The sequence below is a fragment of the Lepus europaeus genome, chromosome 5, assembly GCF_033115175.1.
Source record: "Lepus europaeus isolate LE1 chromosome 5, mLepTim1.pri, whole genome shotgun sequence".
Lineage (NCBI taxonomy): Eukaryota > Metazoa > Chordata > Mammalia > Lagomorpha > Leporidae > Lepus > Lepus europaeus.
In genome coordinates this window covers 125,288,162-125,359,748 of record NC_084831.1, presented here as the reverse complement: position 1 = coordinate 125,359,748, position 71,587 = coordinate 125,288,162, and the positions used below count along the sequence as shown (strand labels likewise).

At 45.2% G+C, this 71,587-nt stretch overlaps 2 protein-coding genes across 2 annotated transcripts; both read left to right on the top strand.

Moving 5' to 3' along the window:
- Positions 1–10,913: 10,913 nt before the first annotated feature.
- KCNJ10 (potassium inwardly rectifying channel subfamily J member 10) lies at positions 10,914–12,053 on the top strand. The gene has a single exon (XM_062193707.1). It carries the CDS (start codon positions 10,914–10,916, stop codon positions 12,051–12,053), a length of 1,140 nt encoding a protein of 379 aa, XP_062049691.1.
- Positions 12,054–23,007: 10,954 nt separating this feature from the next.
- Positions 23,008–28,356, top strand: PIGM (phosphatidylinositol glycan anchor biosynthesis class M). The gene has a single exon (XM_062192553.1). The coding sequence runs from the start codon at positions 23,154–23,156 to the stop codon at positions 24,423–24,425; it is 1,272 nt and encodes a 423-aa protein (XP_062048537.1). The 5' UTR covers positions 23,008–23,153; the 3' UTR covers positions 24,426–28,356.
- The last annotated feature ends 43,231 nt before the right edge of the window (positions 28,357–71,587 follow it).

The window sequence follows — 71,587 nt, the reverse complement described above, 5'->3', positions numbered from 1 at the left end:
TTCAGACCCCAGAAGCAACAAGATAAGCCAGAAATTGCCATGCATTATACATCCTTGAAACATTTTTGTCTTAAGAATTGCACATTTTTTTCATTTCCGCTCCACCATATATTGTTTTTATAATATGAAAATAATATTTTCAAAATCCTTTGAGTAAAATTGACATTGCAGGATTGGAGTCCCTCCTGGCACACAAGTGCTTGCTTTGACTTGAGAAGTGTAGAACTAATAAAATCTCTTCATTCCACAGTGAAGAAAATAAAGGCCAAGAGGTTTAGACTTGCCCAAGACACAGCTGGCTGGTGGCAGAACTGAGTCTGGCACCTATATCTCTTGCCTTCCAGTCCAGTGTACTTTCCTGGAGGCAGTGTTGCCTCTTAGTTCCAGGCAAGGTCCCCTACATCCTTGTGTCTGATTCTTTCACTCCATCTCCAAAATCCTGTGCACTGACGCTACCTAGCTCAGCTGAGACACCTCAGGGTCTGAGACAGTGCTCAAAAGCCACTGGCCATGTATGGGGCTCTCCCAACACTTAGCACTTGGGTGTGTTGCACAGATACAGGGACAGAGAATGAGCTGGTAGTAGAACTTCCTAATTGCACCCATCTATTCATTTATTTACACCCACCAGTGATTGGTTCAAACATACATTCCAACTGAAACTAATTGGATTAGTTAATAGTTATAGTGGGTACTCCTCTCCTCCTGGGAACATTTTCACTCCTTATCCCATTTCTAAATTAAGAGTCTCTTTTCTAGAGGGAAGTAGGGAGAATGCTCAAGAAACTTTAGAGCTTGTAATGCTCCTTGCAAATGTGGACAACCAGGTCTTGGGCTATAGGATTATAGGAGGAAAAAGTGTGATAAAGAATCAGAAGGCTGGCCGGCGCTGTGGCTCAATAGGCTAATCCTCCACCTGCGGCACCAGCACACCGGGTTCTAGTCCCGGTCGGGGCGCTGGATTCTGGCCCGGTTGCTCCTCTTCCAGTCCAGCTCTCTGCTGTGGCCTGGGAGTGCAGTGGAGGATGGCCCAAGTCCTTGGGCCCTGCACCTGCATGGGAGACCAGGAAGCACCTGGCTTCTGGTTTCAGATCAGCACGGTGCACCGGCCGCAGCAGCCATTAGGGGGTGGACCAACGGAAAAAGGTCTCTCTCTCTCACTGTCCACTCTGCCTGTCAAAAAAAAAAAAAAAAAATCAGAAGGCTGAAGGTCTTAGGCACTTATATAAAGGTTTCAATGCAATAGAAGAGCTTTTTCATTTGTTGGAGAGGAGAGGGGCAATAGTGATCAGCTCCTTCTTTTCCCAGACTTGTGCCATCATTATTACCAGGCCCTCTCAGTCTAGGCAAAATGTCAACCTGCTTATCTGGGTCCCCCAATCCATGCACACTGAGCAATCATTCAGTAGAAATTTATTGAATGAATAAAGAAGATCCTAAAAAAAAGTGAGAATTTGAAGGCAAGTGCAGTCATTAGATGGATAACATTCTATTCCACAATAAAATAAAATAAAACAAAATCAGATCTCCAGGGTGACCTACAGAAGGCTGGAGATCCTACAAGGAGGAGAAGGTACAATCCAGAGAGATGCATAAGGAGTAAAAAAGGACAAAGAGGAGGAAGGTGCAAAGGAAGACAGAGGAAGGAGAAACATTTCACTGGCAGTGAGGACAAAACATGAACGAGGGCAGGCAGGGAAGCACACAGCATTGGAGTGATGAGAAGCGAGTTGGGATGAGAGTGCCAGAGCAGGGAATGGGGAGAATAAAGACATGCCACCAAAGTGAGGAGAAGAAACGAGGGGATACAGCAATCGCAGGGGAAGAGTCTTGCCTCCAGCCAGCAGGTTCACCCTGGGCATCATTCTTGGTGAATTTTGCACCCATCTAGATCCTGATAACAGCTAGGCTGCTCCAGGTGTCATCTGCTCTGGTTACTGAGTGTTGAATTTGCTCAGCTAAAGCACATTCACTGAAGTATTACCCTGAGGCTGCAATGGACGGGACTTTGGAATCCTGTTACAATTAGGTAGAAATCCCAGACTTGCTACTTACGACTTGTATCACCCAGGCTCTCTGAACCTCAATTTCCTCATCACTAATTATGAAAATAATAAGACCTGTTTTACAGAGCAGTTGCGAAAATGACGTATAAAGTGCTGGTCTAAAGCAGGCATTCAGTAAATGCAGGTCCCCTCCTTTCCTGCCCCTCCATTACCCTGAACCTGGGAAAAAAAAAAAAAAGCGAAAGTCACTTAGTGGCTCTGTGAAAGGATGTCCAGCAGGCCACAGCACAATGGGGACGAGGTCGAGGTTCTGCATCTGATCCCTGCCAGAGCCAAAGGCTCCACACCCACTCAGTGGCTCCTGCCTCGCATTCTAGCCACTGGATCTCAAACACCCGAAGCCAGGCACAAAGAATGAGGGTGTTGAGTGATCACAGGATGTCGTCATTTTTCTGAATTGTCCTATTAGGGTCTTTCATGTGCCCCTAACATTTCAATCAAAATAAATGGTACCTTATTTGCTGACTGGCTCTGGACGTCCTCAGTGTTGTCCCTTTTCCTCATACGATCCTTGCTTTGGATGAGCCCTTTCTTGGACTCTCCAATACACAGTCTCCAAGGGTCCAAGTGTCCACATTTCTGTAAGGCATCATCCCTGAATGAGACCAGTGTGGAGGAAAAAGCTCAACTCCTTGTTATTAACACAAGGGTGCTACAAAAAGTTTGTGTAAAATGGAATTAAAAGATAAATTTATTTTGGAATGAAAAATTTTGAAATCCATGTGTAGCTTTTCTGTAATATGCATTTTCCATGAGCTTTTTGAAGACGTCATGTATGTTTCCTGCTCTATATGGTGTAGTAACATTCTTACGAGTGTTTTGTGAAGTTCTATGAGTTAACATTAAAAACAAGGAGTCCAGTGGCTAGCACATATTAGATACTCAGTTAATTCGTATTAGTTACCTTTTCTATCCTGATCCCCCAAGCTAGATATCACCATTCCCTGATGAATTCTCCCTATGCTCCATTGATACATCCTCCATGGCGCTTGTCATTTCCTGCTGTTTTATGGTTGTCTAACCTTATTAGAGATCCATTTCCATAATCCCAGCGCCTGGTTTACAATCTGGCACTCGCTCCATAGATGCTGTACATGGTGGGCAACTTCATTACAGATGAAAATATCTGCTTGCTTACCTATTAATATTGATAATTAGCTGTCTAGAGTGTCCATGAGTACGAGAAAAAAGAGAAAACATTAGAAATATCAAGAGAAGACACAAACAAAAGGGGAAATGCAAAGGCCCCAAAGGCTCTAGACCAGGGTGAAGTTCTGTCCTTCCATCCTGCCAAGGACCAGACCTTCTACACCTCAGCCCTGCTATGAGGATGGAGTCTTTTCCAATTCTCTTAGATTGACCACTGTGACTGGGAAGGGCAAAGAACCCTCTTCTACTCAGTTCACTCATAAATTACTTGTTGATCACTTACTATGTGTTACATATTGTGCTAATTATTTGGACAACCAAGATGTATTATGCCTAGATCCTTCTTTCAAATAAGCAAATTTGTAATAGGAGACCAATGATATGCCAAGAGCTGGGCTATAAAAATTATAGATATAGATATACACATATAGATGGAAACTCAAAAAAAGGAAATAATTATATAAGGTTGTGGGAATCAAACAAGGCTTCATGGAAAAGGAGTCACTTGAACTGGGCTCTGAAAGATAGGACTTGGATACATAGAGATTGAAAGAAAGGTGTGGTCAGGAAGACAGGAAAACACAAGTGATCATGTTAAGGCTGGAAAGGATGTGCTGGCACACCAGGGAGCAGGGATCATTAGTGCACCTCCAAGAGAGAGAAGAGGTAAGGAACAAGACTTGGAAAGGAGATTTACAAGCAGATCATGGGAGGCCTTACATGCCAGGCTGAGTCTGGACTCACTTTGATAGACAATGAGGAGACAGTAAAAGGTTTTGACCTTGGGGAAGAAATGGAGACATATAATGTATACAAAAAGTTCCCATGAAAAGTGAGTGAGTTTGGGAGAAAGAAGACTTGGGCCCAAGTCCAGTTTTATCATTTCCTGAGTCATAGCATCTCTTTACCCTCAGTTTCCTCATCCATAAAATAAAGATTATACTCTTAATCCTGCGCGGGAATGCCACGAGAACAAAAATATGAAAGCACTCTGGTAAGTACCGGATTAACACACATCTATTTGTGGTCACAGGTGTTAATTGAGGGAAGAGTAACCCAGTGACAAAGTAGGATGGACTTGAGAAGAGAGAGACTAGAGACAAGAGAATGGGGGATGGAGTAGGAGGTGGATGCTGTGGTTCAGCCACAAGGCATTAGGACCTGGAGTAACACAACTGAATGAAGGGGAGGAAGCACAAGTGATACATCTAAGCATGTGGCATTAGAGGAATGTTGAGCTGAGGAGGGAGGAGACTTTGAGAAGACCCCAAGACTTTGAACACAGGTAACTGGGAAGAGTATGGCGCCTTAACTATTTAGAGAACCAAAGAGGAGCCACAGGTGGGAGAAGACACATTCATGTTTGGAAATGAATGTATTTAGTGTTCACATCCCAAAGCTCTTTTAGTCAAGTTGCTCTTGCCACAAAGAAAACAGATAAAACTCTTTCCTTACCCTCCAACTCGACAGATTCTGGGAGAAGGTGCACAGTTTTCCCTGCCCCTCCATGTGCTGGCCTCTCAGTAGGAAGGGTTGAAGCATCTTTTCTAGTCATCAAATTTAGTACAACCAACTCCAGTGCACCACAGCAATTTTTCTTTTATTTATTTGTTTTTCAAAGATTTATTTTATTTTATTTAAAAGGCAGAGTTACAGAGAAAGAGAGAGGCAGAGACAGAGGAAGAGAGCCAAACACAGGAGCCAGGAGCTTCTTCTGGATCTCCTATGTGGGTGCAGGAGTCCAACCAATTGAGCTATCTCCCACTGCTTTCTCAGGCACATTAGCAAGGACTTGAACCACTGCCCATATGGGATGCCAGAACTGCAGGTGACTGCTTAACTTCTTAGGCCACAATGACAGCCCCATACCACAGCAATTACAAGGCTCATCCTCTCTCCATCCTCCTGCAAAAAGAAACAGCTGAGCCGAGGAGAGCTGGGACTGAGGTCTTGGGGCTTTTTTTCTCCCACCTTTTGAAAACAGGACGTGTAAGCTTTGCAGCATTAGTGAAGTCCATGTGAATGTGGATCTCCACGTTCCTTGCAGGTCTCCAGAGACTCGGAGTCTCCTGGGAGGCAGATCAAGGCTGTAGCCCTTACTCAGTCTTGGCCTGTGCAGGCCCAACTTTCAATCATTGCTTTTCTCAGTCTTTCCTAACAAACTGTATTAGGTTCTGGGGGAACAGATGAAAGGCATAATCCAAGGCCTTAAATTAGGAGCTTCACAGATGGTAAACAATGGTAAACAAATATTTCAAAGCACTCTGATGTTTCAAAATGGCAATATGTCCAAGACTATGCTTATTGACTGTGTTGGGGTAGGGCCAGGAGTGGGGGACAGAGAAAATGAGCTATTTCTGTGAGCGTCAGGGAAGGCTTCAAAGGGTACAATTAACACCTGAGTCAGGTTTTGAAAGATAAGCAGGTCATTAGGTTGGCACAGTGTGAAAGCAGGTCAAAGGTGGAAAGGATCAGATAATAAGGTTCTTTAAAGCACTGGAGTCTAGGGAACGTGTGAAAGATTGTGAGGATTAAATCTAAGAAGCAGACAGAGACCAAATTGCACAGGACCCTAAATGCTAAGAGAGTTGCAGTTTATTTGGAAAGCAATGGGGGCTATGGATCAATTTTAATATGACAGTCACACGAACAGTATCCTTACTTGAGAGCAATCCTGTATTCAAGAAGGGGTCTGAAGGGCAGGTGTTGTAGTGCAACAGGTTGAAGCACCCCCTGGGTTGCCTACATCTCTTATAAGAGAGACAGTTTGGCTTCTGAGTCCTCCACTTATGATCCAGCTTCCTGAAAATCTACCTGGGAGACAGCAGCTGATGGCTCAAGCACTTGGGCCCCTGCCAACCCCATGGGAGACCCAGGTAGAGTTCCAGACTCCTGGCTTTGACCTGGCCCAGCCCTGGTTATTATGGGCATTTGGGGAATGAATTAATAGATGGATAGATTGCTCTCTCTCTCTCAATAAAGAAAAAATTAAACATTTAAAACATAAATTAATGCATATATATTATATATATATGCAAGGTTCTGAAAAATACTTTCATTCTGGAGAATGAATGATTCTCGAGTGAAATATATGAGCTCTCAGGTAGAAGAAGACACCTGTAGCAAGATCTGATGGGCCTGAAGCAGTAGGGGGAGTGGTATTTGCTGAAGGAACATGCTAGACCTCACTGTAGGTATGACTGGCCTTTGTTTGAAGAATCATTCGTTCAGCTCTTGGAGGAGAAAAAAGATGGATGTCCCTGCTTCTGTTCCTTTCGCTACTCAGAGGCTAGTCTTCAGAATTCTGTGCCTGTGTGAGATGGAATTTGGGAGAATAGCACCCTCTGGAGGAAAGCGGGTTTGGGTTTTGGGTGGGGCGGCAACACACCATTTTCAGAACGTGGGCCTGTTTCCTTTCCCTAGGGGCCAGGTCAGCCTGCCCTTGCACGTAGCTGATGGTTTACTTGCTTCTGATCCTGGCTGCTGTGGAAGACAAAACTGCCTGGCCGTGGGAGGTGGCACAACAGCTGGGAGCCGCAGATCACAGCTGGAGGTGGCAGATGTAAAGGCTGGCAATAGTGGGCCCAACAGCCGGAGGCGGCAATCACAACAGCCAGAGGCAATGCAGCAGTAGACAAAATCCCCCATGCTCATGAGTCCAGAGCCTTGGCTCTGGGCTCTGCTTTCCGTCTCAGCCGTGGTCCTCAGTGCACGGAGGCACCTCCTGAAAGCATGAGACCCGTGAGAATGAATCTGAGGCACACAGAAGCAGTTGCTACAACTAAAAACTTCTGGACCAGGAGCAAGAACACTGATTCCAGCTCCACCTCTAATCTATTTGGGGCGAATCTCTCTGAGTGTTAGTTTCTAATGATATCTTTCCCACTTACCTCATGGTGTGAAGATCAAATTATATATTTTATCAACTTTAAGGTGATAAATAATCAGACTATTATTTGGAGAATAAACAAGGCTTTCCTTGGACCCTAAGAGCTTCCATTCTCCCTGCTCTGGACAATCTCCTCTCAACCCAAAGCTACAGTTTTTGGGAAAGATCCCTGAATGTGACCATAGAAAACAAGGGGTGGAAGTGGGGGAGAGGAGGCAGCCATCCTGTTCCCCCATGGGCACAGGCAAAAGCTGAAAGATGATCTTTCAAGCTCCCATCCAAAATTTATCTCCTCTATGTGATCTCTGTCAAGGGCTCGTCCAACCTGTCATTGAACACCTTCAAGGGCCCTCCCTACTCTTTTGGAAGCTCTTTTCATGTTTGTTTCTTTATTCATTAATTTTTTTTTTTATTTGACAGGTAGAGTTATAGACAGTGAGAGAGAGAGACAGAGAGAAGGTCTTCCTTCCGTTGGTTCACACACCCCCCTCCCCAATGGCCACTATGGCCAGAGCTAGCGCCCAAGCACTTGGGCCATCCTCCATTGTCTTCCTGGGCCACAGCAGAGAGCTGGACTGGAAGAGGAGCAACCGGGACTAGAACCCAGTGCCCATATGGGATGCTGGTGCCACAGGTGGAGGATTAACCAAGTGAGCCACGGCGCCGGCCCTGCTCTTTTCACATTTGAACTATCCTGTTTATTGTAGTGCAGTTGGTGCTATCAGTCTGGAATCATTTCCCCTGTAGCTTGAACTTGCTGGTTCTGGTTGCTCTTCTTGGAACTCAAAGAACTAGTCCAACGCATTCATGTGACAGTCCTTCAAACCAAGCATTTGCACACATCTATTATTCTTCTGATTAAACTTCCCCATTTCCTTCAACCATTTCTCATGTGATCTTGCTCTGAATCCTCACATGTCCTCATTGTCCCTTGATAATGGAAACTGCCTGCAGGAATGGGATGAACAGAGCAGAGTAGAATCAATTACGTCCTTACTGTAAAGGCTTTAAGTAGCTAAGAGTGCATCACTTTATCTGGCAACTAAGATACATGAATAATTCATATTGGATTTTCTGCTAAAGTGTTTATTTTTTTTCTCATGCTATTTCTTGCTAAATCACATCTCTGAAAACCAGAACTTGCTCAGGTAATTTTTGAACCTAAGTTCATAATCTAGCTCTTATCCTTTTTATTAGATTCAGTCTACTTTTTTGCTCCTTTTGAACCCTAATGTTGCCCCAGCCCTTGCATTTTCAATCCACTCCAGTTTTGTGCTATCCATATAACATCATATTGTCTGATAGTTTTGAGTGGAATCAGTGTTAAGAACCTTTAATAGGACAAGGCCAAAGATAAAGCTCTCGGGTACATCATTAGAAAATTAATTCCAGGCTATCATGGTCCATTCACCAGTACCACTAATTTTTTTATTTTAGGTCACATAATACATTAGGATGCTGTTTATTTTTCTCTATTTTATCCTCAAGGTCACAGAGATCTTGTCAAAAACCTTGATGATATAATTTAGGTATACTTTATTGTCTTTCTGATTTGTTGATTTAGTAACCTCATCACAGAAGGAAATTAAGTTCTTTTGTTCTGACTTTTTGTTAATAACAAATACTGAGTCTGTTGATAACTTCCTGTCCCCCATTCTGCCCAAGTGCTCACAATCATATCTGTTTGCCTATAGTTTATGAGATGTACCTTAGTTTGCCTTCTGAAAATTAAAATCATCTTCAATCATTCCCAACTCTGCAGTAATTCCTCTGTTCTCTAATATTACTCAAAATATCCTACAGAGGTTTTATATCTTCTTTTCATGAGTTTAAGGATCAAATGAGGAGGCATGAACTCTAAAATGGTATATACATGCAGGCATTGTGCTAGTGGTTTGGTACTACTGAGAATGAAAGAGGGCTTTATTTGGACTCCAAATAAGAATTCTCTCAACTTCAGAGTTTCAGAGCTTCCTTTTTGCCCTAAAGTAACTGGTCAGTGAATGGCATCCAAGTCCGGCTAAGTAGCCTCGCATGGATAAAAATCCCAAAATGAATGGGGGCTGGTAATATGGCCATTTTAGTTACCTCTGAACATTCTTGGGATTCTCATCCTTGATGATCTCTAATTCAGTGCCTGGGGCTGGCGCTGTGGTGTAGCAGGTAAAGCCGCCGCCTGCAGTGCCGGCATCCCATGTGGGCGCTGGTTCAAGTCCTGGCTGCTCCACTTCCGATCCAGCTCTCTGCAATGGCCTGGGAAAGCAGTAGAAGATGGCCCAAGTCTTTGGGCCCCTGCACGCATATGGAAGACACGGAGGAACCTCCTGACTCCTGGCTTCGGATCGGCACAGTTCCACCCATTGCGGCCAATTGGAGAGTGAACCAGTGGATGGAAGACCTCTCTCTCTCTCTCTCTCTCTCTCTCTCTCTCTCTGTTTCCTTGTCTCCCTCTCCTCCTCTCTCTGTGTAACTCTAACTTTCAAATAAATAAATAAATATTTTAAAAAATAATAATTCAGTGCCTAAATGAAAGGACTCCAATATTTTAGTGTTTTATGGGGGCAAGGGCTTGGGAAAAATAGGTTGGGGGCAGTATAAAGAATAAAATACAGTGATCCAGACTTTTTGGAATGGAGAATGTAAAGGACCTCTCTGTTCCCCCAAAAAGGGAAAACTCCTGACAGATCACCTTGCTCCTCCCCAGAAGGTCTGGCTATCAGATCCAGGGTGCCAAGATTCAAGTGATTAAAATTTTTCTTCTGGAAAAGTACAAGATACTCCTTGGACAGGGTGCCAGGCACCTTGTATTAAGTGAACTGTCTCATATTGCAGTGACTTGTCCCATTTTCTACTATCAGGACAAAAAGCAATCCCGAATTTGAGCCTGCAGAAACATAGCCACTAGACAATCCTAACTCTTCTACTTTATTCGATCAAAGCAATTTTGCCACCTATAACCTGGCATTTCTTATGATCCTTGGGGAAACATTCCAGTGCTCCCAGGAAGCGTCAGCATGTTGCTTCTCTTCCACTTCTACTTCTTTCTTTTCATTCAAGTCCTGTATGTACTCTTCTTTACGTCACTCTGAGATCTTAATCCATGCCAATTTCCCCAAATGATGATGATGATGATGATGATGATGGTGATGATGATTAGAGAATGAAATGAGTTTGGTGCTTGGAGAGCCTCTTAAAGGGTAGAATAATGGGAAGTTTCTGCTATTTTATGTTCCAGATGAGTATCTTAGTATCACCAATGGGTATTGATTTGGGATTAAAGGAGAGAAAGGAAAAATTAAGGGTATTTGTGTGTGTTAAGGGAGATTGGCTTAGAAGGGTTTCAATGGAATAGCCTTTCTTGTCTCATGGTAGCCATTCATAAGAGTGGAAAGGGATCCTATTTCAAAACTAGGGATCATCACAGACCTGGTTTTGTGGTGACTGGAGATCAGTAGAACCCTCAGTCTCACCCCCATCTTTAAGGAACTCTGTACTTATTATTATTTCTTCTTTGCCTTTCCTGTAATGCAATCTAATATTAGATTGTATTACAATTATGCACTTAGTAAACAGTGTCTTTCTTATTAGTTTATGAGTTCTTAGAGCAAAGATAATATTTTCATCTCTGACTTACCAGCACCTTGCACAATGACTGGCCTATAGTAAGAATTCAATAAATAGTTGCTAAGAACAGAACAAATAAATGATACCAAAGTGAATGTAAATTATTCCTTCTTCCTATTGGGTGGTGTCTAGGAGTTGGCTTTGTTTCTAAAATAACTTCTATTATGCTGTCTTGCTCCTTTCAGATGACGTCAGCTGCCAAGGTATATTACAATCAGACCACTCAGACAGAAAGCCGGCCCCTGATGGGCCCAGGGATACGACGGCGGAGAGTCCTGACAAAAGATGGTCGCAGCAACGTGAGAATGGAGCATATTGCTGACAAGCGCTTCCTCTACCTCAAGGACCTATGGACAACCTTCATTGACATGCAGTGGCGCTACAAGCTTCTGCTCTTCTCTGCCACCTTTGCAGGCACCTGGTTCCTCTTTGGTGTGGTGTGGTATCTGGTAGCTGTGGCACATGGGGACCTGCTGGAGTTGGGACCCCCGGCCAACCACACCCCCTGTGTGGTACAGGTGCACACGCTCACCGGAGCCTTCCTCTTCTCCCTTGAATCCCAGACGACCATTGGCTATGGCTTCCGCTACATCAGTGAGGAGTGCCCCCTGGCCATCGTGCTTCTTATCGCCCAGCTGGTACTCACCACCATCCTGGAAATCTTTATCACTGGTACCTTCCTGGCGAAGATTGCACGGCCCAAGAAGCGGGCCGAGACCATCCGTTTCAGCCAGCATGCAGTTGTAGCCTCCCACAATGGGAAGCCCTGCCTTATGATCCGAGTTGCCAATATGCGTAAAAGCCTCCTCATTGGCTGCCAGGTGACAGGCAAACTACTTCAGACCCACCAGACCAAGGAGGGTGAGAACATCCGACTCAACCAGGTCAATGTGACTTTCCAAGTAGACACGGCCTCTGACAGTCCCTTCCTCATTCTACCCCTTACCTTCTACCATGTGGTAGATGAGACCAGTCCATTGAAAGACCTCCCTCTTCGCAGTGGTGAGGGTGACTTTGAGCTGGTGCTGATCCTAAGTGGGACAGTGGAGTCCACCAGTGCTACCTGCCAGGTGCGCACTTCTTACCTGCCAGAGGAAATCCTTTGGGGCTATGAGTTCACACCTGCTATCTCACTGTCCGCCAGTGGCAAATACATAGCTGATTTCAGCCTGTTCGACCAAGTTGTGAAAGTGGCTCCCCCTAGTGGCCTCCGTGACAGCACCGTTCGGTTCGGAGACCCAGAAAAACTCAAATTGGAGGAGTCCTTGAGGGAGCAAGCTGAGAAGGAGAGCAGTGCTCTTAGTGTGCGCATTAGCAACGTCTGATGGCCTGTTCCCACATCCCCATCCCGCAGGTCTCCCTTCCTCTTGTTCACGCCCTGGGTCAGGGGATCTTCCTGGGTTTACTGGAGAGCCCTAGAAGCATCCATCTTCCTCTCCCTCCTTTTTAACCCTTGACCCTCAGTCAAGGCCAACTGCTGTCCAAATTTTCCTCCCACCATTCTCTTTCACTTTCCCCTGCTTCTACCCCAATACACACAACTGCCTTAAGCCAGGATGGGGGAAGGAGAGGGAACATGGGGCTAAAGTGGCTGAGAAGGCCTCAGCCATGCTTGGAGACTCACGTTAGGAGGACCATGTGGTTGGATGGATGCACCCCGCACCACCATCACCATAAAGTCTGGTGACTTGAGGCTAGCCCCATCCCCTCTGTCTCTACTTTTACATATAGAAAGTTCCTTCACAGCAAGACTCTCTTGAGTGGTCTCTTTGGTGCCCTCAGAAATAGAGGAATCTGAAATCAGTTTATCCTAGAGCCTCTACCAATCCCTGTCGAAAGAACTCAGGGTTTGTCTAACTTCTGCTGGTAACTCCTGACTATTGCCTAGAATCTCAATCACCATTATCTTTCCCTTTCTAGTTTCTTAAGTGGACTCCTTCAAAATAACTAGTCCTCTGATAGCCTCAGCTCCAAGAGAACTGGGGTTGATTCAAGAACCATAAACAACCAACCAGCACACCTGTACCCATCCTGGATTCTGAACTATTTAAGTTGGAATGATTAATGCAGAGTGTTGCCCAAACATTGAACTTACCCTCCAGAAAACTTTGGGAAGATTGCTTCTCCTATGACTAAGCCAATATTTGAGAAAAGTCCAGTGCCCAGGCTCCATGGAAAAGCCTGAAAATGATATTCCATGTTATACTGTATCTGGTTTTTCTTCTTTCCTGCCTAGCTCAGGTCCCTCTTCCATTTAACCCCAATCCTTTGGGGGAAAGGAGGGGACATCCAAGGGCCACCCTGTCTTTACACTGGTGCTCCCCTGAAAACACAGATTCCCTAGGAAAGTAAAACCAACCTCATAAGTTGAATTCTCAGATTTCTAAACTGCTGTACAGAGCCTCTGGGAATTGGCGATCTTTGTGAAGGATTGGACAGTAGCAGGACTCTGTGGCCAGTAGCCACTATTGTCCCTGATGTGCCTCTCTGTACCCATCTGAAAAGTGCCAGTTATTTCAGTAGGCAGTGCCTGGAGGGAAGGAAATGATACCTCCTTATCAAATAACCATTGTCTCTTGCAGCCATTCCTGAGACTTGGTATAAAATGATGAAAATCAGTGTCATCTCTACTCTCCTCACGCACGCTAAAAAGTATACTTTGCATTCCCTTTTCTCTGGTGGGGGCTGTGATAAAGGGCAGGGTAGGGTATATAGGCACCAGAACTTTCTCTAAAGCCCCACATCCCAAGAGTGCTTTCTGGTCTCATTTAGGTACCATGGAACTCCCCAAAAGTGGCTTGGCATAGAGATCCTGTAGGGATCAAATGGCAGTTTTATTTTTTAAAGTGAACTGAACTAATGGTTATGAGCCATGCGCTCATGCAGAACACACACAGGCATCTGCGTGCACTTCACGACTGGACCCATGGTCATCATCTACTCTGACTGCATAAAGTCCTATTATATTCATCTTTCCTTGAACTCAGTTAACTGCTGAAAATGAAGACCATTCAGTCTCTACTCACTGTAAAAACCAGCATTTCTGTCTCTCTCATGAAAACAAGAACCAGAAAAACCTGAAAATCAGAAACAAAGAACAGAAGGCAAAGGACCAGTTTCAGTGCTTGAAACTTTATTCAACGTTAGACTTACCTGATGTCTTTCAAGGTGTAAGGACAAAATGTACCACTGTGTGTATTTCTTCTCCATTGGCAAGTTACGCTGGTTTCTTCTGCACACTGCTGCTTCCCCTCTGAAGGAATTATTCTCTTCTCAGAGCCCTGCTGTCCATTCTAAGACCCACACTCCTGATTCCTGGATAACACTGAGAACATTTTCTGACTTAATCCTTCCTGACCTCCTCCCCTACCCCAGGCTCTGCTCTATGTTGCACTTTAAATCATACTGCCCTATGAACATAATCTGGCAACTTCACCCACAAGCCTTCCCAATCCCCAGGGAACAACTCCCCCCTGTACAACCCTAAATGGTTCTTTAGACCACAGCCTGTCTCATCTGTCCTGGAGCCCTCTTTCTACAGGTCAAGTCCAGAAGTGGCCAGGTCAGGTGAGGAATGGGCGCCTTGTCCACACCAACCAGAGTTGGAATGTTGGCAGGGTACTTTCAGGCTCAGGTGTTAAAAGGGGCAGATTTCAGGGCATGGGCAAAACAACTGTTGGGGGGAGGATGTGAAGATGAGAAATGTTGACGCTGAGGGACCCAGTGAAATCAATGAAACACTTGAGTCTTACTTGGGTTAGCAAAGAGAGGTGAGTGGAGGCTTAGGGAATTAGGATATGATAAAGATGAAAGGTTTATTTAAGAAAGAAACAGAGATAATATATACATATAGAGAGATGTATATAGATGTATATATGTCCCAATATATTGAATGTACAGAAAGGAAGTATTCAGAGAATTTAGTGTAGTGGGTAGGTATCCTGTCCTGGTTGTGGGGTAGAAAACCCAGATTTTCCAACTTACAACCAGTGATCTTGGTTTCAACATGGAAGTGATACAGCTGATGAGGGATTTCATGTTTGATGATGGGGAAGAGAGGGGTAGAAGCTGCCTTTCAGAGATAAAGAGCTATCCATCGAAGCTTATGATGAACCTTGTGCTATTGATAAGATCAGGAAGAGAGGTGTTAGAAGGAAAATGGGGAGGGGAGATACCCTATCCATGGAAAGCTAGGAAAATCTACTACTTACGCTATGTGCCCCCATCCCAAATAGCATCCTCTCACTGTAGTATCTTTTTTTTTTTTAAATAAAGCACATAAATAAAGCACCCTTCTGTTTCCCTCTATTGAAGTACAATATATTTCCCCTTCTTCCACAGGGGTGGGAGCAGCTGCAGCTCCAGCCCCTGGAACGAATCTGAGAAACTAAGCACATTGGTATACGAGAGGCACTAAAGGGAAGCCTCAACCCTGAATCCAAACACCAAGACTGAAAAGCTGTTGGGACAAGATACTCCTAAGGCAGAGGCTCAGACCCTCAAAGGCTGCAAGTAGCCCTGAAAGAAGGCCATTTGTGCCAGAAGAGTCCTAATCCTGGCATTTGGGCATATAGGGTGATGCTTTGGGTTTGATGCTTCTGTATGAAAGCAGGGAGTGGGTCTAACAGCTACATGAGAGGATGGTGAGGTACCTTGAGAGCTTCTGAAATTCCCACACTATGCTCTGCCTTATTATCTCCCTAGACCCCCATCAGTCTGTAAATCATCCAGGGATTTTCCTATGAGGTCTGAGCAGAGAGAAGAAGCCAGTTATACCACTGATACAAGCCACGGACACTGTACCACCCCAACACTCCTATTCCTGGTCCGTTACCCATGTTAGCTAACCTAGTTTATTTGTGAAATAATGCATTACCTTTGCTGTACAGTTAGTACATGCCCCCAGGTTCAGCAATGTCCAGCTCTACTGAAGGAGAAGCATCTAGTGATGGTTTTTCCATTCATTGCATTAAAGATTAAGTCAGGTCAATTTTACCTAGGGAAAAAAGGTGTTTTTTTCTTTGCTTATTTTATTTTTATCCATTCAGAACAAACTACTAAATAAAATAGATGAGTCTCTCATCTTCACTTTAACTTCTTTGAGAAATCTAAGCCAATACTATTATCATAGCCTGAACACACAGTGGGAGGACTGAGTTAGGCTGTGCTAGAAGAGCTTCTGACTGCAATCCTAGAATTTTTCCCTTTGATTTTTCTCATTAATAATATTACCCATTCCTTTCACTTCTTTCCTATATTGCCCTTATTAATGTTAGGATTCTTTAGCACATGCTTTTTTAAAATTAAATTAAATTTTATTTATTTTGAAAGGCAGAGTTACAGAATGAGGAAAGAGAGAAAGAGGGAGAGAAAGAGGTCGTCTATCCACTGGTTCACTCCTCAAATGGCCACAATGGCTGGACTTGTGCCAGGTCAAAGCCAGGAGCTTCTTCCAAGTCTCTCATGTGAGTGCAGGGGCCCAAGCACTTGGACCATCTTCCACTGCTCTCCCAGGCAGCTGGATTAGAAATGGAGCAATCCGGACTCAAATTGGCATTTATATGGGATGCCCACACTGCAGGCAATGACTTAACCTATTATACCACAGCACAGGCCCCAGCACATACTTTTAAAAATTAGTTTTATTTATTTTTTAAAAAGATTTCTTTAGGGGTTGGCACTGTGGCACAGCGGGTTAACACTCTGGCCTGAAGTGCCGGCATCCCATATGAGTGCTGGTTCGAGACCCGGCTGGTCCACTTCCGATCCCGCTCTCTGCCATGGCCTGGGATAGCAGAAGGTGGCCCAAGTCCTTGGGCCCCTGCACCTGCGTGGGAGACCCGGAGGAATCTCCTGGCTCCTGGCTTTGGATCAGTGCAGCTCTGGCCATTACAAGCAATTGGGGAGTGAACCATTGGATGGAAGACTTCTCTCTCTCTCTCTGCATCTCCTCTCTCTGTGTAACTCTTGATTTTCAAATAAAAATAAATAAATATTTTAAAAAAGATTATTTACTTTTATTTGAAAGTCAAAATTACAGAGAGAGGGACACATGGGATGGGGGAGGGAGGGAGAGAGAGATTTTCCATCTGCTGGTTCACTCTAAATGGCTACAATGGGGGCCAGTGCTATGATGTAGTATGTTAAACCTTTGCCTGCAGCTGCAGCATCCCATATGAGTGCCAGTCGGAATCCCAGCTGCTCCTCTTCTGATCCAGCTCACTGCTGATGGCCTGCGAAAGCAGTGAAAGATGGTCCAAGTGCTTGGGCCCCTGTACTCATGTGAGACCCGGAAGAAGCTCCTGGTTCCTGGCTTTGGATTGGCCAAGCTCCAATTGTTGTCGCCATTTGGGGAGTGAATCTGCAGATGGAAGGCCTTTCTCTCTCTCTCTCTCTCTGCCTCTGCCTCTCTGTAACTCTGCCTTTCAAATAAATAAATAAATAAGTAAATAAATTTTTAAAAGAATAATTTATTTATTTACTTGAAAGGCAGAGTTACAGCGTCCATATGGGATGCCAGTGCTGCAGATGGGGGCTTAACCAGCTGTGCCACAGTGTCAGCCTCTAAAATTCAGTTTTTAAAGGCCAAGATTCAAAAAACATCTGAAAACTAGCTCATCTTAATCCAAGAAGTCTAAGTTGTTTTGTAACTGGGCATTGTCCCCTTTGGCCAGTGATCACAAGCTCAGTTTCCCTTCCATGCTTCTGTGCAGACTCGTTGCTGATTTTCCTCAAGAAAAATCAAGTCTCCTCAAGTCTCAAAGAAATGGATTTGCCTTCTACCCTTGTCTATAATAGCCTGAGAAAGGGTGTCAATATCCAATCCTGAATTCTGACAAAAAACAACAGATCCTATAGTAACTACTCTTCCTCCCTCCCCCAAAATGGAAGAACAGAGGAAAAAGAAGGGAAAAAAATTTGGTCTCTTATCACCAATAATAAATACTTAACTGTAACATTTAGGAAGCACTAAGACTGGATCATGACACATATGAGAAAAATAAGATATAATGATATATAAGCTATAATGTATATAATGTATATATATGTATACATATATATAATGTATAGTTCCTAAAAGTTAGAAGAAGAAACTTAAACATTTGTGAGAAAATAATAGGTAGCATGTACTAAGGGCAGGTAAAAGGCATGGAACAAATATACCTCATGGTAATAACAAGCCCCACATACTGATGCCAGATAAAGCATTAATAACATGTTCCAAAAATAGTGGGGTCATTGTGGAAAACGTCACAGGGACAAGTACTAGGCAAGGGATCATCAGTTAGAAAACATCTGACATTAAATGCATGAAAAGTCAGCACAGTAAACATTTACTGAGTTCCCATTATATGGAAGGTACTGTTTACCTAACGAAGAAATGTGAGACATGACACATTCCATCAAGGGATGTACAATCTTGGGGATTTCCACTTGATATCCCTTCTGTGGAACTCTCCCCACTGCCTGCCAACCCCAACTTTCTTAACTCTCACTATTCCCATTTTAGATAAAAATAAATACCATTAAGGCCGGCGCCACAGCTCAATAGGCTAATCCTCCGCCTATGGCGCCAGCACACCAGGTTCTAGTCCCGGTCGGGGCGCCGGATTCTGTTCTGGTTGCCCCTCTTCCAGGACAGCTCTCTGCTATGGCCCGGGAGTGCAGTGGATGGCCCAAGTCCTTGGGCCCTGCGCCCGCATGGGACCAGGATAAGCACCTGACTCCTGGCTTCGGATCAGCGCGATGTGCTGGCCGCAGCGTGCCAGCTGTGGCGGCCATTGGAGGGTGAACCAACGGCAAAATGAAGTCCTTTCTCTCTGTCTCTCTCTCACTGTCCACAAAAAAAAAAAATAAATAAATAAAAAAAAATTAAAAAAAATAAAAAAAATAAATACCATTAAAAGCTATAACACTTTCTGTAATTTTACATTACTTATCAATTTATTTGATCAATATATCTTACTCACTAGACTTTTAAGTGTTATGTGACTTGAATTCATGTCAAGTGTTTGATCAATAGTACAGTTCAGCACCTCACACAATGCCAGGCAAGTATGATGTCCAATAAATGTAGCAGGAAGGAAGGAAAGAAAAGGGAGAGTTTATTATTATTTTTTCTTTAGGTAGTTGGGAGCTATGGGAAATGAGCAAGGAAAAGAATCTAAGTAAAATATTTTTTTTTTTTTGACAGGCAGAGTGGACAGTGAGAGAGAGACAGAGAGAAAGGTCTTCCTTTGCCGTTGGTTCACCCTCCAATGGCCGCCGCGGTAGCGCGCTGCGGCCGGCGCACCGCACTGTTCCGATGGCAGGAGCCAGGTGCTTCTCCTGGTCTCCCATGGGGTGCAGAGCCCAAGAACTTGGGCCATCCTCCACTGCACTCCCTGGCCACAGCAGAGAGCTGGCCTGGAAGAGGGGCAACCAGGACAGGATTGGTGCCCCGACCGGGACTAGAACCCGGTGTGCCGGCGCTGCAAGGCGGAGGATTAGCCTGTTGAGCCACGGCGCCGGCCTAAAATATTTTTTTATGAATATCAATCTTACAGCAGAATTGAGGAAGGAGACATAAACTACTTAAGAGACCTTGAAGAGGTTGGGGGAGGGACCAGCACTGTGGTCCAGTGTGTTAAAGCCTCAGCCTGCAGCGCTGGATCCCTTATGGGTGTTGGTTCAAATCCTGGCTGCTCTGCTTCCAATACAGCTCCCTGCTAATGCACCTGGGAAAGCAGTGGAAGATGGCCCAGGCACTCATATGGGAGATTGGGAAGAAGCTGCTGGATCCTGGCTTCAGTTTGGCTCAGCTCTGGCCTTTGCAGCCATTTGGGGATTGAACCAGCAGATGAAAGACCTTTCTTTCTCTGTCTTTAAAATAAATAAAATAATTTTTTCTCTTAAAGAAAGAAGTTGAGGGAAAGATTGCCACAGTTCCTAGTATAGTACTATCTAGGTGTTGATGCATATTATTTAATTGCATTGTTGAAGGTCTAGACCAAGGTACAGGATTCTGAGCATGGAAATAATTAGGGATGTAGTCAAAAGACATTATAATACAGGACAGAGGAACGAGATGTAGCAAAAATGAAAGTGACTGAATTAGGCTTCCAGCAGGAAAGAGATGGTACATTCAAAGTGCTAATTGGACAGGTTTTAATGAAGGAATTACTTACAAAGGTGTATGCAGGTTTCATACATAAACAAGAGATGGTGAAGCACCCTGGAACTCACAAAAGTAGGAAGCCTTTGCCAGTCTTAAATCTGAGGAATTACTGGAATCTGGTGAGGGTTGCACCCAAGGGACAAGGTTATAGTTCCAACAGGAACCATGGCCATATGTAGAGGTATTCAGACCTTGCCAAAGATCAGCTGGTGCCTCCCACTAGCCTATTCTGATGGGAAGCCAGAGAATAAGGAAGACTGAGTGATTCTGCCCTCAGAGGTTATTTTCTTGGAGCACAGAACAGAGCAAAAGAGCTGGAGAGTAGATATGGAAGAGTAATGAGAGCAAATGTGTTACAATGAACAAGACCAATGTTCTGGTTAAAGATATTAGGGGCAAGCTATGAATATGTGCCTTCCCTAGCCACTTGTTCTAAAAGTATGGAAATCTAGGAGCTAGTAGTAAATGGGTGAATTAGAAAGCATTACAGTAGTCTAAGAAGTAATGAAGAGTTGAGTGCAGTTATGCATGCTAATAAATGTTTTGGTCAATGATGGACTGCATACAAGATGCTAGCTCCATAAGATTATATTGTCTGGTGACATTAAAGCAGTTTTAGTTTAAGTCCACTTTATGATGCTCATACATTTCTAAGAATGTACTACTATCATTAAGCAGCCATGATCATATTTGAAAAAACATGTTTTTTCAGGGAGATGTGAAAATAGAATCCCTTAGCCTAATGCAAAATGATCAGTATAGGGTCCACAAATCCTGTGATGCTTCTGTTCCACATGGAAACAGAAACTAAAGTTGAATCTCTTTGACTAGAATATTTTAGACAGCTCCAGCCCTTTCTTTATTCCCACAACTAGTATTTACATCTCACTCCTTTGGTTTCAGTGACATGTTTAGTTTCTTTTGATTAGTTTTTGTTTCCTTATCTGTCCAAATTCTGTGACTCTCACTTCTCCTCTAGGTCAGCCATAAATGGATATATTGGCTGAGGTCTTTCTGCCATTCTACCTAAACTATTCCAGTCAGAAGAACTTTTGCCAAGTTAATTCTTAGAGATTTACCTCCAATAATCTCTGCCTTCTGGGACTAAGTTTCACTTATCTATTACTCAAAGAGGAAAAGAATAAATCAGAGGCAGAAAGAATCATAGTGAGAGAGTATCAGAAAGATTCACACAACAGATCAATGAGAGGAAACAGAGAGGGAACTTAAATTTATAGTCAACATTTTATTTAGAAGTCTGTCAGATATTGACTAACATACCCTAAGTCAGAAGGATCTGGTTTTGAGTTTCTGCTCTGCCACTAGCTGGCTACTGTGATTTAGAAAAACTACTTGAGCTCCATAAACCTTAATTTTCCTCATTTGTAAAGATGGGAATATCTACCTTATATGAAAATAATTTAGCACACTGCTTGGCACACTGCAAATAAGTCTTCAAATCTTGCTCTTATAAATCATCATCATAATTACCAGTTGAATGGTGACTATATGGCCAATATACCTTAGAAGTTGATAGAAACAATTAACAATATAAGGCATATAATTATCTCAAGGCATATAAAAGGACAAGAGATATCAGAACATGAATGGAGAGTAAGGTTGACATGCTTCATCCAGAGGATAAATGTGAAGTGTAGGATGGATGAGTAGAGGGTAATCCTGAGAGCCGCATGCTCAGAATGGAGAGAGTGACCTTTCCTTATGCTGGCGAAGACATCCCCCAGGGAGTAGACTCAATCTGTGAAACCAAGTCAGTCAGTACTACCTAAAGGTTTGCCACGTGGTTAAAACTGCAGTAAATTATAAGGGATTGAAAAAAGTCTAGAGATAAGATCCAACTCCTACACTCAAGAACCCTGCAAATCTGAAGAAATCAAATTCTGCAGACTGTAAGTGCAGTAAGTGACCACAGCAAAGACAGAGTTAATGCGCTGGAGTGAGGTGTGTGAAGGGGCAGGCCTTGACACAGGTAAAACATATTCCAAGGGGGAAAAACCTTCATGTTGGAGCACTCCAAGGATGTCACCTTAGACGTATTCTGGTAGGAGGAGCGTCCAAAAATAATCCAACTTCTACTGAATGGCTAGTCTAAGTCCCTACAGAAAAGAACTAGACAGACTCAGTTCTTAAAGAACTTAAAGAGTCCTGATCAAAAACTAGGAACAAACAAAACAACAAGTTACTACAAAGCAGCATGACAAATAATAAAGGGTGACCAGGAGTTTTGGAGCATTTGGGTGGCAGGCCCTGGGCCACACTTGTATGTAGCTGGGCAGGATCTTCTATTCGCTTGTCTGGAGCATGGGGTCCCCCTGCCCCAGCCTGTCTACCCCTGGACAGTGGAGAGGACTGGCAGGTGAACACTGTGCCTGATGAGCCAGCAGGCTGAGAGCCAGGATAGGCTTCTAGGAGTTAACACTTGAGCTGAGGCCTGCGGGCGGAGTGGGTGTTTGCCAGGGAGGACAACTTTGGCAGAAGGAATTACAAACACAGAGTTTGGCACGGCAGCTTGTCTCCCACATCCTCTCCACCTGGGGTTGCCCGATAAAATTCAGGGTGCTCACTGAAATCTGAATTTCTGGTAAACAACTGATAGTTTTTGAAATCTAAGAATGCCCCTAATACTGCAAGCAACATACACATTCTGCCTCTGCTTCAAATGATCCCAGCCGGTCTCATGAGACTCACAAACTCCTCGCGAACACCGGAGAGCTGGTGTAGTAAAGTTATGGGACACTATCTCAGGCTTCTTTTCCTTTCAATCCTAATTTTTCACTCTCTGGTCTCCAGCCAAGGCCTACGGGATATAGCTCGCAGCTTGTTGGGTCGGGGGTCCGCTGGATGATGACTGGAATTGGGGAAGGAGACGAGAGGCCCACTCATAAAAACACATTCGCTCCGTTTTTCAACATTTTCGGCCAGTGAGGGCTGTCGGGCAAGCGGATGTTGCCTTAGCCAGGAATCGGAAGTCCCGCCCCGAAGGGGGAGGAGCAGAAGCTAGACAGCCAATGCCGAGGGAGGAATTCTAGGGCCGGCGCCTCCGAGAATCCCGCGCGGGGCTGGTAAACGGAAGCAGCGCGGAGGCGGGGCTCATGCCGGAAGTGATCGTCCCCTGGTGGTTCCCGCAGGCTCCCTAAGAGGTAGGAGATGCGCCGGCCACTCGCGGCGGGAAGTGGAATCGAAGGTTAGACGTACGAGTGCAGTTTGGAGGCGGGGCGGGGCGGAGCGCCTGTCTTGCAGTCAGATCATGGACTCGACCGAGCACTGGGGAGAGTGGCTCCAGAACGTGCGGGTGTCCCCTGCCGGCGTGTTTGGTGTGGCTTTCCTTGCCCGGGTCGCCCTGGTTTTCTATGGGGTCGTCCAGGACCGGACCCTGCTCGTGAGGTATACAGACATCGACTATCAGGTCTTCACGGACGCGGCGCGCTTCGTCACGGAAGGGCGCTCCCCGTATCTGAGGGCGACCTACCGTTACACTCCGCTGCTGGCTTGGCTCCTCACCCCCAACATCTACCTCAGCGAACTCTCTGGGAAGTTTCTCTTCATCAGCTGCGACCTGCTCACCGCTCTCCTCCTATACCGCCTGCTGCTTCTGAAGGGGCTGGGGCCCCGCCAGGCTTGCGGCTACTGTGCCTTTTGGCTTCTCAACCCCCTGCCTATGGCGGTGTCCAGCCGAGGCAACGCGGACTCTATCGTCGCCTCCCTGGTGCTGATGGCCCTGTACGCACTCGAGAAAGGACTGGTCGCGTGTGCCGCCGTTTCCTACGGGTTCGCGGTGCATATGAAGATCTATCCGGTGACCTACATCCTGCCCATTGCTCTCCACTTGCTTCCTGAACGTGACCCTGACAAAGCCCTCCGCCCAGCCCGGTGTTCCTTCCCAGCTCGGTTGCGGGAGTTCCTGGAGAGGCTGTGTAATCGCGCAGTGCTGCTCTTCGTGGCGGTGTCCGGACTCACGTTTTTTGCTCTGAGCTTCGGTTTTTACTGTAAATACGGCTGGGAGTTTCTGGAGCACACCTACCTTTATCACCTGACCCGGCGGGATATCCGGCACAACTTTTCCCCGTACTTCTACATGCTGTATTTGACTGCCGAGAGCAGGTGGAGCCTCCCGCTGGGAATTGCTGCATTCCTGCCACAGTGCATCTTGCTTTCAGCGGTGTCTTTCGCCTACTACAGGGACCTTGCCTTTTGTTGTTTTCTCCATACGTTCATCTTTGTGACTTTTAACAAAGTCTGCACCTCCCAGTACTTTCTTTGGTACCTCTGCCTTCTGCCCCTTGTGATGCCACTGGTGAAAATGCCTTGGAAAAGATCTGTGGTCCTCGTAATGTTGTGGTTTCTAGGGCAGGCCTTATGGCTGGCTCCTGCTTACCTTCTTGAGTTTCAAGGAAAGAACACCTTTTTGTTTATTTGGTTAGCTGGTTTGTTCTTCCTTCTTATCAATTGTTCCATCCTGATTCAAATTATTTCCCATTACAAAGAAGGATCCCTGACAGCCAGAATCAAATATGACTAACGTATGTTCTAGATCTTCTACCACTTTTTGTCTATTACATTTTGATCTGTATGGATCAAAAGAGAGCTTTGGAAATTTTTTGCTGAACATTTTTAGCACTCCAGTGAAAACTGCCTTGTTCCAACACAAATTAAAACCAACATTTGCCTTATGTGTATAACAGGGACTCAATAATTGAGGTTCATGCTCTAGGAAATCTTAGGGCTTAGTTGTTACCTGATGAGAAGTGAAAGTTAACTTGTTTGAAAATGGAAAGGCTGATGAAACTATCAGATGCTTACTAAAACATTCTTGTAGAAAAATAGGAGGAATATAGATAGAAACATAAGATTTAAGCCAGTGTCTATTATTTGTTCCAGTTATGCTACCATATTAAGTTTTTTAAATCTTTCACCACCCCCTTTTCCTTTCTAAACGTTTCCTGACAGCTGTGAAAATTCACAAAGTATTCTTAAAGTTACAACTTTTTAAATTAAAAAGCATTAAATAATACTACCATGCTTAGTTGGGAAAGCTTTAAAATTCTGTATTAAAAAATGGGGACTTAGAAATAATCCAAAGAGTTTAAATCGAAATCACATATCACATATATATATATATATTTTTTTTTAACATGTAATTTATTTATTTGAAAAATGGAGTTACAGAGAGAGGTAGAGACAGAGAGAAGTCTTCCATCTGCTGGTTCACTCCCCAAATGGCTGCAATGGCCAGGGCTGAGCCAATCTGAAGCCAGGAGCCAGGAGCTTCTTCCAGGTCTCCCATGTGACTGCAGAGGCCCAAGGACTTGGGCTATCTTCTGCTTTCCCAGGTGCATTAGCGGGAAGCTGGCTTAGAAGCAGAGCAGCTGGGACTAGAACCAGCACCAGCGCTGGGATGCCAGCGCTGCAGGCTGGGGCTTTAACCTGCTGTGCCATAGCGCCAGCCCCTCATATTTATTTTATAACGTAGTTTTTTGATGCTTGGTTTCAGAGGTATTAGACTTTAGTTTTATACAAAAAGATTAAATTTATTTTTCATAAATGTTTATTTTCATATACATGAAAGGTGGGGCAACAGAGAGAGAAAGAGAGCTCTATCTATCGACTGCTTCACTCCCCAAATTCCCTTAACAGACAGGATTGGGCCAGGCTGAAGCCAGGAATACAGAACTCAGCCTGGGTCACTTTGGTGAGTGGCCATGGCCCAAGCACTTAAGCCATCTGCTGCCACCCAGGATGTGTTAGCAGGAAGCTGGACCAGAAGCACCATGGCTGGGATTCAGACCAGCACTCTGATATGAGATGCAAGTGTTGTCATCTGTGGTTTAAGCTGCTGCACCACAGTGGCACCCCAAGGATTGAATTTAAATCCATCCATCTTTAGACTTGTTAGATCTTTTAAAATATCATCTTGCTTTCCATGTTTGAGCCACTCAAACCTTCTATAACCTGCTCCCACATTCTTCAACTTACTTAATTAAGCTTTTAGGTATTTTGTGCTATCTTTACGTTTCCAATCCAATCTAGACATTTTACTTTAAGACAAAATAATTTTTAAAAGCAATGTCTTTTCTTTATGCAAATAATTTTTTTTTTTTTTTTTTACCCTTAAAAGGTGAACACACTGTGTTAGGAAAATGTCACAGTCTTAACTATGGCATGATCTACACCCTGACACCATCCTAGGCTCTAGCTCCCGCTGCCATTGCTGGAAGCCAGGTGGCCACATGGCCCAACCACCGGTGTCAAGCTCCACCCCCATCCTAATGGGATTCACTGCTCCTACTTCCCTGTCCGCCCCCTGGCAAAGTTCCTGAACAGGCTCTCTCCTCTCTCGCTCACTCGCTCTCTTCCTTCCTTTCTCTCTCTCTCTTCCTCTCCATCTCCTGACCTCTGTCTCTCTCTCTTACACTCTTCTTCTGCCTCTTTTCCTTCTTCGCCCCTTCCCTCCAGTCTGTCGGGTTTCCCCCAATAAACTCTTTCCCTTACTCCGGTGTTTGGTGTGTTTTGTGGTGGCCTTACACACTGTCCTCTATAACTTCTGCAACTTGCCCACAGATTCTTTTTATTTCTTTACATCTGAAATAATCATTTAAAAAGCTCCAAATTAATACAAAAATTCTTAAATAACAAATTGTAACCTTAGTTACTTTCAAGCAGTCTTGAATTAAACACATAAACTATTAGAACATTTTGGTGTGCCTCTTACCTCTTTATAACTTTATAATTGACAAGATTTTTCATTTAGAATTTAATCAACTATTGTCTATGTTGTAAAAATGAGTATGAATAGAATTTAGGTGATATGAAGTTTTAGCACCTAAATTGCTAGTAATTTCTTGACTTAAAAGAATTGCACTTAGGAAAACTCCACAATAGAAATGGAGATCTCCACAATAGAATCTCCTTCAAAGGAGATTCCTGGGAAGCATACGCAGCATCCTAAGGAGCCATTGGTTTTCTGGACCAGGAAAGTGGGACGAGGATCTGGGGGGTTGTGGAAATGAGACTTTGATAACTAGATCTGTTTCCCTTATCACTATAGTATTTATGGGACAGATGCTTTCAGAATTGTTTAAACAGTCATCCTAATTTTCTTTTAAATAGCCCATCTAAGGTTAGGGCAAAAAAGCAGTAGCAATATGTGAGTACGATTTTGTGATTGTAGATTTTGTTTATTCGTTTATTTGATTGGCAGAGATTTAGACAGATAAAGGCTCCCATCTGCTGGTTCACTCCCCAAATGCCTATTACAGCTAAGGCTGGGGAAAGCTGAAGCAGGGAACTGGGAACCCAGTTCAGGTCTCCCACCTGGGTGTTGGAGAAACCTAATTACTTTAGCCATAATCCCTGCCTCCCAGGGTTTGTGTTAGTAGGCCGCTGAAGACAGGAGTGGAACTGGATGTTGAACCCAGGGACTCCAGTATGAGCAGTGGGCATCTTAACTACTTGGCCAAATGCCCATCCCTGATTGTAGTTTTTCAAGATGGGTAATTTAACAAATTGGCTTTTTTTTTTTTTTTTTTTTTTTTGCAGCTGGAAAACAAAAACGAATAGAAAGCTCTAGAGAAGTAATATATTTCATGTCAATTCGGGGCTAAAAGAGCCTTTGAGAATAAAGTGTTTATAGGCTGGTCATAATTAAGAATTATGTGTCTGGCAGCATTTGTGTGCTGGATGCCTTTTGGGATCTGCCATTAGAAAGAAGGAAAGAATGAGTGGTTTTGCTGCTGTTTGAGTGAAATTAGCAGTCAGATATTGAGGACAATGACCTTTCTTAGAACATCTAGTCTCATACTCCGTATTAGCTCTTATCTTGAGGGTTCTTGGTATGTGAGAGTTCACTAGTGGCCTTCCAGCCATGGCATTCTTACTTTTATTTTTCATTCTTTTCATAATAATTTAAAAAAATTTGATAGTGCTAGTGGAGGAGGTAATCAGTGAGAAAAAGGAACAGAATTTCCTCATTCCAATGTAATTTTTTGGTATTTCAATTTTTTTATAATTGTACTTACTAATTTCTTTATTTTTACTTTAACTTTTTGGGTCTTATTAATTTCTGAGTAATAATGTGATAATATGGGTATTTGTGCAATAACTACATTATTCTTTCAATGTTAACCTTTAAGGTGACTTCCAATTTTTAATATTCTCAGTGAGATTTTCCATGATTTTAGTCATTCTCCTAGGACATTCTTAGAAGTCAGCAAATTTCTGCTTGGGTCTTTGGATGGAATGTTAACTCCATATTCTGCCCTGCCAGAAGTTTTGTTTTGTTTTTTTTTTTTTGTTTTTTTAACCAAGGATATGTAGATGTTTTTACATAGGGTGTTTTGCAGTTTATGTGCTGCAAACTTATTTCGTTAACCCAAGGAATCATTTAATTTTGTCTTTTGGGGATTTAAAATTTTCATTTATTTTTGCTTTCCGGTTGTGTAAATCTTTTTTTGGCTTCTTTTCACTTGTAGTCCTTATTCTTTAACTATACCTTAAATTTAAATAGTACTTTGGCTTATTTCTTACATAATTCTCTTTTTTTAATATATATATATAAAAGAATGGGATGGGAGAGGGAGAGGGTGATGGGATGGTTGCGGGTGGGAGGGAGGTTATGAGGGGGAAATCCGCTATAATCCAAAAGTTGTATTTCGAAATTTATATTTATTAAATAAAAATTTTTTTAAAAGATTTATTTATTTATTTGTAAGGCAGAGTTATAGAAAGGTAGAGGCAGAGAGAGAGAGAGAGAGAAAGAGAGATTTTCCATCTACTGGTTCACTGACCATATGGCTGAAATGGCCAGAGCTGAGCTGATCGATCTGAAGCCAGGATCCAGGAGCTTCTTCTGGGTCTTCCACGTGGGTGCAGGGGCTCAAGGACTTGTGCCATCCTCCACTGATTTCCCAGGCCCATTAGCAGGGAGCTGGATAGGAAGTGGAGCAGCTGAGACTCAAACTGGTGCCCATATGGGATGCCAGTGCTGCAGGCTGGGGCTTTAACCTGCTGCACCACAGCGCCGGCCTCCACAATTCTTTTTGTTCTTATACCACTCTACAAAAGCAATATATTCAATTAGTGATAAGTATTAATTATTAAATTAAGAGGAATGAGTCTCAAGATAGCCTGTATGCTAAACAGGGGACTACAGACTTTTTTTCTTTTGTAATTGCATTTTTAACCATTTCAAAATATCCTTATAGATCCCTATTTCTGTTTTCTTAAAAATTTTTAAATTAGTTAATTTTTTTTTGACAGGCAGAATTAGTGAGAGAGAGAGAGAAAGGTCCTCCTTTTTCCGTTGGTTGCAGCTGGCGTGCTGCGCCAGTCCAAAGCCAGGAGCCAGGTGTTTCCTCCTGGTCTCCCATGTGGGTGCAGAGCCCAAGCACTAGGGCCATCCTCCACTGCACTCCCGGGCCACAGCAGAGAGCTGGCCTGGAAGAGGAGCAACTGGGACAGAATCCGGTGCCCCAACTGAGACTAGAACCCGAGGTGCCAGTGCTGCAGGCGGAGGATTAGCCAAGTGAGCTGTGGCGTCGGCCCCTATTTCTGTTTTGTGATTAGAATTGGAAAGGCTAATATTTTGCCTCCCAAACCCTACCCCAGCAAAAAGAATTGTCTTAAAACTTCAGGTTTTATTACTGACTTTTCACCAGCTGGATTCTATAAGTGATATTAACATTGTTTCAGAAGTTTCTTAGAACTTGCTCTGTAGTTGGCTGACCTATGGCTGAATATGTTATTTATCCAACATCAATTGTTTTCTGCTTAACCACCTCTGCCATTAACCATCTGTACCATGAGTGGAAAAGGAAGAAGATAGAACATTTTACTTGGGATGGTCCCTAAATGCAGCCTCCCCTCCTCTAGTGCTTTAATATGAATTATTTTAAACATGATCCGTATAACATTATATAACTAACATTTTACCACATTAGCTTAATTATATATTTTAAATATAATTCTGAACCATGAAAGTTGTAAACATTTCTAAACTTCACTAAATATATCATCAGCATTCATCTGCTAAAATTAATCTTTTCTTACAAACCATAATGCTGTTACCTAATAAATTTTAGCATTCTGTTTTCAAATTTCTCCAGCTGTTTTGTATTTAATCTTAAAGGACAAACATTGTTGGATTCAAAGATTCCTTGAAAGAAATATCATGATAGATAATCCAGGATTAAGAGGTTTGAATCTTTTCTTAGTCTTTAAAACAGTGTGAACACTAAGGGAATTTACTTTCGTTGAAGTTGAACAAGTGATTCTCCCTGTATACTATTCTTTAATCTCTCTCCTAAGAAAATAATTGTTTTGTTTGATAAATCTTCCAGATAGAACGTGATACATGTTTGGAATCTTAATATCCAGTCTTCTCACCTCCCAAACAACAACAGATTAACTGGTTTTATATCATAATAATAGTAAGATATTAATGATTAACTGATTGGGGGTACCTGTTCTGCCATATATGGCTTAATTTAATTTTCATGGCAACACTTCAAAGGTGGCATTTGTACTCTTAAGTTTTTAATCCATGAACAGAGACACAGTAAGTGGGTTGCTAATAGTGACAGAGCAGGAATTTGAAGTGAGTTTTTCTTTTAAGTATTTTTATTTGAAAGGCAGAAACACAGAAAGGGAAAGATACATACAGGCAGAGATCTTTGCATCCACTGGTTTACTCCCTAAATACTGGCAAGAGCTGGGGCTGGGCCAGTCTGAAGCCAGGGGCCCAGAACGCAACCTAGGTTTCCTGGGTGGGTGGCTGGGACCCAAGTACTTGAGCCGTCACTTGCTGACTTTCAGGGTGTGAATTAGCAGCAAGTTGGAATCAGGAACTACTGGAGCTGGGACTCAAAACAGGCACCCCCAGATGTTCCAAGCTGCGTTTTAACCACTGCTCCAAATGACCTCCCTTGAAGTGAGTTTTTCTGATTAAAGTGCTTTTTCTACTATATTATGCTTTAGATTTTCCCAGAGTCCTCACACCTAGCGAACAGATGCTGCAAAGTAAATGGAACTCAACACTAACTGACACAGGTTTTGCCAGTCAACCTGTTATTCCTAGTCTTTTACATATTTGCTTGATGGGCAGCTCTTTCTCAGCTGTACCATGTTTCTGTCATTATCAACGTTGATTCCAGACCTTTCATAACCCCCTCCCACACCCAAAACTTCTCTCACTGAATTATGGAAGTTCTTTGTTATTGCTAACTTCGTCATGCCCCTTTCTTCCATAGGCTAAGAAATCAGTTTCCTGGGCCACATCTTAACCAGCTAATTGTGGTAACTAAATCAAGCTATAGCCATTATTTCCAAAATTCATCATTAAATTTCTCTTGCTCTGCAGTATATGAGGGGTCTTCGAAAAGTTTATGGAAAATGTATATTATAAAAAAAATACATTTCAAAAATGTTCTGCACCAAAATGTGTCTTAATTCTGTTTTTCTATGAACTTTTTTCTTTTTAGAAAAATTCTGTTTGCTTTTTGACAGAGAGAGTCAGAGAGAGAGAGGGAGAAAGGCAGAGATCTCCCTTCCTCTGTTCACTACCAAAGTGCCCAGAACAGCAAGAACGGGTCAGGGTTGAAACTAGGAGCCAGAATGCAATCCAAGTCTCCCACACAAGTGGCAGAGACCCAATTCCTTGAGCCATCACTGTTGCCTCCACGAGTCTGCATTAACAAGACACAGGAGTTGGCCACTGGGGCTGGGAATCAAACTCAGATACTCTGATGTGAGATGTGGGTGTCTTAAAGCTACACTAAACGCCTGCCCCTCCACGAACATTTTGAAATATTCATGCACTTTGTGCAGAATGTGTTCATTCAGTTAAAAATTGCCCTAGACTGTAGTGTGGTGTAAAACAGAATGGACTTGGACAGTGTAGGCTCAAATCTCAGTGTGTGACCTTGAGCGAGAGTCTCATAGCTAGATAGTGTTAATTTTCTCTCTGTGAAATGGGAATGATACCCAGCTAATCCTCCCAGAATTGTTTATAAGGATTAAACGAGATAATATACCCATCATGTTTCTACTCACACAGAATAAGCCACAGTGTGTTTAAAGACCTTTAAAGAAGGTGCTCCTGGGGCCAGCACTATGGTGTAGCTGGTAAAGTCACTGTCTGCAGTGCCGGCATCCCATATGGGCGCCAGGTAGAGTTCCGGCTGCTCCACTTCCAATCCAGCTCTCTGCTATGGCCTGGGAAAGCAGCGGAAGATGGCCCAAGTACCTGGGCCCCAGCACCCATGTGGGAGACCCGGAGGAGGCTCCTGGCTTCAGCTTGGCCCAGCCCCAGAGGTTGGGGCCATTTAGGGGCTGAACCAGCAGATGGAAAACTATCTATATCTCTCTGCCTCTGCCTCTCTGGAACTCAGCCTTTCAAATAAACAAATAAATCTTTAAAAAATAAATAAATAAAGAGGGTGCTCATTTGGAACGTTAGATTTGCACCTTTTTCCCCCTAAGTCTTATGAGTATAGACAAGGAAACTGGATTTATGCAAAATAATTGTTCAAACTACCTGATACCATAAACTTTATTCTTTTTAATTTGGTCCTTTGAAAAGATGGTAAATACCTGCCTGTGAAAATGTATGGATAGATTCTTTAGATGCTGGTTCAGGATTGACAGTTGTGTACTTGTGTATTCTTGTTGTGCCTTCACGGAGTCTAAGCAGTTGGAGATTCGGTCTATGCCCCTGAGTTACACACCGCTTCTTTTCTCCGCTGTGTTGGGAGGTCATTCAAAGGTTGGTATTCTGTAGATGAAAGCACATGTCTTTTGCCTGGGCCAGAAGTGTCACAATAGCACAAGCATTTATTCAGCACTGATCTAGGAGAACCATTTATTTAGTGAAAACAAGCATTCATGTTCATTATGCTGAACAAAAACTAGGCTAAATGGGAACATTTCTGGCTGCCCAGGCACTCTGCTAATTGCTATGTTTGCTACATAAAATGAAATGACTCTTATAGTGACTATTTAAAAGTAATTTGGAGCATGAATATTTGAAGCCCAGTTCATTTCACAAAGGACATTTTAAATCTTTACTTTTCATTCTTTTAGCAGTTATTTATAGATCCAGGCCCGTGCCAATTCCTGTAATAGATGTGTCAAAGTCCGTACATTTGAAGGGTTAATAGTAAGAGTAGAAGCATACTCTACTGGTCACATGTTATAGGAGACCCTGTTTGTTTCATTTTGCAATGATGTGTAAAATGGGGGTAGGGGTAGCAGTGGGCAGAGGACACTGCTACTCCTATTTTACAGATAGGAAGACTGAGCTCAGAAACATGTGACCCCCAAGTCAAACAGCAAGACCAGGACTGTTCCCCACATCTTCTAATTCTTCTTAATTTTGTAGGTATTATACACTACTATAGGATGATGGATGATTATTGTGAAAATATTCACCAATTAGCAAATGTCACTCATTTGGCAAACTATTTAGCAAAAGGCCCTGGGTATCTTGTATGTGCCAGGCATTGCTGAAGCATCATAGATGTGGCCGTGACTGAAGCAGAGACCCTCACTTCCTAGGATGTCCCAGGGGAGGCAAAGATAGGCTTTGCAATAATTACCAGAAAGAAGAATAAGGCTGGCTAAGGAAGCAGAGAGTGATGGCAGTGAGGAGACGGGGAGTGGAGGCTATTTTAGATAAAATGGTTTTATCTAAAATAAATGATGAGGTGGCGCTTGAGCAGAGACCTGGGAAGTGAAGACAGCATTCCTGCAGCCATCTGGGGGAAGAGCTGAATGGGCAGCCGTGGAAGGATCCTGAAATAGGATGAAGATTGGCTTTTTAAAAACAGTAAGAACACGAGTGTAACTGATTAGTGTGAGCAAGGAGCAACCAGAATCTAATTCATGTTACCCATCAGAATAACATGACTACCCACTGAAAAATGTAACTGATGTTAGTATTTTTATTGTCCTGTAAATAGTAACTTTGGGCCCAACCTATTTTCCCTCTCACTTCTTAATTTTTAAGAGAGGTGAAATATATATGTTTGCAACTTACATTTGAGTGGTGCTAGAAAATACTTTCAAATTATTTTGTGTGACATGGAGTTTTGAAAAATCCCATTTTTTTTTTTTTGACAGGCAGAGTGGATAGTGAGATAGAGAGACAGAGAGAAAGGTCTTCCTTTTGCTGTTGGTTCACCCTCCAATGGCTGGTGCGGCCGGCACGCTGCGGCCGGCGCACTGTGCTGATCCGAAGGCAGGAGCCAGATACTTATCCTGGTCTCCCATAGGGTGCAGGGCCCAAGGACCTGGGCCATCCTCCACTGCACTCCCGGGCCATAGCAGAGAGCTGGCCTGGAAGAGGGGCAACCGGGACAGAATCCGGCGCCCTGACCGGGACTAGAACCCGATGTGCCGGGCGCCGCTAGGTGGAGGATTAGCCTGTTGAGCCACGGCGCCGGCTGAAAAATCCCATTTTCACAGATGCAAACCCTCAGGCTCAGCATAGGTGTACTTTGCCCAAGGTTAGAGTTAGTAAATGAGGCAGGGCTAGATCCTAGGTCTACAGCCAAATCTACTACTATTTTCTCTGTACTTCCCTTATCTTTTATCTAAGCTGAATAGAAGATGACACACTATCCTCTAGAAGGCAGGAAAGACAAGAAAAAGTTGTCCAATAGATCATTCATTTATCTGGCAAATACTTACTAGGAGCCTACTTTGCACTAGGCTGGGGTTATCAAGATGGTTAAGACGAAAGTCCTGGGGCTGCATCGTGGGGTAGTGGGTAAAGCTGTAGCCTGTGATGACGGCATCCTATATGGGGGCGCTGGTTAGTGTTCCAGCTGCTTCAATTCTGATCCAGCTCCCTGCTAATGGTCTGGGAAAAGCTGCAGGCAGAAGATGGCTGAAGTGTTTGGGATCCAGCCACCAACATGAGAGACCTGAATGAAGCTCCTGGCTTCTGGCTCCTGGCTTCTGCTTGGACTAGCATGGCCAAGGTGTGGCCATCTGGGGAGTGAACTAGTGGATGATGGAAGATCTCTTTCTCTCTGTTTCTCCCTCTCACTCTCTCTGTAACTCTGACTTTCAAATAAATAAATTTTTTTTAAGACAATAGTCCTGACTTCAAAGAACTCACAATGTGTGATTTAGGAGATTGATTGAAAGGAAATTATAACTCCTAAAGTAATATATAAAGTCCCTCACTAATCCATCAACTGAACAAAGTTAGCACAGAACCTGGTACACACTGGGTACTGAGATTTTTGTTATCTTACTTGTTTTCCTTTAATACTGGGCATATTAGGTAGGTGTTTGGGGCTTTCTCAGAATCTTCTCTGCTTAAAATCACTCAGTGATAGAGAAAGTGGGGCAGGGAGTGGAGCAAGATGGTGTCCTGATTGTCTTCCCACAGAAACATCCATTCAAACATCTACTCCTGCACCAAGCTGACTTTGCAAGGGCTGGCGAAGCCAGAAGAGAGACCATAGTGCCTGGTTTTAATATAATAAGAAAAGATGAATTGAAGAAGGCAGGAAGTTGTTGCCTGTGTCACTTCTCCCCCAGCTCCAAGCAGCGCAGTGTGGAATGAGACACCACCCTCTTGGGAGAGGGAGGAGGGAAGGAAATTAAGTCTAAAACATAGGGCCAGACCCACTACAAGGCCTGCCACAGTGAAACCCAGTGCCAGGCAAAACCTCATGGCTCCTGTTTCAAGCTAGTGCCTGCAGACTGAGCCAATGGAACAGCCTTATGCAACCAAAAGACTGCCCCTAGGACCTTCGCCCCAACTTTGTAAGGCATGGCATGGGGGAAGACTCTACCCACCAGGGAGCAGGGCAGGAGGGCAACCACAGGACTAGACATTGCATAGCAAGAAGATATGGCCTTATAAAGAAGGGACATATGTACAGATAATCTGTCGTTCTGTCTCAAGATCAACTCTGAGCCAAGAAGGATTCTGTTCAGTGGGAAAAGGAGGCCCCAAGAAGTGCCTTCACACCACAGATACCTGAGGCATTTTCTGGACAACCAGCCCTGAGCAGCTCAGCCCATAGAGGCCCAGGGAAGCAGACAAAGCAGCTTTGCCTATCCACTCACTTGCCTCAGGAGGGAGTCAAGCAGCTTTTCCTGAGGGACTTGGCGTGTTAGGGCCCCCAGGAAACAACTGGGAGGCCCTATTTGTCCTGCTGTGCCAAGAAGCAGTTGGGCTGCTTGTTCTCAGAAGGTTGGCCCACTGAGCCCTAAGAAGTAGATGCTCATCTTCACCCACATATCCTTTGCCCTGGGAAGCAGTTAAGCAACCCACTGAGCAGGTTGGCCCCTGAAGACCCTGTGAAATTACCTGTGCAGCTCTGGATTTTGACAGGTATCCATCTGGGCACATTATTGTGGCTTGGCCCCTGTGCATCCTTCAGACACTGAGAATTACCCAGTTTTGCACTGCATTTGTCTGTGTCCACAGGGATGGTGCTACATTCATACAATCCACAGAAACTGATGGAAGCCCCAGTCTTGTAGTTAGGGGCACTGCACTCAGGATTGTCAGTGAACCTGTACTACCTAAGGGAGCTGATCCTAACTGGTGATGCAGTCCCATAACCCCTGCAGCCTAGACATCACCATAATTGATCACAGCTGAAGAAGCTACATGGTCCCTATACCAATGCACTCACCTGTAACCATATCCAATGCAGCACATCTAACTAACACCACAGGACACATTGCCAGCAGAAATTTTTTTACTGTGAAGACCACTCTATAAAATTGTTAGAAGCAACTGATCCCTGAGTTGGTGCACAAACACCACCATATGGACCCATGAAGAGACAAGGTAATATATCTCTAAAGGAAATAATAGCTTTCTAGCTATAGACCACAAAGAAATGGAAATTGAGTAGTTACCAAAGAATTCAAAAGAATGATTTTAAGAAAACAATGAGGTGCAAGAGAATACAGTCACTTCAATAACATTAAGGAAGACAATTCATGATTTGAGTGAGAAATTCAGAACAGAGATAAAGATTATAGAAAATAACCAATCAGAAATCTTAGGGCTAAACAACTCAACAAATAAAATTGCAGTTGAGAGCCTGAGCAGCAGAGTTGAACAGGCAGAAGAAAGAATTTCTGAGTTTGAAGACAGGTCTTTTAAAATAACTCATTCAGGAAAAAAAAAAGAATAGGTTATTGAAGAAAGTTTATGAGACTTATGGAATACCATTAAGCAAGCAAACACTGGCATTATGGTGCACCAAAAGTAGAACAGAAGGGAAAAGACATAGAAAAGCCTATTCGTTTAATTGATCATATAGATAGGATTAAATGATAAAGGGATTAAATAAATAAGATCAAGTGTCTGATAATTACAAAAGATAACATTTAAAAGGAGAGAATATTCCAACATGGGAAGAAGTCCACAGAGCAGACTCATAGAATGACAAACGCTCTAAATATCACTCTGACCTCAGAATCAGCCCTTAAGGCATTCTTGTCTAGCTGAAAAGCCCATAAGAGCATTTCAGGAATGTAGAGCCAAGACACTGAGGCAAAAACAAAAAAAGTCCTACACAAAGAATCTTCGTGAGTGAGACCCCAGGGGAAAGGAAGGGCCATCAAAGAAGGATGTACTTTTCTCTGAAGGGAGGAGAGAACTTCCACTTTGCTTATGGCCCTGTCTAAATACTGATGGAGATTGCGGACTGAAAAGGCTTCAGTAGCTTTGGCAGCTCATGTCAAGAGCCTCAGGTGATCACTGACATCAGACGTAAGAGTGTTAATTGTTAAATTAACGGGAGGCCGGCGCCGTGGCTTAACAGGCTAATCCTCCGCCTAGCGGCACCGGCACACTGGGTTCTAGTCCTGATTGGGGCGCCGGATTCTATCCCGGTTGCCCCTCTTCCAGGCCAGCTCTCTGCTATGGCCCAGGAAGGCAGTGGAGGATGGTCCAAGTCCTTGGGCCCTGCCCCCGTATGGGAGACCAGGAGAAGCACCTGGCTCCTGGCTTCGGATCAGCGCGATGCGCCGGCCGCAGCGGCCATTGGAGGGTGAACCAATGGTAAAGGAAGACCTTTCTCTCTGTCTCTCTCTCTCTCTCTCGCTGTCTACTCTGCTTGTCAAAAAAAAAAAAAAAACAAATTAATGGGAGTCACTGTGCATTTACTTCCCATGCAAGATGTCTGTCCTTAATGAGTTGTATTATGAGAATTAATTGTAAAACTTGTTCTCAAACAGTTCTCTATATTTGTGCGTGGGGGGTGAAAATTGTTGAAATCTTTACTTAGTATAGAGTTGGCCTTCTGTGTATAAAGTTAACTAAAAATGAATCTTAATGAAGAATAGGATGGGAGAGGGAGGAGGAGATGGGAGTGCAGATGGGAGGGCAGGTATGGGGGGAAGAACCACTATATTCCTAAAGTTGTACTTATGAAATTTGTACTCATTAAATGAAAGGTTTCTTGGAAAAAGAAAAAGAAGAAAAGAAAAGCCTATTCAATGAGCTATTTGCTGAGAACTTCCCAAATATTGGGAAAGATGGGAAATTCTGAGTCCAGGAAACATAAATGACCCCTAATACATTCAATGAGAAAAGGTCCTCTTCACGATGTCTTAGATTCAAACTGGTAAAACAAAACAAGACAGATAATTCTTAAAACAGCTAGAGAAAAGTGTCAAGTCACTTACAAGGGAATCCCATTAGATTAGTGGTAGACTTTTCAGCTGAAACTTATATGAGATAAGGCAGGTAGCTAGATTTGGGCTATGAGCTAGAAGCCACAACTCCTCTATCCCATGTAATCCTGTCCACCCACCTGTTAATCGAATGACCCCTTCCCCAGGATGTACTGCCCCTCACTGGGGCCTGTGGGTGGTACCATGTAACTACTCCCTTTTCCAAGCTCATAAGCAGCTCAGCAATGGGGAAAGGGTGTGCTCTTTTTTTCACTTGAACCCAGAGCAAGCAGGGTGCTTAAATCTCTCTCATCCTTTCCCTTCTTGGTCCACTCTTCCTGAACAATGCCCACGTATGTGTGAGTTTTCCTCACCTTTTAAACGAACTTTATCACTTTGTATGTTGTATCTGTGCTTGTACTTAGAGTGCTTCTCTAAGTAAGAGGCCAGAGCCTGGAATAGGAATTTAGAACCAAGCTAGCCCACAACAAATCCTCACATCTCCAGGCGAGAAGGGGGTGAAATATTCAAAGTTCCATAAGAAAAAAAAATTGTCAGCAAAGGATAATATATACAGCAAAGCTACTCTTCAGAAGTGATAGAGAAATACTTTCCATGACAAGCCAGAACTGAAAGGAATTCCTCACCACCAGGCTGAGCCTACAAGAAATGCTTAAGGGAGTCCTACATTAGAAATGAAATTATAATTACCATCATGAAAACATGGGAAAGTACAAATATTAGCATTACAGCAGATACACAAAAGAGAGAGTAGAAAAAAATCCAATGAGTGGCATTTTATTTTACTTTATTTTTTAGTTTTGATTTGCAATGCATTTATAGATTTTTTTCACTTATATTAATTAAGACTGCAATTCTGTACAATTTTTCACTTCCTTACAATTCTGTACATTCTTTCTCTTCCTTGCACAGGGAGTTGGTAAATATTTTATCCTTTTATATTTTATGATAGAACATATTGTGTTATTATTTCTTCCTTAAATGTTTAGTAGAATTCATCAGCAAAACTATTTGGACCTTTATGTGTCTCGTGGGGAAAATTTAAAAAATGAGTTTGATTTCTTAAATACAAATTCAAAGTTTTTTTTTTCCATGTCAGTTTCCTGAATTTATGATTTTGAAGAAATATGTGTTTTTCACATGAGTTGCCAAAATGTTGTTGACATGAAATTGTTTAGCATCCTTAAACAACTTAAAAACAGAGTTACCTTATGATAGGCAGTTCTACTACTGGAAATGAAATCAGTATTTCAAAGAAATATCTACAAATCCATGTTTATTTCAGCACTAATCACAATAGCCAAGATATGAAATTAATCTAAAAGATGACTGCAGAAAGAAAATGTGGTGTATGTGTATAATACAGTACTATTCAGCCATAAAACGTTGAAGTCCTATCATTCTCAACAGCATGGAAGGGATAGAAATACAAATATAACACGATCTTACTCAAATGTAGACTCTAAAAAAGTTGGTCTTATAGAAGTGGAGAGTAGAACAGTGGTTAGAGGGTGATGTGGGGAAAGGATGGTGGCAGGGAGGAGAACCAACTAATACAGAATTACTGGCAGATAGCAGGAATGAGTTCTGCTGTTGTATTGCACAGTAGGGTGGATATAGTTAACAGTAAGGTATTATATATTTTCAAATAACAAGGAAAGAGGTTTTTTTCAATGTTTTCACCACAAAGAAATCATAAATACTTGGAGTGATGGATATGATAATTACTCTAATGTGGTAATTTAATAATGTATACATGTATCAAAGAATTACATTGCACTCCATAAATACCTATGTATATTATGTCCATCATAAAATTAATTAATTAAAAAAAATAACTCAGTGATTAATCGTACCTTGCTTAGCTCACGGGACTTTTATGATTGGCTCTTGCCTACATCCCCAGTTTCATCTCCCACCTCACCCCACTTCTCCAGGCAGCCAAATTATACCACGCTTTCATGCTTTTGCATTTTTGACTAAAAGATTCCCCCCTACCAGCAACTTCAGTTCAAGGATGACCTCTGTGAAACATTCTTTCCTGTGATACCTTTGTTTGACAAGGCAGGTCATATTGTACTATCATTTCCCATAGTATGACTGTGCCACATAGACTGTGAACTCCTTAGGGATAGAGATTGTTTCTTTCTTGATATTTTCCTCGGGGTTTTCCTGGATCCAAGCAAAGACAGACAGGAGTATCCAAACATCACTGAGTGACAGCGTGTGCCACACATTTAGCCAGCTTTGTTGAATTGAGTTGTAAACAAATTTGTCAAGTGGGATCTGGGGACAGTGAGCTCCTTTGTACAGTGTCAATGGTGGCAGCTATGAAAAAGAAAAGAAAGCAGTTTCCTGGAGCCTGTCATTTCTAAATGCCATCAGTATCTACCTAATTTTCTAAGCTAGAATCTTATACTCCATATTCCTTCCTCTCCTTCACTTGCTACCCGCTCCTATCTAATCAGTCACTAAACCCTGTCAGTTCTATCTTTAATGTCCCTGGAGCCTGCTGGCGCCTTGCCATTGCCAATTCTATAGTGTGGGCCCTCATTATCTCTCATCTGGAATCAATAGCACTTGACTGGTCTTCCGGCTTCCCATCTCTTTTGACCTTCATTCTCTCTCTCATTTATCCTCCCAGCTGCTGTCCCTGTGTGCTTTCCAAGGCAGGTCTGATTGTGTCACCATCCTGATGAAAGCATTCTAGGGCACTCCGTGACCTGCAAGAAGAAACCCAAATTCCTTTGCATTCTCCATCTTGTGCCAGTTTCCCTTACTCAGCCGCACTCCAGCCCAGTGGATAACACAGGGGTTCCTGAAATCACCACATGAGCAAGCCTTTGCCCAGAAAGTCTCTCTGCCTGGTGTGTTTCTTCTCTCCAGCCTTCAGATGAACTGCCATTCCTTTCTCAAGACCCTGCTCATCGGCTTCTTCCTCTATCAAGGTGCATGCAAGGTGAGCTTATGGAGACAGAAGGTTGACTCTTAAGGAAAGAGAATAAAATAGGGTCAGCGTTGTAAGATTTGGTAAACAATCTCTATCATTGCCCTTGTTATAGTATATTTTAGTTATTTGTCTATTCATCTCTTTCTCTTAGGTTGGTTAGCTCCCGGAGGACAAGGCTTGTGTTTTGTGCTTACATCCTTATCACATAGCATATGTGCTCAACAAGTTTTAGATAAGTGAAATTAGAATGAGGAGGAACAAATGTTTATAGAGCACCCATTTTGATCCTGTATGTTTTACACACATCATCTCATTTGATTTTATCCTCCAAACAATTTTTTGAGGTATTATTTGCTAAAAAGAAAATGGACTCAGGGAGAGTAAATGCTTTTTTCCCCCTTCAGGGTGGGGACTTGTATGGGATGGAGCTAGAGTTAAAATCTGGGGCTGTCTACTCCAAAGCTTTCCTCTTTTGAGTGATTCTCAGAGGCAATTTTGTCACCCTCTGTGGGCCCATTTGGCAAAATCTGGAAATGTTTTTGGTTGTCTCACCTGGAGGGTGTTGCTGGCATCCAGTGAGTACAGGTTAGATATATGCTTCCAGATACCCTACAGTGCACAGAAAAGCTCAAAACAAAGAATGATTGCACCCAATATGCCAACAGTACTGAGGTTGAATGTTTTAATCTCTTCAGGCTGCTGTGATACAGTACCATAGACTTCATAGTATATAGAAATTTGTTTCTCACAGTTTTGGAGGCTGGGAGGTTCAAGATCAAGGTGCCAGCAGATTCAGGGTACCTGCTGAAGGCTCACTTCCTGTCATGGGCGGCCATCTTCTCATTGTGTCTTCACCTTTTGAAGGTAAGGGAGGTCTCCAGACTCTCTTTTATTTATTAATTTTTTTAAGATTTATTTTTATTTATTTGAAAGGCAGAGTTACAGAGAAAGAGTGATAGGGAGAGGGAAGAGAAGGAGAGGGAGAGGGGAGAGAGAGAGAGAGAGAGAGAGAGAGAGGTCTTCTATCTGCTGGTTCACTTCCCAAATGGCTACAATGGCTGGGAGTAGGCCAGGCAGAAGCCAAGAGTCAGGGGATTCTTCTGGGTCTCCCACTTGGGTGCAGAGGCCCAAGGACTTGGGCTATCTTCCACTGCTTTCCCAGGCACCTGGATTGGAAGTGGAACAGCTGGGACTTGAACCAGTGCCCATATGGGATGATGACATTGCAGGTGGCAGCTTAACCTGTTGTTCCACAACATTGGCCCCAAGAGTGTCTTTCATAAAGGCACAAATGCTCTTCATGAGGGCTCCACCTTCATGACTCCCCAAAGGTCCCACCTTCTAACACAGAGTTAGAGTCCAACATAGGAATTTGGCGAGAACACATTCAATCTATTGCCTTGTGAAACCCTGTTCCATATCATGTGGACTCTAATGAAAAGCAAGCAAGCAAACAAAATAAATGCTTGCATGACCCCAAGGGGAGTCAGACTGGGCTGAAGAGAAGCTTAGGGGCTTGAAGCCGCTCATGAGTCTTCAGCATTGGTTGGGGAAAAAAATGACTATTCTGGCCCAGTTCCTGACTTACCTCCAGGTTGCTTCTTTCTCTGCTGCATCCACTCAGTCTGTCTTCTTTCCATCTTTCTTTTCTCAGTCGTCTCTAATTTAGCTTGAAGGAGGAAGCCCAGAAAGCTTCAACATTTTCAACCCTCTTCTCTAATTAGAAGGCAGAGTCAGTATGTAAGACGCTACAGGTTTTAAATCGACAACATCTCTAGAATCTGGGATCTAGGCCAAAAATGTCACCCTCTGAAACTGACAACAAGAAATGGGCGAGATTGATCATTGTGAAAATCTTCTGAGGAAGTAACCCACCTAAGGAATTCTGGCTAAGTGTGCCGCTGATAGGCTTAGCTGTTTTCCCAGTCAGGGTCCAAGAATGCCTTCCCGCGAAGGAAAGCATTTAAAATGCAATTTGTGCGAGACAAACTGTAATCTAGCAAATTATAAAGTGTTGTCCTGGGGAAGTGTTCTAATGGGGGAAGCTTTTAATGACTCCTAAGTGTAACTGCCTGTGATTATCGGGGATGCTTTGTGTTTCTGTTTCAGCATAATAAACCCTAGGAGGAAGGAACTGGTTTGTTTTATTGGTGTCTCTGGTAAGAGGAGCACAGATGAGTGTCTTAGCTATAGAAGGGTGGGGGTTACTGGTGGTGGCAGGGGGGACAGCGGGTACTCACAGAGGCACTGACTTTGGTAAAGTGATTCTTAATCAGGAGCCCAAGAACCTGGCAGCCTGCGTGTGTGTGTGTGTGCATGTGTATGTGTGTGAATTTTTTTTCTCTGTGGAAAAATGGCTGTAGCATTTATCAAAGGGGTCCTTGATATACAAAAAAATGAAGGCGCTGGCTCTGGTGGTTGGACACAGTTACTGGGGAATGAAATAGAACAAGAGCACTGAGGACAGGCAAGGGAAGTGAGGAGAGATGGGATTTCTTTTTTTTTTTTTTTTAGATTTTTTTTTTTTTAGATTTTTAATTTTTTTTATTTTTATTATTTTTTTTTTGACAGGCAGAGTGGACAGTGAGAGAGAGAGACAGAGAGAAAGGTCTTCCTTTGCCGTTGGTTCACCCTCTAATGGCCGCCGCGGTAGGCGCGCTGCGGCCGGCGCACCGCGCTGTTCCGATGGCAGGAGCCAGGTGCTTCTCCTGGTCTCCCATGGGGTGCAGAGCCCAAACACTTGGGCCATCCTCCACTGCACTCCCTGGCCACAGCAGAGAGCTGGCCTGGAAGAGGGGCAACCGGGACAGGACCGGTGCCCCGACCGGGACTAGAACCCGGTGTGCCGGCGCCGCAAGGCGGAGGATTAGCCTGTTGAGCCACGGCGCCGGCCCGAGAGATGGGATTTCTTTGCAGAGCCCAGAGATAGTGGCTAAGCACACACACGGCTCCTTTATGCACGAGGATTTTCTCACGAAAATTGGGGGCATGGCTTGCAGTGGATAGATGAGCTGTGAGCAGATGTCAAGGCAGAAGAGAAATCTATCCTGAGGGAGGCTGGAACAAAGCAGAAAGTGTGGTAAGAGGACTTACGGAGAATGCAGGCAGACGTGTGTGTGTGTGTGTGTGTTGTTTATGTGTTGTGTGTGGGGGTTTGAGTGTGTGGTGTGTGACAATGTGTGTGTGGTGTGTGATGTGTTGTATGTGGTGTGTGTGGTTGATTGTGTGATTGTGTGTGTGTGGTGTCTATGTGTTGTGTGTAGGGGTTTTGAGTGTGTGGTGTGTGACAATGTGTGTGGTGTGTGATGTGTTGTATGTGGTGTGTATAGGGTTGATAGTGTGATTGTGTGTGTGGTATGTGTATGTGGTATGTACATGGTATGTGCTGTGTGGGATGCATATGTGGTTGTGTGTGGTGTGTGTGTGCATGTATGCATATTGCATTGTTCCACATACGTCAACATCAGTCCTGAGTTTAGATTCCACGGATGCGCCAGGCTGGCTGACAGTCACCACTAAGGAATTGATTCTTGGAGGCTGACGTCAGGGCAGCAACCAGGCAATCCAGATGGGACCCTTTTTAGGTGCTTTTCAGTTGCACATTACAGAAATCAACTCTAGTTAAAGGACTTATTTCAGGAAAACTGGGGAGCACATAAATTCCAAAGGAGGAGCTGAACGGAGAATCCTGGGGAAGCAAGAAATTGGCAGTGTGGGGACTTCTGCAGTGGCTGGCCAGCGCCAGTGACCTCTGATGTCTGCATTTCCATGTTTAGACTCTCAGTTTCCAAGACAGAAGGCAACTGTTGGCCCCAGAGAAGAGGAAATCATGAGCCAACCCCTGAGGTGCTGGTGACATAAGTCATTGTCATCACAGTCAGTCCTCCGTAGCCGCGGGATCTGCATCACACATTCAACCACCGGCAGATCAGAAATATTCTAGGAAGAGCTGCCTCTGCCCCGAACACGTGCAGACTTGCTTCCCGTCATCGTTTCCTGAACAAGATGTTGTAACAATAGCATTTGGATTGCGTTAGGTGTGGCGAGGGATCTAGCGATGATTTCAAGCATGTGGGAGGATGTGCCTGGGCTTTGTGTGTCCAGTGCCCTGGCCGTATTGAGGGACAACACATCAGTGTAGAGCAGAAGTCCCCGTCTTGAAAACAGTGGAAGGCCAGTACCCAAGACTTCTGGTTGCCTGAGAGCACTGCATGCTCTCAACTCAAATTCTTAATTTCTTACTATTTTAAAAACAACCGAACAGGGGCAGGCTTTTGACACAGGTTTTTAAAATGCTGCTTGAGATGCCTGCATCCCATATCAGAGTGCCTGGGTCTGAGCCTTCGCTCTGCTCTTGTTGCCAGCTTCCTGCTAATGCACACCCGGGAAGGCAGCAGATGATGGCTCAAGTGTTTGGGTCCCTGCCACCCTCCTTGGAGACCTGGATTGAGTTCTGGGCTCCTGGCTTCACCTGTTGCAGCAACTGGTGGGTGAACCAGCAGATGCAGAATCTCTGTCTGGGTCACTCTCTCTCTCTGCCTTTCAAATAAATAAAAACTAATAAGTAGAAAAAGAAAGAGCAGGTGGTAGTGGAACAGCATCACACCGGCTTGCTTACCCGATATGACCTGAGGACCACTGTGAGAAGTGCTGGGGTTTTGGGTTTGGTTGCTTTGTTTTTCTACTTGCAATAGAAATCCACTGTAGAGATTTAAGCAGATAGAAATTACATTTTCAAAAATCACTGCAGCCGCTCAGTGGAGCACGGATCAGGAGGTTATTGCAATGACCCTCCAGATGGGAGATGACAGGATGGTGGCTTGAATCAGATTGCTCGGAAGTGGGTGGATTCAGCATGCGTTTTTGTAGTTTGCAGACAACTGGATTTGGTGTGAGGGAGGAGAAAAGGGGAATCCAAAGGGACTCCTAGATGTAAGATAATGTCCTTCATGGAACTGCAAAGATGGATGGAAGGAAGAGGGTTGGGGAGGAAGACAGCTTGGAAGCAGTCTGTCAAGTTTGAATTGTAGAGGTCTTGGTGTGGAAGTGCAATGGGTGCAAATCTGGGAGCCATCAGATTACAGATGTTGCTGCTTAAAACCAAAGACCTGGGTGAGTTTGCCTGGGAGGGCACCTAAGACTGAGCTCTGGGCACCCCAACATGAGGAAATCCAGCTGGCCCTCCATGACCAGGAAGACTGGGTACTGTGCAGTAGGTCAAAGAAATGCCATCTTACTTTTTTAAATTGTGGGCTCTTATTTCATAGTTCTTAGCATACAGAAATCTGTAATTTCCATATCTGATATTTATTTTGGACATCTGCATCTTGTTCATGAATATCCTCTCAGGTTCAAGTAGTAAATATCACACCTTTTGCAGTTCCAGACTTTTCCTTGCTTAAATCCTTGGCAAAAACCTTTTTGGCTTCTCTTTCTGTGTATTTGAAGGGCTGGCAGGAATTCACTGCTAACTGGGTCTGGAAGGAAGGCCAAGTCTGCCAATAAGTCTCTCTTTGGGCCTGTAAATATTTATGTAAGGTTTGTTAACTGTATTAAGTGGCTATGGATAGACCAGGTGCTTATAGGCAACCCTAATAAACCACATGCAGTGAATCCACTTTGTGGATTATTTGAGATAAAATTTTAATTTTGGGTAATGTTAAATTAAAATCTGTCCAAGCTCTCTTTTGGCATTTTGCATATTTCAAGGATGGCTTTTTAAATTAGCATTTAGCATATGAATTTTTAAATTTATTTTTTATTTTATTTTTAAAATTTTTTTTAAATTTTTATTTTTGACAGGCAGAGTGGACAGTGAGAGAGAGAGACAGAGAGAAAGGTCTTCCTTTGCCATTGGTTCACCCTCCAATGGCCGCCACGGCTGGCGCGCTGCGGCCGGCGCACCGTGCTGATCTGAAGGCAGGAGCCAGGTGCTTCTCCTGGTCTCCCATGGGGTGCAGGGCCCAAGCACTTGGGCCATCCTCCACTGCACTTCCGGGCCACAGCAGAGAGCTGGCCTGGAAGAGGGGCAACTGGGACAGAATCCGGTGCCTCGACCGGGACTAGAACCCGGTGTGCTGGCGCCGCAAGGCGGAGGATTAGCCTATTGAGCCATGACGCCGGCCTAAATTTATTTTTTAAAGATTTATTTTTATTTATTTGAAAGGCAGAGTTTTGAGAAAGAGAGAGAGAGAGAGATATCTTCTATCCACTGGTTCACTCCCAAGATGTTCACAATGGCTGGGGCTGGGCCAGGCCTAAGCCAGGAGCCAGGAGCTTCCTCTGGGTCTCCCACATGGGTGAAGGGGCCTAAGCTTTTGGGCTGTCCTCTGCTGCTTTCCCAGGGACATTAGCAAGGAACTAGGCTGGAAGTGGAGCAGCCGTTACTCAAATCAGTGTCCATATGGGAAGCTGGTGTCACAGGCCGAGGCTTAAGCAGCTACGCCACAAGGCTGGTGCAGTACAGCTCCTTCTAATGCAGCTAAGTAGCTGTAATGATCTGTTAGTCCCCCTGAGGATTCTAACTTTATTTTTTGAGTGAAAACAAATTTTTCTCTTTTGTTAACCCAAACGATATGCTTATTATAGAAAAACGGAAACAATTTTTTTAAAAAGGAACTTTGGAACACAACAATCCTAACTCCACAGTCCAGAGATCACCGCTGTTAATATTTTAGAGAATATCCTTCCAGATCATCCTACACAGACTGTGTCATTTGGAACCATACTATTCATTTAATTTAAAATAAACTTTCAAAGCCTTGGCAATACTTTATGAATACAGTTCAATAATAACTATTCCCCAGCACTTTCTTCCAAGAATTTCACAATATGAGTGCACTAAGTTTTTTATTTGTTTATCAGTGTTTTCATTGTTTCTGTTTTTTGTTTTATTTTTGTGTTCTGTAAGTATATGAATAAATAGAATAGGAGCTCTGTTTGAATTTTAAATAAGTAAATAAATTTGAAAACCTTTTAAAATATTTAAGGAGATGGAAATGCTAACTAAGCTGATTTGGTTATCACGCCTTGAATACATGTGTCACATTATCACACAGTAACCCATAAACAAGCACAATAAAAACAATAACAAAAATATTTTTTAAAATCCTTGTCAAGTCAGTAGTGAAAATGCCACCTTGCCAATGGCTTAATTTGATTTCTGTGATTGCTAGTGAGGTTGTCTATTGTCCTATTGTTGGTGGCCATTTCATTTCTTATTTTATGACATGCTTTCCCACATTCTGTCCTCAATTTTCTCTGGAGCTTCTTGTCATGGATCTTAAGATCAGTCTCCTTATATATAGGACACTGATCCTGTGTGTCTGAAATATTGTTCCTCCTCTACACTGGCCTTCCATTTTTTGACCCGAAGAGGTGAAAAATCATATGTATTCAAGCTTAGTTTTTCTTTTTATGATTTATATATCTGTTTTGATTTATATGTTTTTATGATTTAAATGCTTTTAGAAAGCATTCTCCACCTCAAGATTATATAAAAATTACCTGTGTATTTTTCTATTGTTTAGGTTTTCTTTTACATTTAAATCTTTACAGATTTTATTTAGTGTGATACAAAAAGGATGAATTTAATTTTACTTATTACAAATGGCTTGCTCTTCAAAAGTCAATCTCTTTTACTCTTTTAAATTTCCCCGATTGTATTTGCAGATCAGTCACATAGGAAAGTGCGGATCATGAGTTGCACACTGGAGGCCCATAGCCATATCTGGCCTATGAGTATGTTGTGCTATTCAAATAATTTTTGAATTGGTATTTGCATATAAAAATCAGGAAGTTTTATACACAAATCTGGTTTTACAAATTCTCTTGACATTTCAGGCTATCTGGCAGCTCTGGGTTCACAGTCCTGCTTGCTGACAACACGCCACAGCTGGAAGCAACTTAACGAGGGGCCGCAGTGGCTTCTGATAACGAGGGGCCGTCCCCATGGTGTGCTTCCCTTTGGTGTCTGCCCAGTCTCTGGGGGCACTGAATTTACACTACCGCTGTTAAGTTCTGCGCATTTATTTTGCAGTTGGACACATTACGAGAACTCTCTAATTAGTACTAAGTATTTAGTAGTTAATTTTCTTGGGTTTTCAAGTAATTATATCATCATGTAAAAAGTTGTAATATTGTCTTGTCCAATATGTCTTCTTTCTAATTCCTTTTTCTTGCCTTATTACACTTGGCAAACACCTGCTAATCATTTTGAGTAACGGTCATGATGGCAGGCATCTTCACAGTGGCGGACACTGGGGCTGGCACTATGGCATTGTGTGTAAAGCTGGCATCCCACATGGTGCTGGCTCATGTTCTGGCCGCTCCACTTCCGATCTTGCTCCCTGCTAATGGCCTGGGAAAGCAGTGAAAGATGGCCCAGGTATTTGGGCCCCTGCAACCCACATGGGAGACTTGGAGGATACTCTTGGCTCCTGGCTTTGGTCTGGCCCATTGCTGGCCATTGCAGGCATCTGGAATGGAAGATCTCTCTTTCTGTCTCTCCCTCTCTTTCTGTAACTATGACTTTTAAGATGAATAAATAAATAATTTTAAAAAACAATGGAGGAATCTTTACACTATACTTGACTTTAATGGGAATGCACTGTCATGTTTAACTTTTAATTATTAAATATACATTATTTATTGCCAAAGAAGTATATCTTTATAGATCACTGATATTTTGACTTTTTATTAATACCAGTAATATGTACTGAATTTGATTAAAATCAAGTGACTTTTTTTTTAAAGATTTTTATTTGTTTATTTGACAGGTAGAGTTACAGACAATGTGAGAGAGAGAGAAAGGTCTTCCTTCCGTTGGTTCACTCCCCAAATGGCCACCACAGCTGGAGCTACACCGATCCAAAGCCAGGAGCCAGGTGCTTCCTCCTGGTCTCCCACACGGGTGCAGGAGCCCAAGCACTTGGGCCATCCTCTACTGTCTTCCTGGGCCACAGCAGAGAGCTGGACTGGAAGAGGAGCAACCGGGACTAGAACCCGGCGCCCCAACCGGGACTAGAACCTAGTGCCCATATGGGATGCTGGCCCTGCAGGCAGAGGATTAAACTAGTGTGCCACTGCGTCGGCCCCATCAAATGACTTTTCAATATCTATTGATATTTTGATTTTTGTCTAAATGTTAAACATTTTTTCTAATGTTGAACCATGTATATATTTTTATATAAATCCTAACAATACCAAATGATAGTCTTCTTAATCTAATTTGCCTTTCAAAAAACAGCTACAAAATTTGCATCCATTTTTATAAATGATGTAAATTTCCTCTCTCCTTTGGTTTTTGTCCCTTTTTTCTTTTTTTTTTTATTTGTTTATCTTTTGACAGGCAGAGTGGACAGTGAGAGAGAGAGACAGAGAGAAAGGTCTTCCTTTGCTGTTGGTTCACCCTCCAATGGCCGCTGCGACTGGCGTGCTGCGGCCGGCGCACTGTGCTGATCAGAAGCCAGGAGCCAGGTGCTTCTCCTGGTCTCCCGTGCGGGTGCAGGGCCCAAGCACTTGGGCCATCCTCCACTGCACTCCCTGGCCACAGCAGAGAGCTGGCCTGGAAGAGGGGCAACTGGGACAGAATCGGTGCCCCGACCGGGACTAGAACCCGGTGTGCCGGCGCCGCAAGGCGGAGGATTAGCCTGTTGAACCACGGCGCTGGCCATGTCCCTTTTTTCTTAAGATTTACTTAAACTAAAATTCTTATTGCTGCTCAATGTGTTAACTGTTATATTCTTTAATTCTTTAAAAAGTTTGTTTTCATTTATATATTTTGATGGTTGATTTCATGCATCTGGGCTGGCACTGTGTTGGAGCGGGTTAAGCCACCACTTGTGATGCTGGCATACCCTACTGGAGGGCCAGTTTGATTCCTGGCTGCCCTGCTTCCAGTCCAGCTTCCTGCTAATGCACCTGGGAGGTAGTAGAAGATGGCCCAGACACTTGGGTCCCTGCCACTCATGTCAGACATCAGCAAGGAATTCCTGGCCCCTGGTTTAGGCCTGGCTTAACCCTGGATATTGTGGGCATTTGGGGAGTGAACCAGCAGTTGGAAGATCTCTCTGTTACTCTATCTTTCAAATAAATAAATTACTAATTGTGTCTGTGTGTACGTGCATGTGTGTGTGTGTGTGTGTGTGAATCGACCTGAATGGGCTAAGTTGGCTTAGCCCAGGTGTCTGGCAACACATTATTTCCAAGCAAATCTGTGCGGGTGTTTCTAGAGGCAATTAGAACTTCATCAGTGGACTGAGTAAAGCTCTCCTGGCAATGTGGAAAGTCACTAGCCAATCTACTGAGGGTCCCAATAGAACAAAAAGGTGGAGGAAGGGTGGCTTTGCTTCTCCTCTACGTCTGAGGCACTCACCTTCCCCTGCCCTTAGTCCTCAGCTCCTGTTTCGCTGGCATGTGAAATGAGTCAGGGATTATGGCCCGGCCTCCCCTGCTTCTCAGGCCTTTGGGCTAAGACTGGAACCACACCATTGGCCTCCTTGGACTCTCAGCCTGCAGAAGCTCTGTGATGCTGTGAGCCAATCCCTCTACTAAACCTCTTCCTGTAGATCTCTCTATATGCTATTGGCTCCATGTCTCTGGAGAACCTTGACTAATACACACTATTTTATATTTGAACTATAAAATAATTTTATGTGAAACATACACACACACATAATGTGTAACATGCATTTGTACAGTTCCAAGGATAATAATAAAACGAACATCCACAAAGTCACCACCCAGATTAAGACAGAAAATCACCAGTAACTTGGAGCTGTTTCCAATTGCATCCCTCTCCATCTCCAAGAGAAACCACCATCCTGAACTTTGTGTTAATAAGCTCTTGCTTTTTGCCTATAGCATTTCCTCATGGCTGTGTATCCTTGAATGGTTTGCTTTTGATCTTTAGGTATGCACGGAGAATCACACCATGTCTGTATTTTTGTGATACTTCTTTTGCCTGTGGTTATGAGTGTTATTCACCCAGGTCGACATCAGTAGCTGGGGTACACTCGCTTTCATGGTTGTATCGTTTCCCATTACACAAATTTATCATCTGTTCTGTTATTGAGTGGCACTTTTGCATTTAAGGTTGCAGAGGAGAAATCTGCTTTTCCTCAGTGCAAATAGCCTGTTTTATTTTGTTTTCCACCTGGATAGTTTTGGGCCTTTTATCCTTATCTTTGACATTCAACGTTTGCTAGAACAAATCCGGATGGATCAGATTTTATTAAATTTGCCTCCTAGCGGCCCCTTTATTTCTGTACCTGGTCATTTTTCTCCACGTTCGCATCCTTAGCAGGGCAGGGCTGTGGCGGGCCAGCCGTGGAATGGGTGGGTATTGTCGCAGAGACCCAGTTCCTGTGCAAGTCGTTCCGTCTCTGCACAGGAAGCAAGCTTATGTTTTCTTGACCACCTTACCTCCCTTAGAAGTCTGGCACATGAGGGCTGAGAAGAGGGGTGACCCCTCTGAGTATCTGGCCTCACTCTCAGCTGAAGCCTGCAGCGGCAGCAGCACCCTTCCGTCCTCAGCAGTAGCTCTGTGCCAGCAACAAGCCTGGAGCAGACCTGGGCCTGTCCCCTTCTCATAGCAGTGCTGGTGTCTGAGTTTGGCCCCGCCCTTCCCATGGTGACAGACAGTCTTACTTGGCTCTGGTCCCTGTCGCACTGAGGTTGGAGTTGTTTGTCCTTTTCTGTTCTGTGGTTCCTTGCAGCCGGGGAACCTTGAGGAGCTCGTGTGAAACGCATCAGCTCAGGTCGTCACTGTGGACTGGAAATGCTGCCTCTTTGACCCGCAGTGACTCTCAGATCGCAAAGCTGCCTTTTGTGCATTAGTGATGTGTCCCAGAGCAGGGTGAGGAGAGCAGAGATGGACAGAGTTGAGAGGCAGCTGCTATTTTCCAGTCCCTAGCTTGAGAAAAATCCCCGGCTATTCAGCAGGTTACGAGAGAGACTGCAAGAATGCCACCTGGGATTTATAGTCACCTGGGGACAGGCATTTGTTTCTAATGTCAAGTAAGACAGCCTTTCCCTCTTAGCCTTTGGACAACAGAAAGCAAGGCCAGTCATTTGTAAAGGGAGAAATAAGTCGAATCAGGGGTTGGACAATGTCCTCAATACCCTTCCCTTCCGGAAATTTCTTTTGATGTTAAGGAGCGTCTGTCTCTCTAGCTCTGGAATCCTGAGCCCTGTGCCTATTGTTCAATATCACCCTGAGCTTTTCATCAGTGTTTGAAGGATGGGGCTGTCTTTTGATGGCATGGATCTTTTTTTATTGTCTCGAGGGCCTAACAAATCAGGGCTGCCGTCCCTTTAACAAGATCTTTGGTTAATTCCCCTCTCGGGTGCAAAGCGCCCTAAATATTCAGCCTGCAGGGAAGATGCCCCCTTTCTCCTCTGAGAAACAAGTGAGATTAGCAAATTGTGACTTTGCTTATTGTTCTTAAGTAAATTGTATTAAAATGTACAGGGACCTTTCCAAAAGAAGATAAATTATGCATATTCCAAGAAGGGAAGCAAAGACAGTGATTTTGAAATTCCTCTGAGACGGGTCTTTTTGTTCTTTGCTGGCTGCACAATGCATCTCTCCAGGCAGACCTGTCTTCTCAGGGAGTCTCAGGTGTCAGTGAGTTCTGATCAGGAATTTCGAGCTTACTGGGAGAAGGATCAGCACTTTCCCTTTGAGAGTTTGCTGGTTGTGCCCTTGGGGCCTGCTGTGGCCACTGTGTCTTCTGCCTTGCTTGGGACAGGGTAGGGCAGGAAAGGTGGTCTCAGATTTCTCACTCATTTGAAAAGGGAAGTGTATCTTCAGCCAAGATGGAGAAAGTGCACAAATTACAGTCAAGCGTTTCTTGGACTTTGCTGGTTAGAGGAAAAAGGGGACGGCAAAATAACTCTTGGGCTCTTTTGAGCCTGGTGGAATCTTGTCACACTCATCCCTTTGCTCCCAGTGCCACCGGTGGGTGCCAGCCCGAGGAGGATGTGTCTGATTGGATAATGTCCGATGGATGTTGTTTGTCAAACCTTCTGATCACAGTGAGACGGAGATGAGTCAAGAGAACTTGACTTCTACATCCTCTTCCTTGTTGCCTACACGCCTAGGCCTGGTTCAGACGCTGCCCGGGCCACGCTAGCTGCGTGCACACGGCGGCATTGTTGAGCCGTTCCTGAGGCAAAGCCCTGAGGACGGCCCGGGGCCTGTGGGGCAGGGGAGAGCTGGTGTGGCCACGAGGGAGCTGGTTTGACTCCTTTTTATAGCTTCCCATCCAGGAAGCCTGGATAGGCCAAGTCAGCCAGCATAACCGTAGTCAGTATCCGCGTCTCAGTGTTCTCTCTGTAAGGCAGCTTTAGAACATACTTCCTAAAGATATTATTAGCAGTAAACGAGCTAAAGCGGTTGGGACAGTGTCAGGCCCTGAAAGTGCTTGATCCATACTAATCATTCATATTATTATTGTTATTATTATTATTTCTCCCTATTCTTTTTAGAAATGTTTAAAAAACCAAACAACTTGATTTCTCACTGAAAATGAACTTTAAGGAAATTCCCGCTGTTCATTTCCTCCAGAGGCAGAGAAACACAGAGAAAAGGCGTTGGCATCCGCTGGTGCACTCCCCAGGTGCCCACAATGGCTGGGACAGGGCCAGGCCAAAGAGGGACCTAGAACTCAACCCAGGTCTCCCCAGTGGGTGGCAGGAATCCAGTTACTTAAACCACTACTGCCGCCCTCCTCCGGGGTCAGGAGCCGGGCAAGCTAGCTCTCCAACACGGGGCGCAGGTGTCTCAATGGCCAGGCTAAGCGCCTGCCCCGAGAGGAGCCCGGAGCAGAGGATTCGCAGGTGTCTTACACACGGTACCTGTTTCCTTGGCTGGCACACCCAGGCCTCCTATACTTTAAGTACGGCGGATGCTACCCAGAAAGGCTCTTAATCTCAGCCGATTCCCACGAGAAGCAGCGCTGCTACTCCACGCGGTGGCAGTGGATCTTGGCTCCATCACCGGTTCTTCCCAAGAGACCCCTGAAACCCTGGTTTTATAGCAAAGACGCCTCCCAGCAAGAGCGACTATAAAAGGAACTCTTTCTCCTATTGACTTGTATAATAAAATCAGAGATATGATCTCATGGGAAGAAATCTCCCAATTGATTTGACAAAAATGCTTACTTAAGGAACGAGCTTTGTTCCAGCCAAAGGGAACGGGCGGGGCCGCCTCTTTCTGCGGGTCGCAGACTTAGGAGAGGACCTCCGCGCGAGGAAGCCGGCCAGGTCTGTTCAACGCAAACAGTGTTTTTTTTTTTTTGGGGGGGGGGGTGTTAATCTTTAAAAAACAGCGGTTGGTTCTTTCGAAAACAGAATGTGATTCGCGAAATTCGTCACTGAGAGCATAAAAGGAGACATGCCCAGCCACAGGGCCCTGGCTCCCTCACCGGCCCTGCCTGCTGCCTTGGTCTGAACCCCTAAGAGACGTGGCTCTCGAACCGGGTGACTTGACCACGTCTACACAACTAGTTATGGTGCAGAAGGACCAGGGCACAGGCCTTTAACTGTTCTGGGAAATTCCAAGATCTTCCTTCTGTTACGGGAAAGCAATTTTGCTTATTTTGACTTGGACCCAAGACTAGTGTGGAATTTAGCTCCTTTTATTTCCCGGGACTGGAAGCTGGCTGCAATATCACAAACTACCAGTAGATGTCGCTATATGCCGTATTATTGTGCAAATGTTCCCGCCTGAATTTTACTTGATGTTCCTAGTTGAGTTTTGCGGACTTAGTTTGGGGAATCCCTGGATCTATTTGTCAGATCCAAGAGAACTATGGGAGCTTTTAAATCGTGTTTAAATATTGATGAATATTTTAAATAGTTATTTCTAGTTGTGAAGGCAAAGCTCTTAGTTAAAACTCATTTTTAAAAAATTTAATTTAATTTAAATTTTTCCCCAAAGAAATTTTTTATTTAATGAATACAAATTTCGTAAGTACAACTTAAGGAATATAGTGATTCTTCTCATCATACCCACCCTTCCACCCCACCTCCTCCTCCCTCTCCCATTCCCAGCTAAGAAAAAAACTGTTTGTCGATAGTCAGGACAAGGGCTGTTCAAATCATTGCTTCTCAAAGTGTCAGTTTCACTTCTGCAGATTTCCTTTTAGGTGCTCTATTAGTTATCACAGATCAGGGAGAACATATGGTATTTGTCCCTTTGGGACTGGCTTATTTTACTGAGTATGATGTTTTCCAGATTCATCCATTTTGTTGCAAATGACTGTATAAAATTCATTTTTAATTTAAAAAATGGATGTTTCTCATACTGAGTTCCCTGGATAAAAAGTGGGGTCAACATGACTTTGGGAGCCTCCATCTTCTTTTCAGTCAGCGAGGCCCCCCTCGGTGCTTCACAGAGAGGACTCTGTGGGACTGAAAAGTGTGAGATTTGAAGTCCGGCAGAGTGGGGCTTGAGTTCTGGCTCACTTGTTGGTTGTATGGACTTGGTCTTGAGTGTGTCTCTCAACTATAACAGGATGACTCTGACCGTCTGGTGGGGGAGCATGAAATAAGGCGATGTGTGCAAACACAAAGACTAACTGTCATTGTTAACTGTGATTATTTCACTTGATAAAAATATTTTTATAGGGGACAGTGTTGTGGCATAGTGAGTGAAACTGCCGCTGTGTGGCCATCATCACATACGCAGGTGCCAGCTGCTCCCTGGTAACGCACCTGGGAAAGCAGCCCAAGTCAGCACAAGTGCTTGGGCGCCTGCCACCCACACAGGAGACCCTGATGAAGCCCCCAGATGCTGGCTTCAGCCTAGCTGTGCTAGCCTTTGCAGGCATTTGGGCACGTACTTGTGGATGGAAAATCTTTTTCTATATGCAAGTCTCTCTCTGTCATTCTGCGTTTCAGATAAATAAATCTTTTTTAAAAATGTATTTTTATAGCTAAAAACTTTCAAATCCTAGACTAGTTCAAATTTTATTTTAAAAATGTGAGAATTGAGATTTAAGAGGCTAAGTGATTTGGTTCTCTGATTAAGTTTCACAATTTCATAATACCATACAATGATTTATGTAAAACAAAACATGCCCATTCTAATCTTCTACAGGTGTATCCCTCCCCACTTGGGAAAACCTGATATATCCCTCTTTGAATTTATAAAGGTGATGAAATACAAAACTATCCCTCACTTTATAACTTAACGTACCAAATAATTCAGTTTATTTTTAAATTTAAATTTTAACTGTTTACAAAAATAATTCAGAATATGTTTTTTAAAGATTTATTTATTTATTTGAAAGGCAGAGTTACAGAGAGGCAGAGAGAGAGAGAGAGAGGTCTTCCATCCTTTGTTGATCTGAAGCCAGGAACCAGGAGCTTCCTCCAGGTCTCCCACGCTGGTGCAGGGGCCCAAGGACTTGATCCACCCTCCACTGCTTTCCCAGGCCATAGCAGAGAGGTAGATCAGAACTGGGCAGCCGGGACTAGAACCGGCACCCATATGAGGTACCAGCACTATAGATGGCACCTTTACCCACCACGCCACAGTGCCTGCCCCTAGTATAGGCTTGTAAAATCTGACCAATGATGCACTTCAGCAGTGATTCAGCTGGTGCAGTTAAGATACCACTTAACAAGTAGGTACTAATGTGTTTATAACTTCGTAGCCACAGAGTTGAACTTGTGTTTTCATTGATTCATTGATTTGGAAACTACTTTGCACGGGGCTGTCCACAGCTGCTACATAGCTGTGTACGCTGCCGAGGAGAGGCTGGGAGTTCATGGATGTTGGCTTATGATGTTGGTTGCTTTGATAAATTATTAGTTGACAGAATAAGTCAAGTGTTGTGAGTTTATCTTCATTTGTAATGTAAATTTATTTTTACCTTTCTTTTTTTTAAATTTTTTTTTTTTGACAGGCAGAGTGGACAGTGAGAGAGAGAGACAGAGAGAAAGGTCTTCCTTTGCCGTTGGTTCACCCTCCAATGGCCGCCGTGGCCGGCGCGCTGCGGCCAGTGCACCGCGCTGATCCGAAGGCAGGAGCCAGGTGCTTCTCCTGGTCTCCCATGGGGTTCAGGGCCCAAGCACTTGGGCCATCCTCCACTGCGCTCCCTACCTTTCTTTTTTTTAAAAATAATTATTTATTTATTTATTTGAAAGGTAGAGTTACAAAGAGGGAGAAACAGAGGCAGAGAGAGAGAGAGAGGGAGGGAGGGAGAAAGAGAGAGAAATCTTCCAACCGCTGGTTCACTCCCCAAATGGCTGCAACACCCAGGGCTGGGCCAACCCGAAGCCAGGAGCAGGAGCTTCTTCTGGATCTCCACGTGGGTGCAGGGGCCCAAGGACTTTCCTAGGCCATAGCAGAGAGCTGGATTGGAAGTGGGAGCAATCAGGTCTTGAACCGTCACTCATATGGGATGATGGTGCCGCAGGTGGCAGCTTAACATGCTATGCCACAATGTTGGCCCCTATTTTTACCTTTATATTGAAATCCACCTGTGCCCTATTCTGCTTTCCCAAATTTCCAAATAGCTGTTTTTAAGGGACTGCAATTTTTGATGATTGAATCTCATTGCAACTCTAAGATCTAGGGCCAGAGAAACTTCGGGATCCTGGAACCAACAACTCAGAGCTTGGCTTTATTAGATCCAGGATGTCCTGGCTATGTTGGGAGTTGTCCATAGTGGTCGGGGCAGAGTGGAGAGGCCGTCAGAATCACCGGCCACGAATCTCTTTAGAAAAATGACTTGGGGCCCGGGTGTTGCGGCACAGAGGGTTAAGCCATAGCTTGGGACGCCAGTGCCTGGCTAACGGTCCCAGCTGCTCTGTTTCTGACTGACTTTCCTGATTTGCACCTGGGAAGACAGCAGATAATGGCTGAAGTACTCGGGTCCCTGCCTCCCATGTGGGAGACCCAGCTGAAGTTGTGGGCTCCTGGCTTCAGCCGGGCCTAGCCCCAGTTGTTGTGAACATTTGGGGAGTCAACTAGCAGGTGCAAGATTTTTTTCTTCCTTCCGCTTTCTCTGTAACTCCACCTTTCAAATAAATCTTTTTTAAAAAAAATAGAGTAAAAAACTAACTTTGGGGGAACCAGGCATTTGGCACCGTGGTTGGCACGGTGCCTGGGACGCCTGCATCCCATATCCCAGTGCCTGGGTTTGAGTCTCAGCTCTGCTTCCAATGCTAGCTTCCTACTAATGCTCACCCTGGGAGGCAGCAGCTTCAAGTACTTGTGTTCCTGCTGCCCATGTGGGAGACCTGGATTGAGTTTCTGGCTGCTGGTTCCAGTCTGCCCAGCCTCAACTGTTGAGGGCATTTGGGAAGTGAAGCAGCAGACAGAAGATCTCTCTGTCTCTGTCTCTCTCTCTCTCTATCTTTTTTTTTTTTTTTAAGATTTATTTATTTATTTGAAAGGAAGAGCTACAGAGAGGCAGAGCCAGAGATAGAGAGAGGTCTTCCATTGGCTAGTTCATTCCCCAGATGGCCACAATGGTCAGAGCTGGGCCAACCTGAAGCCACGAGCTTCTTCCAGATTTCCCACATGGGTGCAGGGGCCCAAGGACTTGAACCACCTTATACTGCTTTCCCAGGCCATAGCACAGAGCTGGATCAGAGGTGGAGCAGCCAGGACTCGAACCGGCGCCCATATGGGATGCAAGCACTACAGGTGGCAGCACTACGCCACAGCGCCAGCCCCTAACTTAAAACAAACAAAATGCAACTTGTGCTTCCCTGGGTTTACCCTGGGGCTTCTGTTACTGCTGCTGCCATTTGTAGATGTAAGCAGGCAGGTTTGTGGGGGTCGCAGAATTTGCACCCGGGCCAGGGGCCCGTAAGGTGCAGGAAGGCATTGTCCAGGGCCACAATACTTTCTGGGGCACATGAAAATGTTTTAACTTGAAATCCTTTTGAAATAAAAAAAAAGAAAATGAATATATTGATAACACTGAGTATATAATCACTGATCTCACTTGGATTTCATTTATCTTCACACCAACAGCCACAAGACATTCCATATGTTTTCGTATGGAGGAAGGGGCCAGGGAAGATGGAAGTTCTTCAGTCTCATGAAAGTTGCAATGTAACCCTGAGTCGCACTTCCACACTCAATGTCCTTTACTTTCCTCAAGGGGAGAGGGAGAAGAGGGAGAAAGTGAGGGGAAGAGGGTACCTTCTCTGAAGAGGACCGAGATGCTGTTGGGAAAGGAAGTCTTAGGGCACCCAGGTCTCACTAAGGCAGAGGCCCAGGGGCACGAGAGCCACTGCTTCTATTCTCAAGCTGCTGAGCTCCTAGCATCTCTTCTGTTTTCCAAGGCTTCAAAGAAAGACCATTTTATCCCCTTGCTTGCAATTTCTAATGGACCCCGGGTGTGGACTGGAAAAGGCAAGGTGTGGGGGGGCACTATGGCATAGTGGGTAAAGACCCTAACTGTAGCACAGGCATCCTATATTGTCACTCATTTGAGTCCCAGCTGCTGCAGTTCCCATCCAGCTCCCTGCTAGTGTGCCTGGGAAAGCAGCAGAGGATGGCCCAAGTGCTTGAGTCCCTACACACACATGGGAGACCCAGACAAAGCTCCTGGCTCCTGGCTTCAACTTGGCCCAGCCTTGGCCATTGCCACCATTTGGGAAGTGAACCAGCAGATGGAAGACATCTCTCTGTCTCTGTCTGTCTGTCTCTCTCTCTGTAACTCTGCCTTTCAAATAAATAAGTAAATCTTGAAGAAGAAGAAGAAGAAGAAGAAGAAGAAGAAGAGAAAGAGGAAGAGGAGGAGGAGGAGGAGGAGGTGGAGGAGAATAAAAGGCAAGGTGGGCATGCAGGTGCTTCTTCCCCATCCAGGCCCAGGGAGACCTGTGCTTCTGGCCAACAGGTAGCTGGGGACAGCTTTTCCCTCCCCAGGGAGTTACAATCAGGGGAGCCAGGGAGTGGGGATGAAGGACTCTGCCCCCTGGACTTGTTGGTTAACTCAGAGACACCCTTTGCTCTTTGGGCAGGCGGTCAGAGGAAGAGAAGGCGACACTGCGGTCCACGGTCCGACTCCCCCAGGCCCTACTGCCTGGCTGCCTGTGGGGAGGGTCTAGCAGTCTAAGGGCCACCGCTGAGAGCTGCGGCCAACCACGAGCCTGGACTGGAGAGCTTGCAGGGGGAGTAGATGGGTATCTGCGCACCGAGAGAACAATGAAGAGCTCCCCACACTTCTCAGGGGACAGGTTCCATCCATCATGTGTTGAGGATGCCTTTGATTGTTGTTTTAAAATGAATTTATTTTTTGAAAGTCAGAGCAAGAGTGAGAGTGAGAGCTAGAGAGAGAGAAATCTGCCATCTGCTGGTGCACTCCCCAGATGGCCACAATGACCAAGGCTGAGCCAGGCCTAAGCCAGTTACTTCATCTGGGTCTCCCATGTGGGTGGCAGGGGCCCAATCACTTGGGCCATCTTCCACTGCCTTTCCCAGGCCACCAGCAGGGAGCTGGATCAGAAGTGGAGCAGCAGGGACACGAATCAGCACCCATATAGAAGACTGGCACTGCAGGCAGCAGCTTTACCTGCTACCCCACAATGCTGGTGCTGGCTTTGGTCATTAAGTCACTGGGATGTCTTGAGCCCTGGTGTACCACAGCTGCTCTTCCTCTCTGGCCTCGGGGATGGGTCCCCCAGTAGGTTGACTCTGGTGGGCATTGTTTCTGTGCTCTTTTATTGTTTAATCTTTCAGCCTTGACGGAGTCTTGTCTGGGGACACAGAGATGAGTAATTCATGGTCCTTGAGTTCAAGGAGCTCAAAGTCTGGTGGGAGAGACAAAAAGCAAACAGACCATTGGCATGGTGACAAGGGGCGTGCCAGCAGTGTGCCCAGGAGGCTGGGGCAGGGCAGGCTGTACAGGAAGGTCAGTCCAAGGTCTGTCAGTCCAGAGGCCAGGGAAGGGCTCCCATGGCTCTGGTGCCATAAAATAGAGAGTTCAGGATGTCTGGATTTCCTCAAGGGAGACACACAACCAGATCTGAATTACACAGAGACTGAGTCTGGGAGGAGGGAGGCGGTTGGGGGCTGGAGGCAAGGAGCTCTGTTAGAAGTGAATTCGAGTGGGAAATGCTAAGAACCTGAGACCACAGATACGGAGATCTCTGTGCCTCCAAGTCACCCTGGCCTCAGTCTGGGCAGTGGATGGGCTCAGTGCTCCTGGCAATGTTGTGAGCCCGTGCACCTCCACCCCCTCCTCCCATCTTCCTTTTCTTGCCCTTCCAGACCAAGCAGGTGAGTGCATTGGATGCAGCCCTTGCTGGGCTCTTGGAGGTGGAGCTGAGTGTCCAGGGGGCCCAGCGGGGCTCATAAACTCAGGGAACAATGTGAGAGGATGACGTTAGGGCAACTTAGGGCAGGCGGTAGGAAGAGGTGTGGCTCCAGTGCTTCCCTAACCCAGGGACCTCTCGCACAAGAGAAGCACAGAATTGGTAGGCAAAGACTTTTGGCCTTGGAAGTGACCTAAAGTTCTTCCTGTGGTCTCAATAGCACTCAGTGGAAAGGGTAGGGAGACTGTTGACTTGGTCTCATCTACTGAAAGACCCAGCTCTGGAGAAGCAGAGAGAGCAAAAATCGGTACTTACCCCTTGCAGTGCCGTTTGCTTTGGCAAGTTCTAAATGCCCTGCACTGCAGCTGCTGTGTAGTCAGGAGAAGTGGGTCCCTCAGGCCAGCGGAGGCTGTAGGAGGCACCTGTTTCTCCCAACCTGAGCCACACAGAACGTCTCAATCCAACATACCCTGAGCATGTGGTGAGCTACGCAGCCCTTAACTACACTCGGGCCTCCAGCATCACCCAGATATTTGGCCATATCCTCCAAGCTCAATGGGAAGTAGAGGCCAGGGGCCTGCTTGCTTCCAATCCTCTTCCTGCCCTGTGGCTCTGGGAACCCTACAGAGAGAGTCATCATAGGACCAGCTCCCGCATGGGCCTGCTTTTCCAACTCCACAAGACCGTGTCTTGAGCTTCTCCTGAGCGTCTGGGTGGATGTTGTGAGGGGATCTGGGAACCCCATCAGTCTGCTTGTCAGGGGCAAGGTAGTACGAGGAGGCGGTCTTTGTAGATGACAGCGGTGTCAATCAGTGCTAGACAGCTGCTCAGAGACTGACAATGCGCCTCTCATTGCAGTGGACAGCAGAATCACTTACCAGTGCTGCTAAGGCAGTGACTCCCAGCCTCTACCCACAGGGGTCAGGGATTTGCATTTTCAGCAAGTACACCAGGAGCCCTTGCTCAGTTGGCCCTCAGCCTGCACTGGACCGAGAGCCCTGCTCAGGGCAGCCTGCGATGGTGGGTGTTTTAGCTCCCAGGCCCCTGGACATGGTGTCTGAGCCACCTCCCCCTTGCAGAGCTCATGGGCTCACCCCCAGCATCATTATCTATTTATTAGCCAGGGCCGAGTAGAAAGACCCTTAGATTAACAGAGAGAAGATCAGGCTCACCAACTAAGATGCAGAAAGCCATTTAAATTAAATTACATCGAATTAACTCACTTCCTGGCTGCCGTGAGCTGAGACCTTTGCCTTCATTTGATATCGCAGACATCAGGTATTCAGGTAAGCTCTCCTGAAGCTTCAGTGGGAGCAAGGAGAGCCCACAATATGGTGATTACAGTGGGGAGGTGAGAAGGAAATCCTAAGGGATGGGTGAGAATGTGTGAGCCACACCACAGCATCTTTCACTTAACACTTTTTTTTTTTTTTAATTTGAAAGGCAGAGTTATAGAGAGGCAGAGGGAGAGAGAGAGAGAGAGAGTCTTCCATCCTCTGGGTCACTCCCCAAATGGCTGCAACAACCAGTACTGAGCCAATCCGAAGCCAGGAGCCCAGGACTCGAAATGGTGCCCATATGGGATGCTGGTACTGCAGGTGGCAGCTTTACCCACTACACCACAGCGCCAGCCCCCATTTAACATGTTTTATGGAACCTCTTCTGTCTCCTTTTTAAAGGCAGTTAGGGACAAAAAACATTCGAATCCTATTTAGACTCTGTTCCTCTCTCCCTCCTTATTCTCGTAAAGTAGAGTCTGTGGATAAGAAGACACAGTGCATTGGAAGGGTTAAAAAGCTCTCATAGGGGCTGGTGCCGTGGCTTACTTGGTTAATCCAGCATCCCATATGGGCGCCGGGTTCTAGTCCCGGTTGCTCCTCTTCCAGTCCAGCTCTCTGCTGTGGCCCGGGAGGGCAGTGAAGGATGGCCCAAGTGCTTGGGCCCTTGTACCCACATGAGAGACCCGGAAGAAGCTCCTGGCTCCTGGCTTCGGATCTGCATAGCACCGGCCATGGCAGCCATTTGGGGGGTGAACCAATGGAAGGAAGACCTTTCTCTCTGTCTCTCTCACTGTCTATAACTCTACCTGTCAAATAATAATAATAATAATAATAATAAAGGCTCTCATAATTCAGAACAGCTGGTGTCTTGGGTTGAGCCACCCCTGGGCTCCCTCGCCTCTCCAATCTGGATGGACGCCCCCTCAGCAAACCTTTCTCTTCCTATTCTGAGTGAGCTTCCCACAACTGCTGGAGTTTGGCCCACAAGCTCTTGGACCCGTTGCTGCGCCTCAAATTGCTCCTGCTCCTCCTTAGTAAAGTGTGATCACTGACCCCTCGACCCCCAGGTGGGCTTGGGAAGGTGAAGTGGAGCCGGGTGGATGGCGGTCAGGGAGCCCCTTTGCAGGCCTCTTGTGCTAAGCCAGTGCTGGGTGGACAAAAGCACCCAGGAGGGGCTGGAGCCAGTGGCATCAGCACAGTCTGCCGAAGACAGCAGAGAGCAGCAGACCTCAGGGTGATGGAATGCAGCTGTGCGAACCCTCCTGGGTCGAGTGGGCAGTGAGATGCCCAAATGCCCAAGCGCCCCCTTATTCAGTTTGCAGTTTGGCTAGAGGTTTAATTGCTGCTATACTTTGCATTAGGTTTGTCCCCACCAAAATTTGTGTTGAGGCTTAATTCTTCCATGGGGCAGTGTTGGGAGGTGGATCCGAGTGAGAGGCGTTTGGATCACAGGGGAGAAGCCCTCCCGAGTGGATTTGCCTCCCTCCATCTCTCTCTCTCTCTCTCTCTCTCTCTCTCTCAATCATTCTCAACTCACAGGACAGGACTGATGTCAGGCTGTCATAACAGGTGTACCCATCCGGCCTTCTCTCCTGCATGGGCCCACTTGCCCTTCTGTTTTTTCACTGAGCACAGAGCAGCGTGAAGCCCTCGCCAGAAGCTGAGCAGATGCGGCCGCCCAATCCTGGAGCAGCCTCCAGGGCTGAGTCAAGTCGGCCTCTTTTCTTTATAAATTGCCCAGTCTCGGGCATTTTGCCAGAGACCATTACCACACTCACCACTTGGTGCCTAGGAGGACTCTGTCCCTGGGAGGACTGTGGTCCCTTGGGTCTGCACTTCACCGTTGCCCACTATACTCCAGATGGCTCCAGAGGAACACCTGCGCTTTCCCTGTGCTCGTCTCATGGGTGGTATCTCAAGCAAGCAGGATCAAGAGAGGAGGGGGCCAGAGCAGCTTTTGGGTGGAAGCAAGGGATCGATCTCAGTTAGTGAACAGAGCCCTAGACTTAGGAGGTTGGGACCTGATCCTGCCTTTGTACTCAGTTGGGTGGCCTTGGGTAAGTCCCTTCACTCTCTAGGAATTGCTTTCTTCTCTATACAGTGAAAGAGTTGGACAAAACACAGAACCCTACAGCTCCTACAAACACCTGTATTCTATGAAGTAGCAGGTGTGTTCTCAGGATGTGTCTGTTCTTCATTCCTTAGGCTCCTTCCCCTACCTCCCCTTTTCCACTGACTCCTTATTTAGTTTTCCTGTACACAAGAGATTTCTCCTTCCCCCTATCTATTCCAGGCTGAGACCACTGAAAGCAATTTCCCTGGAGAAGGGGCTGCTCTTCCTCACACCACCAGGGCTCTGAGAATTTGAGTCCAGAGGTTAAGAAGAGCAGATGAAGGAGTATTATATCCTGCTGTTAGCTGTTAAAGCCCTAAGACAGTTCATTTCCAATATTACCCCAGGAGAAACGTCCTCTCTTTTCATTTTTCTATGAACTAAGATCAAACCAATGGATCTTCCTGACTATTTCCTGCAGATGTTGTCTGAAATCATTCAATAAAGAATAAGATTTCAGGGCTAGCATCGTGGTGTAGGTTAGGCCACCTATGATGCTGGCATCCCAGCAGAAGTCCTGGCTGCTCCACTTCTGATCCAGTTCCCTGTTAATGTATCTGGGAAAGCAATGGAGGATGACCCAAGTGCTTGGGCTTAGGCACTCACATGAGAGACCCAGATGAAGGTCCTGGCTTCTGGCTTTGGCCTGACTCAATCCAACCATGGTGGCCGTTTGGAGAGTGAATGGAAGATTCTCTCTCTCTGTCTCTCTCCCTCTTCCTCTCTCTGTAACTCTGCCTTTCAAATGCATAAAACTTAAAAAAGAGAAAGAGAGGATGAGATTCCAATTCCATGGGATCCCTGTAAGCTGAGTGCAGATGTCTTCATGGATCTTCAGAGGAATCTTCCTATTGGCTTTTGCCCCAGAACCCGGAGGGCTGAGGCTGAAAAAAGGTTAGGAGGTAGAGGAGTGGTCCCTGGGCAGCAAGGGAGGCTGCCCTGTGGGGTGGAGTGAAAGGGGTAGATTGGGTTGTCCCACAGGCATTGTACTTGCTGCAAGGACACACCTCAGAACCAGCAGTGCAGTGTCAGTTGTTGGGGCAAGCTTCCTCAGATGAGGTGAGCACTCTCCTGAGAGATGGAGACCTCTGTCCTAGTCCTGACTCTTCATATCCTAGCTGCATGACCTTGGGGAAAACCTTTTGGGGTTTTTCTTTTGTGAAATGGATATATGACCTATGTGCAGTTGTGAGATCAAAATGAGACCTTGCGGCCGGCGCCGTGGCTCAACAGGCTAATCCTCCGCCTTGCGGCGCCGGCACACCGGGTTCTAGTCCCGGTCGGGGCACCGATCCTGTCCCGGTTGCCCCTCTTCCAGGCCAGCTCTCTGCTGTGGCCCGGGAGTGCAGTGGAGGATAGCCCAAGTCCTTGGGCCCTGCACCCCATGGGAGACCAGGATAAGCACCTGGCTCCTGCCATCGGAACAGCGCGGTGCGCCGGCCGCAGCGCGCTACCGCGGCGGCCATTGGAGGGTGAACCAACGGCAAAAGGAAGACCTTTCTCTCTGTCTCTCTCTCACTGTCCATTCTGCCTGTCAAAAATAAAAAAAAAAAAATAAAATAAAATAAAAAAAGATGAAAAAAAAAAAAAATGAGACCTTGCTCCAAAACCACAAGTCAACTCCTGGATGGCCAGTTAGGAGCACTCCCTGGGATATAAGCCATACACATGCAGCATGGAGTCTGAGACATAGCAGATGCCTAAAAAACGTTAATTCCCTCCTGGACATCTCCAGTTTCAAACACAACGCATCCCCCAACTTCCCCACTTCCCTGTACAAGCTCCCTCGGGACTTCCGCCTCACTCCTCCTCCTGCACTCTCTTTATTGGTGTAGGATGCCTGTCCAGTCCAGAAAGCAGGGTCATTCTCTCCTTCCTTGAATCCTCTCAGTTCCCAGTCCTGTCCAATCTCTTCCAGTTCCCAGATCAGCCCAGGCTCAGCCTTAGCACCACCACCTTTTCAATGTTATTTCAATCCCGAGGATGCAGATTGTTTCTCCTCTGGACTGGGGCACAGCTTGGTTATGGAGCTCCCCAGACTCCAGCCTCTCCCCAGTGTGATCCATTTTCTTTCTTTCTTTTTTTTTTTTTTGACAGGCGGAGTGGACAGTGAGAGAGAGAGACAGAGAGAAAGGTCTTCCTTTGCCATTGGTTCACCCTCCAATGGCTGCCACGGTTGGCACGCTGCGGCCGGCGCACCGCGCTGATCCGAAGGCAGGAGCCAGGTGCTTCTCCTGGTCTCCCATGGGGTGCAGGGCCCAAGGACCTGGGCCATCCTCCACTGCACTCCCTGGCCACAGCAGAGAGCTGGCCTGGAAGAGGGGCAACCGGGACAGAATCTGGTGCCCCGACCGGGACTAGAACCCAGTGTGCCGGCGCCGCAAGGCGGAGGATTAGCCTAGTGAGCCACGGCGCTGGCCAGTGTGATCCATTTTCTGTACCATATTTCTCAAGTGCAAAGTGAACTGATCACCCTGAATGCAACAGCTCCCTTCACCCCTGGTATAAGATGCAAAGCCCTCACAACATGGATTGGAAAATTTCCCATTGCAGACCTTGGGTTTCCCATGTGCCCTGGGTTCTCTCACACCCCTCACCTTTACACAGGCAATTGCTTTTCCCCAGTGCTTTTGCCTTCTCTGCCTCTCATGGTCAGCTCAGGGGTCACCTTCTTCAGAGAGTTCTGTGACCTGTCCCTTGAATTAGGAGCCACATTGTTGTGGCACTTGGTGTGTGCAGTAAATGCCTTTGTCACAGTGCATTAAAATTGCCTAATTACTTGGCATCTTTTCTCACTACAGTGAGCTCCGTGAGCATAAAGTCTGTCCTTTTTCATTATAGATTAAATACACATTTACCTTGGCCGGCGCCGTGGCTCAACAGGCTAATCCTCCGCCTTGCGGGGCCGGCACACTGGCTTCTAGTCCCAGTCGGGGTGCCAAATTCTATCCCGGTTGCCCTTCTTCCAGGCCAGCTCTCTGCTATGGCCTGGGAGTGTAGTGGAGGATGGCCCAAGTCCTTCGGCCCTGCACCCGCATGGGAGACCAGGAGAAGCACCTGGCTCCTGGCTTCGGATCAGCGAGATGCACCGGCTGCAGCAGCCATTGGAGGGTGAACCAACGGCAAAAAGGAAGACCTTTCTCTCTGTCTCTCTCTCTCTCACTATCCACTCTGCCTGTCAAAAAAAAAAAAAAAAAAAAAAAGATAAACACACATTTACCACGAGCCTACTTGGCAAGCCAGGGATAGAGCTCAGCACTTGGTATATAACGATAAGGGGAGGTAGGGCACTGGCCATGCACTCAAGGGACCTATGGTTGATTTCAATCTAAGAATCCAGCTCTGGCAGGAGGGACACAACATTACAAGAGTTCCTAGTAGGCACCTGAATTAGTCAGGGTTCTCCAGAGACAGAACCAGGGTGTGTGTGTGTGTGTGTGCGCACATATGTGTATTTGTTTACACAGGCAGGAACTTCAAAAGGCTAGAGGGAAATGGAACTACAAGTTAAGCTCATATTGGTAAAAAATTTTGAAATCCATGCTTGTTTCTCAGATAGTCACTCGGTGCAGTGGTCGAGATGGAGCTTGGGATGCTCGCATCCCATATCAGAATACCTGGGTTTGAGTCCCGGCTCCAGCTCCTGATTCCTTGCAGGGCACCCCCTGAGAGGCAGCAACTGATGGCTCAAGTACTTGGGTCCATGCCATCCATGTGGGAGGCCTGGATTGAATTCTAGGCTCCTGCCTTGTTTTTGGCCCAGCCCTGACTATTGCAGCTTTGGAGGGAGTGAATCAGTAGCTGGGAGATCTTTGTCAGTCTGTCTTTTAGGCTTTCACATAGATAAAATAAACATACAATACACCCTTTCCCATGAGGTTTGAAGCTCCCTTGTGTGTGTGTGTGTGTGTGAATGTATGTGGGTGTGTATATATGTTCATGAGTGTTTGTGAGTGACTTTTCCCTTTGTCTACCTGCTTGTTGTATTCAGGCCCTCCATGAATTGGGCAGTGCCACCACAGTGGTGAGGGTGGATCTTTCTTACTCAGTCCACTGAGTCAAACGCTGACCTCCCCTGGAAACACCCTCACAGTCCCACTCAGAAATCACATTTTACCAGCCATCTGGGCATCCACTAGCACAGTCCAGTCTCTTTCTGTCGTCATGGTGATGGCTGATGCTAGTTGGACTGGGTGCTGCAGTGCTGAGAAGCAGGTGGCTTTGAGCAACATTTGGAGGAAAATGTTGCAGGGCCTGGTGATGGACTGGGTATAGGGTGAGGAGGGGTGGGGGCTAAAGCTGCCTGGATTCAGGGTGGGGTTTCCTGTTGCATGTTCCCAGTACCAGCCCTGGTGTGTGACAGGTAGTGCTGCTTATTGAATGCTGGCTTGTGTTTCTCCTTCCCTCCATTTTCTGCCACTGCTGGCCTCATCAATAGCTGTGAGGAACAAATGCATTCATGTTTGTGAAAGCAATTCACAGTTAGGGGTTTTTCTTGTGTTTGGCAGTTGTTTCTGCGGATGGGCAGGGGAGATTGGAGGACCCATTTCTTCCACTGAGTTGTGGAGACAGCTCTTGGGCCACAGTTAGTCTTCTCTGGGGTGCTAGTAGCTCCTCTCCTGGGCACGTCACGCTATGTCAGGTACCACTTAGTTCAGATTCAGGCCGTGGTGGCCAGGCCTTCATCCCCCAGTCACCCAGGGAGCAGGTAGTGTGGGCAGTTGTGAAAATCCAGTTTCCTCACCCATGGCTCCGCCAGTATGCTCAGCAGTGAGATCCCAAGGCTCTGGCCCCAGATGCTACTTCTGGTTTACTGAAGCTGCCCGAATTCCAGTGGTCAGAAGGACAACGTGATTAAAGAAACTGGAAAAAAGGTGAGTAGAGCAGTAAGCTGGTTAGGCATCCTCTCCTGAGCTGCCTCAGAATTGGCTTTGCAAAAAGGTACAGGTCACCCCTGGCCAATGGACCCTTTAAGTCCCCTGACTGACTCCCCGAGACTGCTCTTCCTTCCCTCCCCACAAAGCACCTGTGTCCATAGGAAGTAAAGGGAAGCAAGAGAGGAAGGGCCTTCCTCTGCTTATTTGTCCCCATCCCTGTTCCTCCAGCACACACCTCTCTGACATCATCGGCGGCCATCACAAGTTTCCATCCCAGGTCCTTTATGCCCACGAGGCTCAAGTGACTCAAGCAAGCACAGAGCTGGAGGGGTTGGCTTGGGTGAAGTGATGGAGAAAGGCCTGTCCACGAGCTATAGACTGAGGGAGTGGGATGGGAACATATGTGACCTTACATTGTGTCTTTGGCTTTTAGGTGTAGGGTACTAGCAACCTGGAGGAGGGGACTGGGCCTCAACTCTCCCAGGGACACCCATCTCTTTTCTCCTC

What these genes read in the sequence shown, in the direction of transcription:
- PIGM (XM_062192553.1), top strand. Translation starts at nt 23,154, where the DNA reads ATGGACTCGACCGAGCACTGGGGAGAGTGGCTCCAGAACGTGCGGGTG.
- KCNJ10 (XM_062193707.1), top strand. Translation starts at nt 10,914, where the DNA reads ATGACGTCAGCTGCCAAGGTATATTACAATCAGACCACTCAGACAGAA.